Raw genomic sequence first — 72,089 nt, 5'->3', positions numbered from 1 at the left:
TGAGTCTCTTGTAGTCGACAGTCTAGACCCAAAGAGAGTATAGGGGAGGAGTGGAAAGAGGGGAAAATCTTGTCACGCTTTTCTACCGCGCATCTTCAATGCGCAGTACCGAGGCATTTCCGTTTGAGACATTAAACGGTATCGTAGGTGGCGCGACTGAGCCGGAAACTCCCTCGTACCGCTAGTGTAATTTAGGCGAGACATAACTATTTACGCTTGTGGAGCGGGGGAGCTTCCACTCCTCCCTTATATTCTCTTTGCTAGACCATAGCCAGTACTAGTTGTCAGTAGTCGTATTAGGCAGTAGTGTATGGTCACATTACAAGATTTTGATCTGGCTTACTGATAGCGAGAGAAGATATTGCCACCGAATTTATGTAAAATGCAATAAGGAATAAGGATAGTTCAGAAAAGGATTAAGAACTTCAAATATCATTAGACATGTTGATTGATATTTAGTGGCAACTAGTTGAAAAACTGTAATAAGAAATAAAAGTTAACTGTTATGGATGGTTATATGCTACTTTTTCCTACAGTAAAAAATTCAAATTCAATTAGAATTTTCAGCTTCTTTACTTTTGTGTCTTTACGTGCTTTTTATTCTCACCATTTTAGAAATTTAATTTATAGTGGGACCGGTAAAATAATAATTAATGCGAGGGTCACTGGTACCAAGGACCACCACCACATCCGCGACACCAATTCGCCGCCGCCCACTCCGAAACAGACGAGCGCCTGAAAGGCTCAACCTATGAGACAGCAGCTAAACCAAGTTTTCACCATAATAACAATAACCTCATGAAGGACAGTATAAATAATGAGTTTAAACAAACTTTTCACCATAATAACAATAACCTCATGAAGGACAGTATAAATAATGAGTTTAAACAAACTTTTCACCATAATAACAAAAACGGATTTATGGGATAAGAACGTCGGATCATAGCTTTAGCCTCTAGTACCATCCTCGCATACTTTATTGAGAAACTTCGTCTGCTTATATTTTGACTCCACCCACAAATTCGATCTCTAGAAGTAGCTATATACAGAATTTGTGGGTGGAGTCAAAATATAAGCAGACGAAGTTTCTCAATAAAGTATGCGAGGATGGGGAGTGAATTCGCTAACTCCGACGTTCTTATCCCATAAATCCGTTTTTGATAATAACAATAACCTCATAAAGGACAGTATAAATAATGACTTTAAACAAACTTTTCACCACAATAACAATAACCTCATAAAGGACAGTATAAAATAGTGACTTAAACGAAGTTAAATCTGAATTACAATCTACCTCATTAAGCTCAACCAAACTGTTACAAATGCATAGCGCAATATTACAAGTTGCCAATGATCTTCGAATTTTATTGTTAAACCCTCTCATCATCTTAAGACTCATACAGTCACTGGGTTTTAATCTCACGGGAGAGTATTGCTATATTCGTAATTCCCGCCTATTCCAAACACAACCTAGATGGCGCCCCATCCTCAGATATCGATTGATTGTAACCCCCATTTTCTAAGCATGAGATATAGGAGAGAACATTCCTCACTTCTTTATCCGCACTCAAGCGGCATCCTTGCCACCCAATGTAACGAATGACCATAATCATATGGTAGAATAAATCTTGGATATTGATTAGTATATCTCGCCTAATTAATCCACCAAGACTTGAACACTACAGTTAATTACTTATTTAATTAAACTGTAAACCAAATTCTTACTAGATTGGTTTTATTCATAATCGGAATGCTATTTTATAAACAATGGAAAAAAACCTGAAAATTTTAAATTTGTTGGGGTCAATGAATATAGTAATACTAATTCTAGTCACTAGAGGGCGCGAAAAGTGTAATCTGGCCGGGGCCATCTTGTTATTTCTCAAACGGAAGTGCAGGATATGTTATTATTAATAGAACGTTGCTGTTTTTCGAAAAAAAGTATTCTGCCGTGAAGAATACAGTAGTGAATAATTAAAAACACAGATAGTTACACTATTAAGTATAAATTAAACCTATATTTTACTGTATAATCCACCGTAAATTAAAGTTTTGCATACTATAATTTGAACATTAAGTACTTTACTTTAAACCTTGAAGCACTTTATTTTAAACCTTGAAACGCTTTAATTTAAACCATGAAGCGCTTTAATTTAAACCTTGAAGCAATATAACCTATTCTTACCTAACCATGCTAAGCCTTTTGGAAAAGGTCCGTGTTTATTATGAAAGGACCCATATGAAAATAAAAATATTTTGGAAAGTCAGTGAATTGCTAATTTTAAAACCAATTTTTTTAACTTTGCAATCTCTTCTTCATTAAAATTTCAACCTACTTATTTCTAAAATTGACCGAAAATGTACAAAACGTGTTAGGCGACATTCTTAAAAGCTTTATGCGACACTCTTGGAGTGGTATCGCTAGGCTTTTTATGGGGGCTATAGCGCCCCTAAATTTCAAAGTTAGCGCCCTCAAAATAATCCGTACACTAACTTCTAAATCGTCGACTTTAGTTATACAGTTAGAGAAATTTCCGCTTCAAAAACGTCGTTAGTGTCAAACTGTTCCAAGTTCTCGCACTTCCAGGGATTTTCTTTTCTTTAAATATGGTAGAGTAGATTAGGTCAAACGCGTTTCTGGTGCTCGAAAAACTCTTCGTGAAAAGAGATTATTAAATTTAACGAACACGTCTGTATTTATAAATATTAAAATTCCGTTCCATGGTAAAACTTTATAAGAATTATTTTGAAATAAGTACTGCTACTTCATGGAAAATAGTTTAAAACTAAAAATTAAAAATTACGTCTGTATATACTGCTGGGACATTAGGGCCTCCAAAACCAATTTAATACCCGATGCATTTATACTAATTTAAAATTTTCTGCCTTTTTCAGAACTTATTAAGTTGGTGAAAATGACCAACTTACCATGCAATTTCAAGCTGGATTTGATGTCGATCAAGTGGCCAACTTTTTATGCAGTTTCACATTAATGCGAGAACTACCCTTGTTTGTTAGAACTGTCCTTTTAAGTTCTCTCAAGGTTGAACCTTGCTAAGGGTATAGCGCTATTTGCTGATATATCATCCACTCAGGAAGGTGTCATGCGACACTCAGAAAGCGTTATTTAAACTCGGAAAGGTGTTATGCTGCACCCTTTAAGGGAGTAAAAATTAACTTTTAGTTCGATACAAGAGTTAAAATGGTGTTAAACTGAAACTCTGTTGCACCATTTTATTCTTATCTTTGACACTAATTGCTCAAATAAGTGTTATTATACCCTTTCTGGGGTGTAAATGAACACTTGTAATGGTGTCAAATTTGGACACATATAAACTACTTTTAAAGGTGTTAAAGCACACCGCGTTTTCTTAGAGTTTATAACAGCAACCAGTATAAATCTACCCTAATGGACAGTCTGTTAAAAACAGCTAGTCGTCTCATATAAATGACAAGTTGCATCTTAACCAACAGAGCTTAATGTTTTTAATAAAGGTTTGAGTGCTTTTAGTTTAACAACAAAGAGCGTCTTTATCAAAATAAGCTCCGGGATTTAAAACTGTTCTAAGAGCTGTTATTTTTACAGCAACCCTATTTTTTTGTGTACTATAAGCGGTTTGAAACAGCATGATGTGTTTTATTTTCACAGCAAATCACGTTTTAATCCACAGTGCTTAGTGAGTTTAAAAGCACATATTTTGCTGTTAGTTTTACAGCAGCAGAAATTTTATGTAACTGTGATTTATTGGTAGTAAAACAGCATACAGTGCTGGTTTTTTAATTGACCCCTACAATATAATCAACGGTTAAGACTGTCTTTGAAACAACCTCTGAAGCGGTTATTTTACAAGCTACGAACGCCCTGAATACACGAACAATTAATTCTTAAAACTGTTAGTTCCACTGTTTAGAAAAACAGTATTGTCAACGGTATTAAAAACAGGGAGGATGCACAACTAAATTAACATCATCTTAATGGCATACGCTATTGCCATTACCATAGTGTTTATTTTACAGCATTTTTATTCTGTGTGTGCAAGAAAATAGTAATAGCCGTCGCCGATTGGTCTGGTATTAAAGAGGCTATCTACGGTTAGGGGACTTATGACTGGTTAAAAGCTTTTTTGTTCGTCTGTTTAGTTTTTACTTCGGGAATGTCATGAAATATATGGGCAAAGCCATGGAGAAGTGGGAAGTAGGGTTCAAAAGAGTCTCCCAGGCCAAGCACTGTGGAAGGCAGGGGTGGTGCAAGCGGCGGGTGGTGCAGAGTGGTGCGGGTGGTGCGAGGGGGGAGCAGATGGCGCCAGTGACGCTGGAACTTTCGAGAAGTTTAATTTTATCACAAACACTAAGATAAGATAAGGGATATCTAGAAGAAAAATAAAAACTTGGAATTCAAATCAGTTCAATTCTAGTGTAGTTTAAAAATGAATTTATCTCGTGGGGTAAAACCCCGGAAAAGGGCGTCATGGTAAATCGGCGCGAATAATGACGGTTGAAACCCATGTCACGTGTGCGGGGAGTTAGGCTTAAAACTAGATGTCATTGTGTATTATTAACGAAGTAGGCGGGAAGTATGAAAGTGGGTGGTAAAAAGAGAGTGCAGTTTTCGAATACGATAGTGCACCTGATTCCTCACGAGGACGGGAGAAACCATGAATTTCGTAACCTACAATGTTTTAGAATGTCCTATATTCAGGAAACTGAGTATAGGACAAGCCCATCCATTACCTTAGAAAACACCGTCAGACGTAATAACTAGAGATTAATAGAAGAATTCGGGGATAACGGACAGAGCAAGGATTGCGGTAAACCCGGAAAAACTACTGGAGAAGATATTGTGATATATCCTTTACCGAACAGGGTATATTATAGAGACGGCAGATTATATTATATATTGCAATACGTTAATGGGCCTGATTTAAACTTCGGATTGAAACATTTGGCAATGTACAAAGTACTAACTACTACGGTTCAATTACCACCGGGGTCTACAATAGGCACTTATGCTAGACAGTTCCCATGTATCATAAATAATAAAATCCATCGCTTCGAATTGAAAGAATTTGAAGACGCTACCTACTACGCGCACTTTGTACATATCACACCCCACAAAATGTACACAACACCGAACCCAACTATTTGTGAACTAGGGAGTTGCCATCCTCGCAACGAAGAAAAGTGTAAATTTCGGACATTATATTATGGAGGATATGAGTTTCATTGCCCATACCAGAAGTTAAGAGTTCTAAACTTAGCTCTACACATGTGTCTATTTATGGTTTTTAAAACTAACAAAACGGTTAGAAAAAATTATAAAGACAACAAGATGGCCCCGGCCATATTAAAGTTTTGCCTGGGCTAACTAAATTTATTGTGAGGTGACCCCGGCCTATATACTTTACCGGTTTTCCAATTATGAATAAAAATAATCTAGCATGATTTTGGGTTATAGATTAATGAAAAAATAAATAGCAAACTTCTGTCCTATGAATTGGAACAATTTTGTTGATATTTTTGTTGCAAACCTAATATTTGTGGGATAATAGATGTGTTTGGGTACTAAAATTATTCTTGCCGGCTATTTTTACTTAACAGTTTTGTTGATTTGAAAATAAAATAATATTCCGATTATGAGAAAATCAATCTAGTATGATTTTGGTTTACAGTTTAATGAAATTAGTAACAAATTTCTGTCCAATTACAAATTCTTGACTTTTTTCTTAAGGCAAAAGTAACATTTGTAGCATAATATATGACTGGTGGCTAAAATTATTCAATGTTTGTACTATTATACCAATATACAACCATAGCCTAGAATTAGCCCCCAGTCAACATGACTGGGGGCTAATTCTGAAATTTGATACAAGAAAACAAATAGCCTGTCTAATGAGTAAGAATCATACATAAGTAGGTTTCTTTATCAAAATTTTTAAATTATTTTCTTACTAATTGAAATTAAATGGAAAAATTAGTAGTTGTACAGTTGGGAAATGCTTCCCTCGTTGTGGGGCCTTGATGCCCTTATTAAAAAATGAATTTGCAGTGTTGGCTCTATTACAAGTATAATGTATTGTTGACCTGGTAGTTTTACTTACTTCAATCTCGAGCAGTGCTGATTTCTTAGTTTTATCTGGATTAATGTTGATGTTGCAGCTTATATGGGGGCCTCTTTTTCCTATTATCTGAAACGTAAATGTCTTTGTCAAGGATCCCAAGCCTTATATGGGTGTCTTTGTCAAGGGTCCCAAGCTTTATATGGGTGTCTTTGTCAAGGATCCCAAGCCTTATATGGGCGTCTTTCTCAAGGATCCCAAGCCTTGTATGGGTGTCTCTCTCAAGGATCCCAAGACTAATAGGGGTTTCTTTTTCTGGGTTCTCAAGCCCACTGTTGATCTTGACAGTTGTAGGTAGCTCAATCTGGACATTGTAGATCAATTACTTCGATTTGGGCTACCGTTCATCTCGTAGCATATATGTGGGCTTAATGTTTTAGGATCCTAAACCTAATATGGGCGTCTTTCTCGAAGATTCCAAGCCTTATTTGGGTTTTTTACTCTAGGTTCCCAAGCCCACCATTGACCTTGTAGTTGAAGTTTCATCTTGTTACTGTAGATCTTGAACTTTCAAGTTGCACTTGTAGATTCATGTGGAATTCTGTTAATTACTTACAAAAATATGATTATAACATTAGATAACGACTGAGGGCATCTTTCTCTAGGGCGCCAAGCCTAATATGGGTTTCTTTAACTAGGTTCCCAAGCCTACTATTGATCTGTAGTTTCATCCAGACAACTGTTGACCTGTGATTTCATCCAGACAACTGTTGACCTGTAGTTTCATCCAGACAACTGTTGACCTGTGATTTCATCCAGACAACTGTTGACTTGTAGTTTCATCCAGACAACTGTTGATCTTGTAGCTTCATCCAGATCAATTTTGGTCTTCTAGTTTCATAAAGTTAAGCCCTTGTAAAAGTTGAAACCCATTATCAGAGAAGAAATCAATTAGCTTCTTGGTTTCAAGAGATAATGTCTCAAGAAGGTTAATGTTGAAGTCGCCAACAATGACGCAGGGAATATCATCATCATAATAGTCCGCCACGCATTTCCCTATACCATATATTATGTCGCGAATGTTGCAAGCTGGGGAAGAGTAAACTGCTAGTACAGAAAGGCGTAAATCATTTATCGATCCATCCAGCCACAAGCATTCAATGTGAGAGGTTGTTGTCGGTTCGGAAGTGTACATTCGAATTCTGGTGTAAGTTACAGTTTCTTTGATGTAAGCTGATACTCCATATGGTTTTCGTCGAGACTGACGAGGAAGGCATATACCATTTAGCTCCGAAAATCCAGGGATTTTAAAATTGTCAGTTTCTTTGGCCCAGGTTTCCACAAGAAATATCATATCCGATTCCATTATCTTGAGATCCGAGGTTACATCTTGTAAATGACAATTTAAAGACTGTACGTTATGTACATAAATAGAAATTTTTTGATCCAAAATAGGTAGCATCAACGGGCAATCTTTTCGAAGTCGCTCCATCTCTAAGGCAACAGTCTTTACTTTTAACCACTGGGTTAGGCGCCGTGAACTTTCCCACGATGAACAAACCGTTTGAAGTTTTGGCTCTACTACAAGCGACGTATAATTGAGGCCTTTTCATCTTTCGCTTTTGATTAAGATGAACAACTACTTCGGAATAGGTGTCTCCTTGGCTCTTGTGTACAGTAATAGCTTCGGCAATTACTAGAGGATACTGCTTTCTTGAAACGTAGATGTTTTTTTGTCCTGAACGTCTAGTGAAACTTCTGACAACCTTCTCAACAGGCGTCCATAATTCATTAATATTATTGGCTATCATTAATCCTTGAGACTGGGCTCTAGTCTCTTTTCCAGTCTTGTTGTCATTAAATTCAATCCAAACACGAACGGGGACTTGTTCACCTTTTTGATTTTGACCATACTGTATTTTTCTTAACCTTCCAGTTGCACCATTTACTAGACCATCGGCGGTGTTCAAATTATTGGTGATCATGTACCTGATACCAACCATTAGGGTTAATTCTCTTGGTAAACCGCTGGTTTCTTGGGGTTTCAAGGTTTTTACGGCTTCAAGAATTCTTGTTTTGATTTCATTGCTAGCGTCACCCGTAGCCGAGTCAAATGCGACAGAGCATATCTTTCCAGCATTCCGTGAACATAACTTTGATTCATTGAACGCATTTACTTCATCATTTGTTGCAAACAAATGAAGGGCTTCCAGAGGTAGAGGCCTTGAAATAGATGTTTCCAGGCTTCGAAACAAGTCAACGTCGGCGGGTGTCATCTCTCCCATGGACATTCGATTTAAAGCCATAGCGAATATTTTGTCATCTTTCTGTCTCATAATTTCATCAAGCTCATACAACTTAAATTCTTCCCATAGTGGACTTCCAATTAGGGCCGCATATGGGGTTGTTCTTTTCTTTTAAGGGCATAAATGTGTAGTTATCCCCAACAGGGGGTAATTGGTTGTAGTCTCCCACGAGAATAACAGAAATACCACCAAAATGCTTTGAAGATCCGAAGATTTGTTGGGCTCTTACATTAATATAATTAAAGATTTTGGCTCCACACATAGATATTTCATCTATTATCAGAAGTTTCAGGCCTAAAAGTGAACACGTTTTTCTGTTCAAAGTGTCGTTGTCCAAAGGGTTCATCTTGCCAGAAAATTGATTAGTTGGCAAGTTAAAGGCAGAGTGAAGAGTGACACCATAGAGAGTAAGGATGTCCCTATAACACCAAAAATTTTACCCCCCTTCTTTCCCCCCTTTCAGGGGGGAGGGGGTAAAATTTTTGGTGTTATAGAGACATCCCTGGGGTTGGGGGGGAGATGGGGGAATTGATGACGTCACGTGATGGTGTTGGCGGGAAATTTGAATTGTTGAGCCACCTGGTGGTGGTTTTCTTGATGACGTCATGGCTAATTTTTGATGACGTCACGTGGCTGATACCTGTAGGGATAGGCTTATGCTATTGTAGGCTTATGCTATGGTAGATCCTGGTAGGCTTATGTTATGGTAGATTCTGAAAGGTAGACTTATGCTAGGTTATTCTAGGCTTATTATTATTATGAATCGGATTTTAAATCAAAAAGCATTTAATTAGCGTGATAATAACATACATAATTAAGTTAAATTAATAATAAATTAGTTAAATATTTAAAAAAAACCTCCTCCTTAAACTTGATTCAAGCCGTATCTGAAGATGTTTTTTTTTTTCTATACCGGACTAATAAAGCGCCGTTGGTAGGAAGTCGAACCCTGGAATGGAAACTCAAATGTTGTTGAAACAACACAGAGCTGGACGCATTACCACCAGGCAACCACACGGTTTGTTAATAAGCTCCTTTTACACTTTTTTTAGTCGCCGTACATGATTTTGAAATTGTTTAGCAATTTTCATATCGTTAATTTTTTTTCGATTTGCGGTAAAAGCTTTTAGGAAAGCTTTCGTACTTTTCTTCTTACTTCTATGAATAAGATAGAGGGCGCTATACTGCCCACATACGCTACTTTCTAACCTCTGAAGTTGTCGTTTACCAAAAGTCCATTTTCTGCAGTTTAAAGATAAAAATCTTCTTATACTAGGCAGAAATGGTGGCAAACCGTAGCTATCGAAATAATAGCCTACACGAGCTCCGTCTATAAAGACCGATACCCAGTGAGACCGCTTTTCATAGTGCTGATCTAAATTTATAATTAACGATGCGGGATATCTGGTAACCTTAGGTAACCTATTTGACGCGAAAACACCCAAAAAGTTGGGCGTATCTGATAAAGCGAGAATCAAGTCTACGGTGGTGGTTGCTGACATTTTAATAATCTACAATTACGTTTCTATTTTTATCGATTTGAATCATGCTTTGAAATTCGGCGTATACAATGCAGACTGCGGCTTCCGACAAAGGTTTAGCGAATCCCATGTCCAATCTTAATTGTCCTTGCATAACGGGGTTCCAGTGGTTTGTTTCGCTAGCAGATAGGTCCGGTGTCAGATCAAAAGCGTACAGAGTTAAGCCGTTGGCAAACTCGTTGGGAGTAATATCGTTACCGTCGTCTTTATAATGAATACCCGTGCCCGCGAACAACGTTTGATAAGCTTGTATATACAAGTTTTTACCGAAATCAGGAGTCAACGGTTTCGAGGGTATTTGTTCGTTATCGAGGTACAGAGACAAAAAATTTAAATCCCAAGTTTTAAAGTTAAAGGGATTCAGAGCGTAACTGCCCTTGAACGCCGCATTGGAGACTATTCCAATAATGACGCGATTAGGCTGAGGGCCTAGATATATATTGTTAAAACTCTCGGTGCTACTTCCGGTAGAGATAGTTTTAGTTTTAAGTTCGGTGCGCGTAAAATTATATTTGGCAGTACCGTTATTAAGCGCTGCTTCATGCGCTAACAATATTTTAGGACTGAGTTTAACTTTACGTACCGCGAGTGCAGCGTCTAGTATCTTGACTTTACAGTTTTTGAGAGTGGCTGTTTCTTCACACATTAAGGCAAACTCATCCTTGTTGCGAGTAAACACGACTTTAAGGTCCACCCCGTTTAAGAGATATTCTGGAATATTAAACACGTCACTAAACACGGGTGTAAAAAATTCAATCACGGCCGATTTAGCAGTTTTAGCCATTCGAGCGACGAAACCTTTATTTGAAAAGTCGTCGAACTTTCCGGCTTCGTCCTTTTCCCATCCGGCCATCATGAGGTGAGATTTTTTGGCCGCGGGTCCGTAATTTGAGACAGTTTCGATAAAAGAAGTGAAGGCGTAGTTTTGAGCGGCTGAAGAAACTCGGGTATTGTTCAAGAAAACATCGCAAGTTCTCCATAATGCGTGGCCAGCGTTGTTTACGAAAGCTACCACGGCGGCATCAGGAAGATCACTTCCATCTTCGTTGGTGATTTTGACTTTGTTGTAATGCATGGTGTGGGCTACATCGATGTAGCTATCTCCATTGCCCGAGATGAGGTATTCGAGGGTAGAGCTATCACCAATGGCCGCCAAGGGTTTGGCCCATACACCTTGAGCATGTTCGACACTAGTTTGAATCGGCACAGGGGCAAAAATGTCCAATTCACTCTTAAGAGCTTGGAGAGAAAACATGATTTTTTCAGGAGCTAAATATATCGCGTGGCGTCTGCTTTGAATGACGGTGATAAACTGATAGGCGTTTAACTTTGCGTCTCTTTATCTTTAATCCTGAACCTTGCTGAGCAGCAGTCATGTTCTCATAAGTTTCCTGCAATCTCTTTTTCGCGGCACTTTTCACATTCTGACCTTGCATTACGTCACCAAGAATCTTTTGTCCCGTACTAATGGCTCTAGGTGCCAGATACTTTGCACCTCTAATTAATAAGGGGCGTGCCCATCTAAATAACCCTTTCAGGGCGCTCCCAATCCCGTGACCTTTTTGGTGGGGGGTCCCGACAAATACTTTTGACACCCCTCCACCCCCTACCTGATCTAAATAATACCTCCTATACTCGCAACGAGACCCTAATGTTTGGGGTTTTGGCATGGTCTAAAGTGTAGTTTATAGGTTGACGTTCCAAACTCGAATGACGCGGCTTGGCCTAAACTATTCCTTATATCAATGTCTATAGTATCAAAGTAACGTTTAGCAACTTTAACGTAATGGGGAGAGTTGAATGATTTAGTTATAGTCGAACCGTGAGGTTTTTCACTGTCTACGCCTACTATTCGAAGTAGCGGGGCTACCGTATCGCCTATAAATTCATTAGCTACTATATCGGAATAAATAAACAATTGGTCGGGAATATAATAATTTAAATTAGCGGGAATAGAGCTTCTATACGATTGGCTGGTTTTATCTGAAGGGCAAGAGAAAGACGTACTTTGGCCTTTTGGGGTTTTAAATCCTAATATCCTTTTCAAAGTGGGAGAAAGAGCCAAGATACCGTTAGGTTGAATAGTTAAAGAAATGTAATCAGAAAGGGGATCCGAATCAAATTTAAACTTTGAACCGTATTGAAAGCCGTTTAACCCGGAAGCTATTTGTTTAAGTAGGGCTTCTAATGATTTGTAATAACCCCCGGGAACTATAAAGGCCTCGGCTTTAACAATAGGCTGTGATTTTCCGTCCCGACCTTTTTTATTTTCATGCGAGACCACCTGCACGTGACCTTCCTCATTGGGTATGTTAAAAAAGGACATTGGGTACAAAACTTCTACAAGAGCAACCTCCCAGTCATCCCCGATCAGCTCTATAGCCTGGGGCAACTTGGTAGTGTACGAAGACGTCTTGTTGTTGTCATAAATTTTCATGCTAGCGTTGCTGGGGAGCGTTAGGTAAAAGGGAGACTGCATCTTTAGCCGGAATCCAAGAATTCATAGAAGGGGGATAGCCTAGCCACTTTACAAAGAGCTCCTTTTGTCCTCTACTAGTGCGCTTGCGAATTACTTTCTCGATCTTGTACGTCTCGGGTCTAACTACCGACTGAAGTTCCATCCCGTAAAACACCCCCTTTATTGGTTCCCCGTTTAAATCTTCTAGTTTGAATACCGGAGGGCGTCTGTCAATTTTTCCCACTATTTTAAAAACCTCTATTGTGTAAGTTCGCTCGTACCCTTTTTCAAAAATCATCTTATTTCTACTTACTCGGACGTATTCGCCCACCTTTAATTTTTTCCCGTAAACTTTCCTTTCGCTAAAGTACTTTCCGTATACATTTTTAAAAACCTGAAGGACATTGGTGCCCGTAACTTCCAAAGGAGTCATTTTTATCGCGGAATGCACCGAGTTATTGTAAGCCTTAACCAGGTCATCTAGAACATCTATATATCTATTGGTATTCTTTTCTGTAAAATACCTGTACATGCGTGACTTTAAAGTTTGATTTAATCTTTCTACCATACACGCTTTTATATCGTCATTCTCAGTTGTAAAAAATATAACCCCTTTCTCCTTCAAGTATCCTTGTAATTGGGAATTTCTAAATTCAGTACCCTTATCCGTTTGTAGTTTCCTAGGAACCCTCTCTCTAAAGACAGACTTAAAAGCCTCAACCGTTTCAACACCGCTTTTGGATTTTAAAGGTAAGGCCCAGGCTTTTCTGCTAAAGCAATCTATTACGGTTAATATGTATTTGTACCCGTCGTTGTACTGACTCAAAGAACGTATGTCGTTCAAATCCGCCTGATATTGATCTCCTATGTTAGTTACAACCACCTTGTTTCTTTTAAACTTTCTTAAAACTCTTATGTAGAGTGTACGCGTCTTTTCCCTTTAACCAATCTAGTACCTGTTTCTTACTAATACCCTTTAATTTCACTGCTAAATATAATTTTTCAGAACCCCCGAAACTGGCAGGGTGGGAAGGGTTAAAGTAGATACCTTCTAAAATTTTGGAGATTTTACGTACGCTACCCATTTCGGAGACTCAGTTTTAAGTTTTTTAGCTGCTGTCTTAAGACTTTTCTCAGATTTAAGTTTTTTAGCTGATGCCTCAAGACTATTCTCAGATTTAAGTTTTTTAGCTGATGCCTCAAGACTATTCTCAGATTTAAGTTTTTTAGCTGCTACCTTGACACTAACTTTGGGAGCTCTAGTTCTTTTGATTTTAATTTGTTGGGGTATTGTATACGAGGTTAGAGGGGAAAAACTAGAAAGTAGGTTTGTAAATGCGTAAAAACCTCTAGGTTTTGGGTCTTTGTTAGAAGAAGGCTTGACAAATTCTAAAGCTATATCTCTAATATTCGAGCCGGGTATTATTGCATCATTAACTATAACTTCCCCACTATCTGTCCACCTAAGCTTTTCAGGGGTAGTGGACAACTGATCAACGATACTATGTACATGCCCTATATATTTAAGGGGGATATCGTCTAACCAAGCCAAGTTATAATAGTTGGAGGTCGGTTGGGGGACCGTGGGTATAGGTTGCCTAGCGATATTATGTAAATTATTATATCTCTGTACAGTCTGTTCGTATAAGCGCCATTTTGAAGCTTCGTCTAAATCTTTACGAGCTAAAATAACATTCATTTCATTGTCCAATTCCGAAACTACCTGTTGTTGGGAGTGTGGAAAGGGGTCGCTTTTAAAGGTAGAGCTAGGGACAAGGAGCATTTTCTGAGCGTACTGCATATTTTACTGACTACCTCCTGTTATAGCGCCGATAATAGAGGAAACTAGAGGGAAAAGGAAAGAAAAGAAACTACCACCTTCCTGAACTAATATATCACGTTTTGTTTTCCAAGATATTCTCTTATTAGCAATTTTTCTAAGTTTTGCGGAATGCCTAGCTAATCTAGCTTTTTGACTTTTTACCTCTCCGAGTGACGTATGTCACGGAGAGGTTCTAATTTCGACGTGTCTGTGTGTCTGTCTGTCTGTCTGTCTGTGTGTGTGTCTGTCTGTCCGTTGTTACACCCACGTGACCGCGTTCGCAGTTTGCAAATCGGAGCAAACGTGTATTCAATTTCCAGACTGCATTTACAGTCCCGGAAATTGTATTCCACTTACAGGCTATTACTCCATTGCCTGTCTAACAACTCTGTTCATTTGTCCACCCCACATGGACACCAATCTGAACTTACTAACTTCTAAACACCACCATCTTCTAGTCTTTCGCCCATTCCACATCGACACCAGTTTGTACTTACTGGCTTCTAAACACCACCACCTTCTCGTCTTTGTCCATTCCACATGGACACCAGTCTGTACACCTGGCTTCTAACACCACCATCTTCTGGTCTTTGTTTTTGTCCATCCCACATGGACACCAGTCTGTACACCTAGCTTCTAACACCACCATCTTCTGGTCTTTGTTTTTGTCCATCCCACATGGACACCAGTCTGTACACCTGGCTTCTAACACCACTATCTTCTGGTCTTTGTTTTGTCCACCCCACATGGACACCAGTCTGTACACCTGGCTTCTAACACCACCATCTTCTGGTCTTTGTTTTTGTCCATCCCACATGGACACCAGTCTGTACACCTGGCTTCTAACACCACCATCTTCTGGTCTTTGTTTTTGTCCATCCCACATGGACACCAGTCTGTACACCTGGCTTCTAACACCACCATCTTCTGGTCTTTGTTTTTGTCCATCCCACATGGACACCAGTCTGTACACCTGGCTTCTAACACCACCATCTTCTGGTCTTTGTTTTTGTCCATCCCACATGGACACCAGTCTGTACACCTGGCTTCTAACACCACCATCTTCTGGTCTTTGTTTTTGTCCTTCCCACATGGACACCAGTCTGTACACCTGGCTTCTAACACCACCATCATCCTTAAGGTTAAGACATACGCGGCGATCGGCTAGGGTTACGAGAAACGTCTAGCCTTCCAATGGAGGGGTCTTCCTCCAAGGTTCACGCAATTGCGATGTTCTTATCTACAGCTGCGATTCGAATCCTTTATATACTACCTATTTGAGTAAGTCGAAACAACAGTCATATCCTTCAATTCAAACGTCAATATTAGTCAAGTCTCTCAAGGTTGTTTAATTATTCTTTTTTAAAACGATGTAACGCTCAATAAGGCGAACAACTAACGAAGAAAATATTACATATTAATTATATTTATTTTAATATTTAAGATAATCTCTTTTCTCAATTCAAAATTAATACGGAAAGAGTTAAAAAGCAGTCTATTTTTTGTCTGTGTGTGTCCGTCCGTTATCACACTAGTATAGTGCGCCGAGTTAGCGGTTCGCTTTGTTTTGATGTGTTAAGAAATCCTACAGAACCTTAATATTCACTTTTTCCATAATATAAAGTGAATATGTGGAAATCTTTTTCGTAATTACGATGCATTTAGTACATTTGTAGCTTTAAAGCTCTGTTTCATTTTGATATTCCAAGGATGTTTTTTAATATTATTATTTGAAATGGCTGTTTATATATTACTTAAGCTATACTACATCTGTATATAGAATAATCCTTGGTTTAGGTATTTCAAGACGAAAGCTATGGCCTCGATTCTGTCGGGTAAATCAAGATTGATCCGCAATAGGCTTAGTGAACCAAAGAGTAAATAATTGAGACCTGAGGTGGAGTAAACTCTGGGTTTTGATTATCGTGTCTGTAATGAAAGGACATTAACGGTTCAGAGTGAACCGAAAGTTAAATACACGTTTAAATAATCAAATTTAGATTTTATAATAGAAGAAAGCATCATGGTAGCAATTAGATCAGTGAAAGGGCTAATCGTTATCGGATCATAGATTTGAAGTTTTCATTCTTGTTTCAAAGTTAATATAGAACGAGTATTGATACTGTTAGTTATTTAAAACAGAATTGTATATTTGATTTGCGATAAATGATAAAATGAAGTTTCAAGTGTGTGACTCTCTGAAATACGGTAGGGGGTAGAGACCATCTACTGGTCTTTGTTTTTGTCCATCCCACATGGACACCAGTCTGCACACCTGGCTTCTACTCCATCGTCATCGTTGGGTTTAAGACATTCGCGGCGATCAGCTAGGGTTACGAGAAACGTCTAGCCTCCCTAGGGTGGGTTGTCCACGATAGGTTTTCGCAATTGCGGTTGTTCTTGCTTTTAGCTGTAGTTCGACACCCTTATATACTACCTATTTGATTAAGACGAAGCAACCGGCGTATGCTTCATTTCAAACGCCAATATTAGTCAAGTCTCTCAAGAATGTTTAATTGTTCTTTTTTAAAACGATGTAACGTTTAATAAGGCGAATAACTAACGAAGAAAATGTTAAATATTAATTATATTTATTTTAATATTAAAGATAATCTTGTTTCTCAATTCAAAATTAATACGGAAAGAGTTAAAAAGCAGTCTATGTTTTTGTCTGTGTGTGTCCGTCCGTTGTTACAGTAGTGCGCTGCGTTAGAAGTTCGTTTTGTTTTGATGTGTAAAGGAATCCTACAGAACCATAATATTCCCTTTATCCTTAATATAAAGTGAATATGTGGAAATATTTTTCGTAATTATGATGTATTTAGTTCTTTTGTAGCTTTAAAGCTCTATTTCATTTTGATATTCCAAAGATTTTTTTTAATATTATTATTTAAAATGGATGTTTATATATTACTTAAGCTATACTACATCTGTTTATAGCATAATCCTTTCTAAAGTGAATACAAGCACAACGCTACTATGTTGGTCAAATGAACTTTTATTTGTCAATAGGCCTAGTGAACCAAAAAGTAAACGCTTGGGTGTGGTTTTCGTTTCTGTAATGCAGAGACATTAACGGTTCAGAGTGAGCCGAAAGTTAAATACACTTTTAAATAATTAGGCTTAGATTATATAATCATGGTGGAAATCTGGGCCGCGTTCAGCAGAGCCCAGCGCTGTGAGCAGTGTCCTACATAGCGGGATTTGGTTTTTGAATTTTGACGTCACGGTGCTTAGCGCTGAGCTAGCGCGGTCTTCAAAGGAAATAGTCGGCTCTTTAGATAACGTGACGTAAAACGCATAGTTCTCAGCTTGGCGAAAAAACCATGGAGGAATTAATACAAATAGCTCTATGGGACTGTAACAATTTAATTGGCGTGAAACCAGTTGATCACGCGAGAATTTTAAGAGATATGTTAGTTTCTAATTTTAATTATAAAAGTTGTTATCTATCTCTATAAATATGTTATGATACAATTTTTGTTAAGCCTTGGTACCTTGCACGCTTTAAATCGGATGATTTTAATGTGTACAAGTATATCATTATTGGATGTAAAATGTCGTCTGATTTACTGTATATTTGCTATGCTTTGTATACTGCTTTAATATTTCATAAACATTTCCATATCTGGGTAAATAAGTTTGTAAGTAGTCGTCTTGACTCGGAGAGGTAATATTTTGGTTTTCCCAACTTGTATTTAATTTAACGTTACCGTGTAAAGTATTTTCAACACACTCTGCGATTGCGTCAATTAAGGGCTTCTTGGCGTTACGTAAAATGATTCTACGTTGTTTTCGAGGGGATTTGGCAATAACGGAGAGCAAATTTCTTTGTGACCGAACGGCATAAGGCATAGTGACTAAATGAAGAGATGGCTAAACACCCATCTACTATTATAATTATTTGGGGATGTAAACTTCGCAAGGGTTGTCGGGAAATATTCCTGTCCTAAGTCTATGATTCTCGGGGCATCTTTGGTGTAGATCGAATAATAAATATCCGAAAGGTAAACTAGTAGCGTCACGGTAGGCGTCGACAGCGAAACGCCATTTATCGGCAAACATTTGTCTAGCTATTATTGAACTTTGCAATTTGTCTCTAGGAGATTTCATAAGAATAAGATAATGAGCGTTCAAAGAAACATCTCTAGAGTCTTTGGATCGATGGAATACGTTTTGGACGATATAAATTACACTCAAGTTGCGATGATGCGTTCCCTTGGTAAAAAGAGAGCCAACTTCTCCTTTGTTCTCGGTCATCAAGTCATCGATGATTAAAAGGCAAGGCTTACCGCCGGTATATTCTGATAAATCTGGCATACCTTGTTTGAAAACCACAAATTTTCTCAAACTTTCGAAAAAAGGTTGCCATTCACCGTAGAACCAATGTATTTCGCTTATATTAGGGGCAAACATGGCTTCCCTGTTCTCTAATATTTTTAAAACTAATTGAGTTTTCCCGCTTTGAGACGGGCCAGCTATCACCATGTTAAAAGGATGGTAGAAAGGATACATGACCTTACACTTTGACTTTCAACGAACTAATGAGATAAAGATTGTAAAGTGTTTGTATATATATATATAGAAGAGATCGACACGAAAATGAACAATTGCAATTTCGAAAATACATGGGATATTTAAGGAAGCATTGACGAAAAAAATTAGTTAATCACAGGACATTTCACCGAGACGAAAATGACTAATTGATAATATTGATAAAAAAACAATATGGCTAGACTTTATATACATGCCGACTAGATAAATAAATGTATAAATAAATATCACCGGGACTGACTAGATAAATAAATAAATAAATAAATAAATAAATAAAAAATAGAAGAGACCCCTCACAGAAACAGATACTGTCGAATGTGCTCAAACTCGATAACCGTAAGGTAGCGTGCGGAAATCTTCAATCAATCTGACCTTATCCACCACAGTTCTGTAAACCTTGGACTGGTCGACACTTATAACAGTGTGATCAGCCTTTCGGCGTATTTGCTTGGGGATTGGTACTTGGATTGGTTCCGCCGGCGGTTCGTAAATGCCTATAAGCCCTATTAACCTATCCATGTTAACCAAATCTTTGGTGGTATGGTTAAGTCGGAACCCCTTAACCTTCATCTCGATGGCTGTCGATCCGGTATCAGGGTTCACAACTCGGTATGCGTAGTTCTTACATCCACCACTCGCATATTCTTCGATGTAGGCCTGGGGTCCGTACTTTTCAAGCTCATTGGTCATTTCACCGAGGAAATTCCCAGTTTCGATTTCTACGCCCCCTGGTGTGTAAACGTACAGTATCGAATCAGTGTCTGTATATAAAACAGACTCACCCAAGCACTCTAAGTAGGAATAAAGCTTAATCCGAGCCATGGCAGTGGTGTACGCCGCGATCGGAACACTGACATTTTTATTAATTGGGTCAATCTCGTTGATATAACACCACTTAGCAACGCAAATGTCGTCGCTAACTGGTATCAACGTCTTGACCTCAATTGCTGGGTCATAGAACAAGTTAAAGAACTTCTGTGGATCATCAAAGACTTCTACCTTGTCAAGGCGAGTCCTCTCACCAAATTTGCCCCAAAACGAATTCAAACACAGTTTGGCGATGGTACGCTTGCCAGCGTTCTTCTCGATACAGCTAGGATCAAGTTTTACCCCTTCCTTTTCGTAGTACTCGGCTACGTATTGATCTTTCTGCGCTTGGGTTACTACGTCAGAAGGCCAGCCGCTACTTTCCTGTTTTAGCTTCAGAAAGCAGTTGACGTAATTGTTAAAAAGCCCGCCACTTTTTGTTAAGGGGTCGTACTGAGATACTTTGTACGACCAGGCTTCGTGGATTTTAACAACCACGTAACCCTTTCTAACTGCTAAATGGACTTCGTCCGCCACAAACGTCCCCCTAATAACTCTTTCCTCGTCGGAATGTGTGCAATCGCCCTGATATTTGTTTTCAGCGCACAGCTGACACAGGGCAAAGCACAATTTCCCCCCGATCTTTTGGGGTAAAACGGGGTGGAAGAGGTTACGAGGGGGCAGGATATCCAGTTTAATAAAACCTTCAATCTCGTTAATGGGTGGGAAGTTGTCTGTCAAGATCGTAGGGTGGCCGTAAGGTAGTTTACCGTATTTGTTACACCATGGATATAGACTAGTGACGTCGACATATCGAATCTCCTCTCCCGGCTTAACCTTGTGATGAAGACAAAGAGCGGAAGTACGCCCCCCGAAAAATGCGTCCCGGGGATTAAGTGGTTCCCACGCGTCGATTTGGATATGGATGGAAGATAGAAAGGTGTTAATTTCGGGCTTTTGCTCCCTCAATTTGTGGAATTCGCATTCCCACATTTCGATTACCTTATACCCCAGCTCCCTAAGCCTCTTATTACAGTTCAAAGTATCAGTATAGCGGGAGTGTAAAGTTTGGGTGACGTCACCGTGCAAAACCAGGTCTCTGTTTACCGGGAAACAGGCTCTACACCCGTGCCAAAAACAACCTTGGAATTGGTAGACGACCTTTTGATCTGCGCCAAGATCGTCTACTAGAAGCCCGTCGACTTTAATGTTCAAAATTTTAGGTTCGGAACCGTTAAAAGCCGACTTAATTATGACCCCGCGCTTATGGGCTTCCCACCTCAGCCACTCGATGGCTACTTTAGATTGAGGGTCTTTCATTCTATAGCCGTGAGGTGGAACAATTCCAATTGAATTTGGCGCTAGGTGGTCCTTCCTGAAAACGGCGTTGCAAAGCCCGGCAATTGTCACGGCAGTGTTAAAAGGGTTAACGTCCGCAATCTTCTCAAAAATCTCCTTGTACTTTAAGCACCCCTCTCTTAAAATCCTAACGTCCAAACGGCAATAATGTATCAACTCTTCAACATAGTTGAAACCTTTTTTGGCTTCAACTTGCTCGTTGTACCATGTAATTAAAACCGAACGTTGTTTTTCGGTTAGCCTGTCTGGCGCGTAAGATTCTAAAAGAGGCATGCTTTCCCTCAAGACATAATTTGTACTCGTAGGATCTTTTGGATCAAACACGTGTTCGGGAACAAAGTTGAAGAGCAAGTGCGGGAAATGTCCCTTATTTAAACTAGGGTCTAAGCCAAAAGTGGAAATAAAGCTAGATAAGGGGGATGGGATGAAATTTAAACTATCTATAAATGTCAAATTCTCATATCGAATTTGCATAATCTTCGTTCCCGTCATTATCACTTGAGGGCGCCACGCTTTGATGGCTAACATGGCTTTGTACAGAAATTGTAAATCGTACCCCTTCGCATTATGTGCTATAACGGTTATTTTGGGAGAATTGTGGAATTCTTGAAGATAATTTAAAAAATCCAGAACAGGATCATTCCCGAGAAACACCCGTTCTCGAGGCCCGCAGGTGGCGCAAGTAAATTGATCGGATTTCTCGAGAATGCATTGATCACAGATTTTTTGAGAAATACATAAGATAGGAGTGTGTAGGAAAGCATTAGGGTTTGAAGGGTCTGGGGTATTTTGAACACATTCGAGATCATAAAAGATAGTAACCGAAGGATGGGTCTTAGCTTTTTTAGCCGCAGGGTGGGCTTTAGGGTCGGTAACCTGCATGAAACAATAGTGGGGGTGTGGATTGAATTTATTGCAGATAACGCAATAGACTTCACCGCAGTTGTGAGGTGACTTGCGTTTCCCCATATCTATTGTTTTTGCGCAACGGGGGCAATTAAAAACCCTTTGACAGACTGATAGGGTTTTGCTTCCACTAGCCTTATGGGCGCCAAAGCATTCTTGCCCCCTAAAGTCGCGATGACAGGTCCCGCATCTAATTTCTCCCCCCTCGCATTCCTCGGCCCTTTGACAGGAATAACAATACTTATTGCAAGCGTGGTTAAAATCTAAGTTGTTGTACCCCACAAGGCACCTTTCGCAGAAAAAATTAAAACGGAAGAGAGGGCTAGGTTTAGTGATGACGTCAAAATGATTTTGATAGTTGAAAAGGTATAGCCGAGGCTTTGGATTACCATCGGCACCGGGGATAAAATCTGGTTCCCCGAAAATACGGTAGGGGGCGTTTGCTCTAACTGTAAATACTATAATCTGGTATTCAACCAAGTACGATTGAAATCGAGGTAGAGCACCCGCCCCCGAGCATTCGTCCAATGGTATTTCCGCCGCCACGGCTAATTCCTCCGCCATCTTCCTAAGCCTCTCTCCTGCTTTTTTCCTAATATCAGTACGACATAAGGTTTTGAAATCTGCCTCGAGGCTTTTGTCAAGGGGATACATTGTATGATCCCTATGTATTCTAGCAAAAATTAGAGCATAAGGGAGGCATAGCCGATCGTTGTTCTTGATCTGAACAATGCATTTTTTCTCCCTGGCAAAAGTCTCGAAGGTACAGATACCAATGGACTTGCAACGCTTGGCGCCTTGGGGCAACCTCACGCGCTGTATGTTTATTCCTATAGGACCGAGAAAAAACTTGGATCCTCCTTCAGAATTATACGCCTTATCCGCGACTACTTCTAATATAAATCCAATATCTATTTGGTCTCTTCTTCTAAAACTAAAGTCCGCGGTTTGAATGCCTGGATTACTAATGCTTGTCATTGAAATGGCAATCATGTCATCGGGTAAACAGTCGTCCAAAACGTATTCTAGGAAGTCGCTTACAGATTCGACGATGTTATTGTCGAATTGTACCTCCATTTCCCATCCATCAAGATTAAAATTGGGGAAGGACACTACCCCGCTAGATAGTACGTTTACACCAGGCGGTGCAACTAGCGGAGATGGGGGTGGAGGTGGAGGAGTAAGAACCCCACCCCCTATCTGTCCTTCCCCTTCATCCATTGACTCATTCTGAGATGGAGCTATAGGGGGGGTAGTATAACCGTCTAAAAAAGAAACATCGTCGTTTTGAAACGCTTCTTCCAGAGGCGACAAAGGAGGAGAAGGGCTATTGTTTGCCCTAGACAGGGTGGGAGACGGGGGTGTAGAATAGTTTGCCATAAACGTGTCATCGGCATTTAAAAAGGCTATTTCTAACGAGTCTGGAAAGTCGACTAAAAAACTATCATCTTCAATAGGGAGTTCAATTTCTACATTAGAGTTGGCCATTGCGATAATTTAAAAATACAAATACCACAAAATACTAATAATAAATCTGAATAGGCCTAAATAATAATACTAAAACACAAAAATATACTAAAACACTAATGCTAAAACAATAAAACAGTAATGTACTTTTAAAAAAATTTAAAGTACTTATAAAAAATTGAAGTACTTATAAAAATTGAAGTACTTATAAAAATTGAAGTACTTGTAAAATACTAAGTTAAAAATACTAAAACACTTGTAAAAAATTGAAAATACTTGTAAAACTAAATGAAAATACTAAAACACTTGTAAAAAATCTAAGTTAAAAATACTAAAACACTTGTAAAAAACTAAGTTAAAAATACTAAAACACTTGTAAAAACTAAGTTAAATTGAAAATACTTGTAAAAAATTTAAGTTAAATTGAAAACACTTGTGAAAACTAAGTTAAAATACTAAAACACGTATAAAAACTAAGTTAAAAATACTAAAGCACTAGGATATGGGCACGGAATAACTCACAAGTTTTGTTTGGGAGCAGAAGATTTCTTGGCTTGCATCAACAGCGGTCAGAAGTAAACTGATAAGTAGCCTAGAGTGATCCGCCCTTTTATACTTTCGTGATACAATTAGAAAAATAGATCCCCCTCAATGTCATAAACATGTCTTAACACGTTTGGGCTAGTCATAAAACACTCTAAATATAAATTTCATTGATAACAATACAACTGGTTTAGCTACGCCCCCTTTTAAGGTACTAAACCATCTGGTGTGGGGTCCAATTAAAGAATTGACAAAATAAATTCTTTTGTTCAAGTTCAGCCCTCTTTTATGGCCATAGAAGTCTTGGAATGACCCAAAAAGACAAAGGGAATAGATGCTTTTGTTCAGCCCCCCCCCCTTTTCAAGGTCATAAACCAACCTGTGGGGTGGCCCAATTAAAGAAAAATAAATTCCAATGCATCTCAGGGACCCGAGGTCATTCCCCCCCATCCCTAAAAGCCATAAATAATTTTGAGGAACTCTCAAGACTGAAAATAGGAATGAATTGCATAAATTTAGTTAGAATTTATTTCAACGCTTTAAACATTTGAAATGGTTTTTTTTTCAAATGACGCGTTTCGTGTTGTTAAAATGTAATGTATACGTCTGATTTCGTGTCGGTGGATTATTCAATTCCCCATGTATTCCTATGGGATTTTAGAAATTTTATATGACGCGTTTCGCTTTGGTCTTTGGCAATGTAAATGTTCAAAAACGTTTTACTTTTAACACGAAATGTGTTGATAAAAGCTAAGTAACATCATACACTATAACCACTGAAAAGGTTTTGTCAAGACTGTAGTAGGTATAATAGCAATACAAAGAACAAATTAAGGAAAAAATTATATTTATTTCGAGTTACATTTCAAGTTTTTTGATTGGTTCTTTTATAATTTAGAAACGTAATAAGGTATGGAATATATTACAATAATAGGATCTAACTTTCATGTCGCAAAAGTTCTTGAATAAACATTTCAATTATAGCTTTCTCGAGATTAACGCGTTTAATTCTTAGTACAATATCGTCATTCGTAGTAAGTGTTGTTGGTATGGGTTGAGTTGGCGGAATGACTTTTTCTTTCTCCCACTCTTCTTGAGGGACATCTCTGTACTTTCTGTTTGGTGGTATATCTTCAGACAATGGGTTTTGGATGAATATAGGCATGTTATTTGTTGGTAATCCTTGAAGTAGTGGACAGTCTGCCTTGAATTTCTGATGCTCTTCGAAAACATTGTCGTTAGGTTCCCATCCTCGTAGCGTTAAGTCACAAAAATGGCATTTAACAGCGTCCGTCCCCGAACTTAAATAGTAAAACCCATGACGGGCTAGTTCTGACGGTTTTACAAACGTACTCGCAAATGCACCAAACGTTTCTAGACGTGTAATTTCTCGATTCATCTTATCCTGGCGGTGTCTAACAATCAAATGAGGTCCGGACCAAATCAGACGCTATTTATATCCCAAATAAGGGGGTGAAAGGTTAGATTGTAATGGATGCTGTTACTAAGCAGACGTTAATTCGCGAAGCTCTTTCAAAGCCAGGGAAAATAGTGGCCGTTACTTTCATCCTCGTAACTGTATTCCTAGTTGAATTTGCATTTTGGTATTTTAAAAATATTACTTTAATTTCGGGTAACGCAACAAAGACATAACATGTTGAGACTTGTCGGGATAATGCCTTAGGGGCAAACACCTGGAAACAATTATATGTTTCGTGGTAGGAAGAGTCACCGACTAACAAAGCAATAAATCCGAAAATAGATTCAATTCATAACAATACAACTGATTCAACCATACCCCTAAACCCATTAAAACACGTCTTTATAGTAAAAATAAAAACGGATGGGGATAAATTCTTTTGTTCAAGTTCTGTCCCTTTTTATGGCCATAGACCCGTCTGAACGATGTTACGTATAAATATTACGTATAAATAAAAAGCCGATGGAATGTCTTAACACGTTTGTGTGAGTCATAAATCACTCAGATTCCATTGACAACAATACAAAAGGTTTACCCTCGCCCCCTTTTAAGGTCCTCAACCACCTGGCCAATAAAGGACAATAAAAAAAAGAAAAGCATCAGTCAATATACCCTCAGGCTAATTATCAATTACGCTGCACAGTGGCGGGTTTAACGGTAAGCGGACTAAGCGGCCGCTTGGGGCCCCGGGATACCGTGGGGCCCCGAATTGAGCAGAATTAATTTTCTTCCATTAACAATTTTTTTTATTTTCCAAGTAAAAATTGGAAGAGACTTATAGTTTTAAAAGGAAATAAATGACGAATATTTTCCCTTTCAGTATTACCAAGAAGGGATTTATATAAGACTAGCTGTTACCCGCAGCGTCACTCGCGTGTAATAAGAACTTCCATCAAAATGATATAAAGAATGGGTAGATTTTACTGATGACTAATACTTTTGTAGAACCCTAGGAGCGAAGGCATTCGGCGTTGCCCGTCAGCCCGTCGGTACATTTTTTATTACTTTCCACGCGGACACTATTCCATAAAGAAGGGTTTTTAAGTTTAAGATGGCAACAAATCGAACCCAAAAGACCTTTCAGCCCGTCTATATTTTAATGGAAACCAGTGTACTTAATATTTGCGAAATCTGTTGAAACGCGCGGACTTTGTTGCATAGAGAAGATTTTTTACATCTCTGGTCGCCATTTTTTAAGATGGGGCGGATTGGAAAAATCTTTCTTAGTACGCGCCTACTACTTATGAGTAACGTTCCGGCAAATTTTCAGCCTTCTAGGGCAAGTGGTTTGGGCCGGGCGTTGATTATCAGTCAGTCAGTCAGTCAGGACTTTGATTTATATAGATATAGAAGACCTAAGTTGCGAGATTATACCCTTCTACTCTTACGCCGGTGTCAGTGGACAAGTAAGCCCCACCCCTTTCATGCCCGTCATTGCTCTGCGCTTTCCCATTGGATCCCATGGGGATAGGGCATACGGACGCGAATGACGTATTCCACCTAGAGAAAAAGCAAGCCTCGAGCAAAGGAAACAGAAAATGCAGTGCTGAAACGGTACGACGGTTGCTTTTAATTGCCATGAACAAGTTGGTTAAAGGTCTTGAACATACATAACTTGATGGATTTTGAATATGTGTCTCTACGTGAAAATCGTTCGTTCTGTAATTGTTTCTAAATTGAATCAAGTGTACTATACCAATGATTTCATGAGTTCCAAAAACCAAACCAAGGCTAGCGTTTTTCTTTGCGGTAAAAACGAACTGCTACGAGACGGCGGCGCGTCTTACAATGACCCAGTCGCTCCCTCCCGGTTTCCTCCCGGATTGATCCCAACCGCTCAAACTCTAGAGACGGAGCGCCTGAAGGCGTCACAAAACAGCTCTGAAAAAACTTTTGTCTTTCATTCGGAGCAACTACATTCGGTCCTCCGAGCTAGAGCGATGACGTTACACGTAAATTTGGAACGATCTCGGAGCGCTCTCAGGCAACCCCAAAGAAAAACGGTATAAGATAAAATATTAAGTCCCGGCTTATCCACCTATCAAGGGAGGATTGTCGATTATCACGCGCGCACCGGACGCTATTTTAGGCCTTCTTATATAAATTTCATCTTACAACTCCTATTTAATTTTAATATCTTGAGTTTGGGGGCCCAAAAATGGTTCCCGCTTGGGGCCTCCACTTGACTTGAGCCGCCACTGATTACGCACTCAAGAAAATCTCGCGATAAAAATCATTCAGTTGTAACCTTTTAAACCGTAAAGACCTGCCGTAAGGATGTCCGCCAAAGTAGGAGTTTACCGCGTGAACGCCCGTGTTAGACTAAGTAATGAATGCTATGCCGTTTTCGGTGTAAATGGATTCGAGCCAAGCTTACTTTTCACAAAGAAGGACGGGACTATTCTCACAATCTCGGAAGACGTTTTGAGGGAATTTATGGAGGAGTGGACGGAGATCTATTCAGCTTTGGAAACTGGCGACCTGGGTAATTATCGTTACTTGAACTTGAAAATAAAAATAACCGTTATGGAGGGGAGTATAGTATTCGACGATGGTGGCGTATTCACTCTAACAAAGGCCGAGGCAGGGAAACTGAACGAGAAATTTAGTTTTATGAGATTTCACTTCAAGCTTTTAAACGATCAAGCCGAAGTTATTAAATGCATGTACGAAGCTATTGTAAAACGCATGAATGATATATATCAGAAATATTATGTAAGTCGCGGTACTATGTCGCACAATGATTACGACCGTGTAAAAAATTTCCTAGCAGCGTGTATAGTTCCTTCGAGCATTTTCGAAGATTTTTGTAACTTAGTTCGTGACAAAAACTTGACGCGTAAGCTACAATTATATAATTTATTCTACATTTGCTTAAATAACGACGCGTACATTCGCGAATTAATTGGAATTGATTGTGTTCATTAAAGGTTTTTGACTAAAAACCCGATTCATAATAATTATAAGCCTAGAATAACATAGCATAAGCCTACAATAGCATAAGCCTATCCCTACAGGTACCAGCCACGTGACGTCATAAAAAAATTAGCCATGACGTCATCAAGAAAACCACCACCAGGTGGCTCAACAATTCAAATTTCCCGCCAACACCATCACGTGACGTCATCAATTCCCCCCCATCTCCCCCCCCCAACCCCAGGGATGTCTCTATAACACCAAAAATTTTACCCCCCCCCCTGTAAGGGGGGAAAGAAGGGGGGTAAAATTTTTGGTGTTATAGGGACATCCTTACTCTCTCACCATCAATATTAAAAGCCGCTTTCCCGGTGAATGCTGTTCTTAAAACGGATAATCGTGATGGATCAACACCAGGCCTGTTCTTTTCATGCCTGGATATGGCTTCAAAAACGGCTTGAATCAAGAGACTTTTTCCAACACCAGCACCCCCTGTTATCAGGATCCTTAAAGGTTCTTCTTGAGATGTTTTGAAATGATTAAGCACATAGTAGAAAATCTCTCGCTGCTTTAAGTTAAGTTTTCGAAGCATGCTGTTGACCAGAGTAATAGTTGGAGTGAAGTTGGCAGCGCTTGTCTGTTGAATATCAGAAGTAATGTCACAAACCTGTTTGTTGCCGACCTCCCATCCGTGTTGTCTGCGGGCTGTTCTATTTATCAGTATGCAGATGACAGCTATATATCTCAAGACATACGAACAGCGGCTGATCGGGTTGCTTTGCAAAATAACATCGACCGCATTTTTCAGTGGGGAGTTGCCAACAACATTAAGCTTAACATCAAGAAGTGCCTTTTCATGGTCTTGTCAAGGCGAAAATATCAGGATGACGTTTCCTATCACATTAACTCCGTTCCCATTACCCGAGTTGTTATGATGAGGCTACTAGGGGTCAGGGTTAGCAGCGACCTGCGGTGGGGTTCGCATGTCACCTACTCTGCCAACCGTGCCAAGCGCTTGTGTGGGCTCATTCGTAGGACTACTGGTTATTCCAAGGCGTCACTCACTCTCTTTCGCTCGATGTGTCTCCCGGTCTTGGAATTTGCATCCCCAGTTTGGAGTCCACACCTAAAGCAGGATATTGCTGCCTTGGAGGGTGTTCAGCGGCGCTTCACTAGTTTTTACCTGAAGTCTCCTAAACCACACAAGGCCAATCACATACCGTACGCGGACAGACTGTGCACTTTACATCTCTTGCCCTTATCAGTTCGTCGAGATGTGTGTGATATTATTACGCTCATCCGCCTTGCCACCTCGCCCTACTTCGACCTTTCTCAGTATATGGCTCTGAGCCCCCGCCATGCTGTTCCAACGTATTTTATTCACTATGCGCGATGCCTTGCTTTGAAAAATTCGTTTTTCTATAGAAGCGCCTACGTTTGGAACGCCTTACCTGCACACCTCAGAGAAGCCGCCTCTCACTCTTCAGTTCCCCAGTTTCGGTCCTTACTTTCCAAATTTTTTCTTGATAAATGGCTCTTGGATTATAATTTAAATTAATTGTTATTTATTTATTTCTCTTTGTGTATTTTTTTTTTGTTTGTTTTGTCCCGGTAACCACCTTGTATAGGCTTTGCCTCTGTGGTTGCCTGCGGTCCTTTCCCGCTAAATAAATATTATTAAACAGCTTCTTGAAGAGAGTTGACAAAATATTGTGGATCATCCAAAGTGAAACTTCTGTCACGCTCGTTTTGATGTTCAATCATAGGTTGAATATTTTGAACTTCATTAGTGTATTGGTTTTCTCTAACTTGAATCATTTGGTCCAGATCAAAATCATCAACCTCACTTATAAATTCCCTTCTAGCTTGAGACATTTCCAGCTTATGGGCTTCATAGATTTCTTCGACGTTAGCTTCTAGCAATTCGGTTTCCTCACAACGCCAAGGTAAAAACAACATCAATTCCACTCGACAGTAGTTTTTGAGATCTTTCACCATACTGTCCTTTTTGAATCTGATTACTTTAGCCTGCATCCTTTTCCGAACGTATCCTGAAGAATCTTTCAGCTCAAGAGACGTTTCAACAGAGATCGTCTCATTTTCTTGGTCTTCATCTTCATTAAAATTTTGGGTCCTTCTATTGTGTTTGGTTCGGAAAAATTCATACCATGATGCGAAAGCGGCTAGACTGACATTTTCCAGTTCATCCGGTCTCGCAATGTAGTGCTCGATGATGCCTTGAGAAAAAACGTCAGTACTGTCATCGGGCAATAATTCCAATTCAGATGGTCTTTTCAGAATTTGTACCCTTTCTTCTGGGGGTGAAGTATTGATGTAAATATGAGCACGACTGCTTCGACAAATTGGTATGGAAAGTAAGATGTAGCAGCATTCTTGAGCTCTAATTTCTTCACAGTGGATAAATTTATTAGCAATAACTTTTAATCTCTCTTTTATACCACTGCCTTTATTTTTTGCGTCTTTGATAGCTTCTCTAAGGAGCATTGACATACCCTTTTATGTTTTACCAATGTACGAAACGATATACATGAGACAGGCGTACGGGTCTAAGACGTATTGGAGATCCATATTAGCGTTCCATAACTCCAAAATCTTCTTGTTGCATGGATTTATTCTAATTTCTTTTGGCGATCTTTTAAGAAATACAGTGCACCTTCTAATTGGATAAGTTACAGCTGCAATATATTGCTCTTCCGTCATGTTCAGAGTCCCCAAAAATTCTTCAAATGTTTCCGGTGCAGTTTCAACTTTCAAATTCTCGATAGCTTTTCGCACCAATTTGCTTAAGCCTTCAACCTCTTCAACACTTTCGTTTCCATCACGTTTTGAAGGGTCGTAAATAACGGTTCTTCCCATTGGCGGAAAAGGTATTCCAAAACGACACGATGATTGTCCACTATCGTTCTTCTTACGACCGGTTTTGGAATGCTTGTGGGTTTGCAGCTTGACCAAGTTGTTCCATTTTTCACTTCCATCCCCTTTCGAGCAAGCAGGAGCAGATGACAAAGGAGTCTCGGACGTTTGCTTCCACAATATAGAGGGCAATGGGACCCGCGTACGTCACAGCTGTAGCGGTATCGTTTGCCATAGAGGCGCTATCAGACATTATAGCAGACGATGCTTTTGGTGGATTATATCTGGCACCAAAGTCTGCTGGGAATTATTTTTGTAATAACGGACTAACGGTGGCTACTGAGGTTCGTCGTCTTACCCGATCGCGACATAAATATACCCAATATATTTACTTTATTCAAACAGCTGTAATCGTTCGTATTAAGATAAAAGATAAGACTACATTTTGTGACCTTAAAGGTAGGAATTTATTGACTGCTACAAGAGGTTGGAAACGAAATCACCGTCTCTAACTTTTTGTGTTTTAAAAGATCGTGAGTGATGTCTTTTCCCAACCTCTTGTAGCTATCATTTAATTCAAGAAGAAATTTAGAAAAATTTGGCACTGAAACACATTTTAGTTTTTTAATAGTGTACATACGTTACTCGCTGGGCTTTTCATTATCAATTTTAGTCTAAAAAAAAGATTAAAAAGTTGAAATCCATTTTTTAACTCTAATACCCTAGGCTAATTATAACCAGACGATACGTATTTTTAAAGAGAGGCTCCAGACGCGATTTCCCAGATCTCCTTTCGAGACTTTGCAGCCACGCTATTGGTTGGAAAATAAAGCTCAAATTTCCTACGAGAGGTGGCACTGGCGTAATGATTTTGGTTAATAACCGTGACGTTCGCGGATCCCATTGCCTTCTACATTATGGAAGCTAGCGTCCGAGACTCCATTGTCATCTGCTCCTGGAGCAAGTAATGTTGGAATCAATGAATATGATAACCTCTTCCAGATTGGAGTTATCGGTTCTCAATTGTGGAGCGTTTTTATTCCAGAGGAGTATATGAGCGTGTGGTGATCCCCTCATTTGGAACTATTCTAATATAGTAATCATCAATGGTACCAATCGGTGACTCCTTGCTTCGTAGAAACTTGAAAAATTCTCTCAAACGATAATCAAAGTATCGGCTGCAGGTGACAGGGTCCTCGTTGATAAGCTTAGCTCTATCCATAAATCCCAAGGTTTTCACATATTCTTTCGCAGTTTCTCGAGGGTGCCCAGCAATGACGCACAAGGACTCCAAAAGCTCTTCCCATTTCGTCTCAGCCGCACTCAGAGTGAGGAACCATGTAGGATTACCAAGTTGGCGAACCATAGCTAGAAGATCTTTTTCACGCTGTTGTAAATAGCCAGGGGAAGATCTGACGCTTTCCAAAACTTTGTAACCATCATCGTGTTTCACCAGAGAATCCAAACTTCCAGGTGCTGTTAAGGCTCCCGCTGTGTATGATTGGCCAGCTTTGGACTTGGTTTTTCTCATGCAAATATTAGAAGCGCTCCGTAGTTTTGACGATACTAATTTAACTTAGGAATAAAATATTTTCGGAATACTAGACGCACAACGCCTATCGCTGCATCTGAATTCCCATTTTATTTGCTGTGTACGTTGCCTTAGGTGGGAGCTTCAAAGCTTGGCCAGCGTAAATACTCGGGAAAGAAAGGTAATCGGAGTCCTCATCATAAAGAATTGATTGTGGTGTCTGCCCTTCTCCAGGAGCAAAAGCAATACTTTCAATTCTGAGTAGTTGATGGGTCCTTACTCGCAGGAGATTCTAAAACCAACTGCCTCTTTAGCTTCTTATTTGCTGTATATCTCTCTCGTCTTCGAGCTTTTTCTCTTTCTCTGTATTCTGGATTCAAACGAAGCCTTCTCATCTTTTCCGCTGATGTTTCTTTCATATTAGATGCCATTTCTGAACTCTCTCGTATTTGTAAAACAGCCGAGTTAAACAGGCGCAAAGTCTATTTAGATTTCTGACCGTTGAAAATGTCCTAACTTAGTTCATGACTTGTTAGATATCCTGAAAACGCGTAAATAGGCCTAACAAATAATAATATATAACAAAACTACCCGTTCAAAGAAATACTTACTTGAAATTAATTCTGAAAATAACCTATAATTAGTGGTATATTAATAGGCCTAATAAAAAAATGAGAACTATGGTAACAAAATTCAAAACAAATACTTATTTCGAACAATAAGTTTTCAATTGGCATTCACAAAAATCAGAAGAAATCTTCCACAGCCGTTAAACGCAAAGCTCGCAAGAGAACAAAGGAAAGGATGTTCAAAGCAGTGATGCCAGGTGGGAAAAATGAAATTTCCCTTTCTAACTCTTAAAATTTCCCTTTTGGACCAAACTTTCCCTAGTTCAGGGCTGCCAGATTCCGCGCCTAGAACGAAAAGTTTCACTAGTGCCACCGTGCAGAGAAAACGCGAAGCTTGATCTAGGGGAAACAAAAATGGCAGACCTGAGACCTGTAGCATCAGCGGACAGCGGCAGTGTATCTGACGTTTAAACTTATAATTCAGTCCCAAATGAAAATTAGTACTAGAAATTTCTTGCAATGAATGGACCAAAATTTTCAGAAGAGAATATTTTCAAAAATGGTAAGTGTTGAAAACCTAATCACCCTAATATTAACCAAGTTAGTTATGTAAACTCTTAAGCCTTGGTCATAACATGAGTATAAAATTGGTAATACTGTTTTCGTTTTGTTTAGTACCTGTTGCTCTCTCTCTTGTCAAAATTGCTACGCGTATTACACATATTTTCCAAAAGATCCTACTGAAAAAATTCGAAAAGCTCTTCAGTCAAACTATAAGGGAAATGAATTCACACAGTATGGGATTATAAACGAAAAAAAACTCTTGTTGCTTTAAAAAAGTCCAATTTAAAAGTAACGAAGATTGGTTTTGAAGTCAACCCTTCTTATCCATTCTTGGGGTCTTCCCCTGACGGTCTAGTCAACCATAATTTGGTCGAAATGAAGTGTCCAGTCATTGGTGAAAAAGGAAAGTTAGAAACAGTCCTCAAGGAAACTCCTTACGTAATCAAGAAGGACGGAACATTTTCTTTGAAACCCTAACTAATGTATTATGGGCAAGTGCAACTTAGTTTGGCCCTTTTAGGACTTCAAAGTTGTCATTATGTAATTTATTCTAAACTGGAAGATGGCTGTTTTGTTATTGATGTGCCTAAAGACCAAAAATTTATTAACAATCTTTTACCAAGATTATAAATGACTTATTTTAAAAGGTTTTTTTTGCTTATTTTAATTACTACATTCCAAATTATTTGAAATGGAATAAAAAGGACGTAATGTAAAGTCGCAAATAAGGCTGAAGTGATATTTTTAAGTTCCTTAAAATGTGATAGAATCTTACAAATTTATTAAATAAAATTGTTTTACAAAATTTCAGGAGTCTTGGGTTCATTATTTATTTTCATTTTTTTCAGGGGTTTTAACAAGCTTGGGAACTGCGTAAGAGTTAATTTAAAATGATTTGAGGTCTGAACTTTACTTATTCCAAACAAAGCTGATAGAGCGGTGAATGAAATCAAATGCCAAGTTTTAGTTTCATGAGTGTCAAAAATCTCGAGACTCGTAGTTTCCCCCATTCTTGGCCCTCTCTACCTTATTTGTCCATGAAAAAGGGGTATGAATTTACTGTTAATATTTTTAATGATTGCATCAAATAGACCAGTACTTTGTAATCCTGTTAATGAAATTATAGAGGTGGCATTCAATATTCCATTAGAAGCATTAACATAACATGTATGATTTTCCAAGGTGTTGACCATAATGCATTTACAGGGTTGCCACGGAATATTCAAAACCAAATTCCCTGACGTTTCCAGGTTTTCCCTGACCTTTTACGCCGAAAGTGTAAATGTTTACAGCACGTTTTAAGTGCTTATAATTAAATAAAGTCTCTACATTTAAGTTTTCCAATGTATTTTTCACACCAAAACGATTAAGAAACATTTTTCACCAAAATGATTAAGAAACATTTTTCACCAAAATGATTAAGAAACATTTTAACTATAGAAAACAGTCTGAGAGATTTCTTTAGAGAGCATTAACTTTACAAAAACAATTCTAGACATTTTTTAGGATTGCTATAGAGTTTTCTGTGTTAAGAGAGGATGAGAAACTTTCATTACTCTTTCAATAAAGACTTTTCCCTGACCTTTTTGGCCCATTTTCAAATTCCCTGACTTTTCCAGGTTTTCCAGGTTCTCCCTGACCCGTGGCAACCCTGATTTATCATTGGGGTTTGGAGTGGTGCATTTGTCGGTCGTAGTTTCCTCGGTAGTTTGTTGAACAGCATCAATCCCCCATCTTTCAGCCAGAATTTCTGCGTCTGCTGGTCCATTTATTTCAGCTGTTTCACTTACATGCAAAGTTGGAGATTGTGAGAGCTGATTCCTTTTTTTCAGTCTTTCCAATCTCCCATTAGCCTTGAACTTTTGTTGATCATGTTTCCTTAACGGGAGTTTTTTGGAAGGAACAGCCAAGGGTCTAAGTCTGGGAGGGTAACTTAACTTATCTACAATAATAACTCTTATTATAATTGGTTTTAAATTAATATTATACGCTTAAAACCTACCTGAATGTTCATATTTCGGTTGAAGGCGGTAATCCTCTAATTTAAAATGAAGGGAGCAGACAACCATGGACTTGGTGTGTGGTTTACCCATTTTTAAAGCTATATCCCATTGTTTCGACAATTTAACGTCGCGTGGAAATTTACACCCATACACGCTGCAGTATTTAACCATTGTTTAATTACGTTTAAATAAACAGCAAAACTGACAAAAAGTTAAAAACTAGCCTAATTATCGTTGAGCAGATAGTTGAGTTGTTGATTTAATTTTATAATTATCTTTGAGCAATTCAAAATAATTAACTTTAATTTAACCATGAGTATGTTGATTGCGTTTGTCATTAATGGTATCGCCGGGATTAAGTTACATTTAAACACCTGATTAAACTATCTAATCATCGATCATCCGTTAAGCCTTGGACCTTGCAATAGGAGGCAGAGAGACAACAAAAAGCCAAAACAAACTAGTATTTATGACATCTCATGTTGCCCTCTATTGAATCTCTCAACAACTATCGTTAAATTTATTACTTAAATAATATAATTTTTTTAAATATAATAATCATATTAGCTAATTATAATTATTTAACTTTAAATGAGTATGTTTCATTGATTTAAATCACATTGCTAAAAATTATTGGCAAGCGCTAGGCAGTCATTCTCTCTACTCTCTCTCTCCTCTCCCACTTACAAAATCCAGCTGCAGCTGGTTGGCGCGCGTCGGGAAGGGGAGGGTGGGCCCACAAGTACCTACAAGCACCAAAAAGTACCTACAAGCACCAAAAAGTACCTACAAGCACCCACAAGTACCTACAAGCACCCACAAGTACCTACAAGCACCCACAAGTACCTACAAGGGCCCACAAGTACCTACAAGCACCCACAAGTACCTACAAGCACCCACAAGTACCTACAAGCACCCACAAGTACCTGGGGTAAGCACCCACAAGTACCTACAAGCACCCACAAGTACCTACAAGCACCCACAAGTACCCGGGGCAAGCACCCACAAGTACCCAGAAGCACCCACAAGCGCCCACAAGCATCCACAAGCGCCCACAAGTACCTGCAAGCGCCCACAAGTACCTACAAGCGCCCACAAGTACCTACAAGCGCCCACAAGTACCTACAAGAACCCACAAGTACCTAAAAGCACCCACAAGTACCCGGGGCAAGCACCCACAAGTACCCACGAGTACCCACAAGTACCTACAAGTACCCACAAGTACCTACAAGCGCCCACAAGTACCTACAAGCACCCACTAGTACCTACAAGCACCCACAAGTACCTACAAGCGCCCACAAGTACCTACAAGCACCCACAAGTACCTACAAGCGCCCACAAGTACCTACAAGTACCTACAAGTACCTACAAGCACCCACAAGTACCTACAAGCACCCACAAGTACCTACAAGCACCCACAAGTACCTACAAGCGCCCACAAGTACCTACAAGCACCTACAAGTACCTACAAGTACCTACAAGCACCCACAAGTACCTACAAGCACCCACAAGTAACTACAAGCGCCCACAAGTACCTACAAGCGCCCACAAGTACCTACAAGCACCCACAAGTACCTACAAGCACCCACAAGTACCCGGCGTAAGCACCCACAAGCACCCACAAGTACCTACAAGCACGCACAAGTACCCGGGGCAAACACCCACAAGTACCCACAAGCACCCACAAGCGCCCACAAGTACCGACAAGCACCCACAAGTACCTACAAGCGCCCACAATTACCTACAAGCGCCCAAAAGTACCTACAAGCGCCCACAAGTACCTACAAGAACCCACAAGTACCTACAAGCACCCACAAGTACCCGGGGCAAGCACCCACAAGTACCCACAAGCACCCACAAGTACCCACAAGTACCCACAAGTACCTACAAGTACCCACAAGTACCTACAAGCGCCCACAAGTACCTAAAAGCACCCACAAGTACCTAAAAGCACCCACAAGCACCCACAAGTACCTACAAGCGCCCACAAGTACCTAAAAGCACCCACAAGTACCTAAAAGCACTAACAAGCACCCACAAGTACCTACAAGCGCCCACAAGTACCATGGGCAAGCACCCACAAGTACCATGGGCAAGCACCCACAAGTACCAGGGGCAAGCACCCGGAAAAGTACCCACAAGTACCCGGGGCAAGCACCCACAAGTACCTACAAGCACCCACAAGTACCTACAAGCACCCAAAAGTACCTACAAGCACCCACAAGTACCTACAAGTACCCACAAGCACCCACAAGTACCCAGAAGTACCTACAAGTACCCACAAGTACCTACAAGCGCCCACAAGTACCTAAAAGCACCCACAAGTACCTAAAAGCACCCACAAATACCCACAAGTACCTACAAGCGCCCACAAGTACCTAAAAGCACCCACAAGTACCTAAAAGCACTAACAAGCACCCACAAGTACCCACAAGTACCTACAAGCGCCCACAAGTACCATGGGCAAGCACCCACAAGTACCATGGGCAAGCACCCGGAAAAGTACCCACAAGTACCCGGGGCAAGCACCCACAAGTACCAGGGGCAAGCACCCGGAAAAGTACCCACAAGTACCCGGGGCAAGCACCCACAAGTACCTACAAGCACCCACAAGTACCTACAAGCACCCACAAGTACCTACAAGCACCCACAAGTACCTACAAGCACCCACAAGTACCTACAAGCACCCACAAGTACCTACAAGCACCCACAAGTACCTACAAGCACCCACAAGTACCTACAAGCGCCCACAAGTACCTACAAGCACCCACAAGTACCTACAAGCGCCCACAATTACCTACAAGCACCCACAAGTACCTACAAGCACCCACAAGTACCCGGCGTAAGCACCCACAAGTACCCACAAGCACCCACAAGTACCCACAAGCACCCACAAGTACCTACAAGCACCCACAAGTACCCGGGGCAAGCACCCACAAGTACCCACAAGCACCCACAAGCGCCCACAAGTACCTACAAGCGCCCACAAGTACCTACAAGCGCCCACAAGTACCTACAAGCACCCACAAGTACCTACAAGCGCCCACAATTACCTACAAGTGCCCACAAGTACCTACAAGCGCCCACAAGTACCTACAAGCACCCACAAGTACCTACAAGCACCCACAAGTACCCGGGGCAAGCACCCACAAGTACCCACAAGCACCCACAAGTACCCACAAGTACCTACAAGTACCCACAAGTACCTACAAGCGCCCACAAGTACCTAAAAGCACCCACAAGTACCTAAAAGCACCCACAAGTACCTACAAGCGCCCACAAGTACCTAAAAGCACCCACAAGCACCCACAAGTACCTAAAAGCACCCACAAGTACCCACAAGTACCCGGGGCAAGCACCCACAAGTACCAGGGGCAAGCACCCGGAAAAGTACCCACAAGTACCCGGGGCAAGCACCCACAAGTACCATGGGCGAGCACCTGGAAAAGTACCCACAAGTACGTACAAGCACCCACAAGTACCTACATGGTTCACCACTATCCGGGAACCACATTTCATAAAAAAATGCTTCAAAATTACATAGGAAAAGTCATGGTACTTCTTCTGATTAGGTTGAAAAATAGTTTCGTTAAAGGCGGACTTCCAGCAGCGAAAAGGGAACTTCTAGCGAACTGAAAACCGAGAATCGAGTCTAACAATGGAGTTGGGACCGTGCCGAATCCCCGCAGGGGGTCAAAACATGGAAGGCTTATAGCTAACTGAAAGCCGTGCTGCAATGTGGTTCTAGCGAACTGAAGATACAAAATAGATAATTTTCTTCAGGGGAAAGCAAAAATTCGAGAGGAAATAAATTGAAAAGGATTTATATTGTTCATCTTCAGTTCGCTAGAACCTCATTGCACGGCTGTCAGTTAGCGAGAACCCTTCCATCTTTTGAACCAGCGAGGCTTCGGCACGGTCCCTACTCCATTGTTAGACTCGATTCTCGGTTTTCAGTTCGCTAGAAGTTCCCTTTTCGATGCTGGAAGTCGGCCTTTAAATGAAATATTTTGGTATAAAAAGAAATACGATTAAAGAGTTAGTGCCATAATTTTCGTCATCCACAAACTTAAAATACGAAAAAAATCAAAGAAAAATATGTCTAACTTTGTACTTGGTTTCGTAGAAATTTATAAAATTGCAATCAAAGTATTGTACAGTTTGGAAAAGGCTTAGTTAAAATTTTGTGGCTCGTTTGATGACGTAGTTAGGAGAAATTTTCTCTCTAGATGTCGCTCACGTGACGCCTGTCAAGCCTATTTTATTCAGATTCGTGCGGCATTAGTAGACTCGAGAGTCTCAGGTGCTTGGCTTTTCCGCGAGATGCCGCGAGTGACGTATCAAGGAGAAAATCCCGCCAAAAACTTCTCCGCAAATTTGCTTTTGCCCCCCAATTTCCAGTTTTCCAAGCGTTTTTTCTGTGTTTAAATTTTGATCAAGCTGCATATTTTTGGAATCAGGAGAGTTTAAACTCTCTAAAAAGTAAGGTTTTCTTTAGATTTGACATCAGTTTTAAACCAGGTCGCTATTCCTTTAAGACAAATAATTTAGACCACTTATCTTTTAATTTTCAAGGCTTTGTTATCAAAGGCACTTTTTTTATTAATTGCAAGAATAGGTCCGTCCCTTGCCAAGTTAAGATTAGGTTAGACGCAAGAACATTAAGTTTAAAATTGACAAAATTAAAATTATAATTTCACCAAAAATTAAGGTTAAAAAATAATATTGGAAATAATTAATTCCACGATCATTCAAAAAGTCCTGGAATATTTTGGATAATTCCAGGGAACTGAAGGGGAAAGTAGCGCTCAATTTCAAAGGGTTTTCAAATAATTGAAAATATTAAACATTGAGAAAATAATTAAGTTTGTTGAATTCTTATTTGAAACAAAATTTAAGTTTGGATTTTTGCTCTCCCAAATCTTTCAATCAAATTTAATCGTTACAAAAAATATATATTTTAATATTCATAGAAAAAACTCGTAAATTCACGAGAAAAAGTTGCATGAATAAATTTCGCAAATAAATTGATTCTTTCGTTCTTGAAAATGCCCATTAGAGTTCGCTGGACATTATTCAAAACAAACGGAAAATAAAGTCTTCGTTGCATTTGCGAATAAAAAATGGTTAATAAATTATTTACAAGGTTGAAATATTTGGCGAAAACTTTGATTTGAAATGATTGAGTTATTTGGTCCGGAATTATCGCGAAACCTTACACGGGAAGTTCGTTCACCAAGACACGACGCGACACAAATTAATAAAATGTTGAAAACTCATTTAAATATTTTGAAATACGTAAATGGTTTTAATTGTTCGTGAATCTCGTCACTAATTCTTGAAATTGTTCAGAATAAATGAAGACTAATAAATTGCAAATGGCGTCAATTCGTCAAATTGTAAAATTGTTGAATCCCGAACTGAGGAAATGAGTAACTGAAGTTTGTGACTCACTGGAAGGCAGTCAAATGATCAGGAAGGTCAAAGGTCGTTCGTGGTTAAAGTATAGAAGTGGGGACACTCTTTCGCGGACACCGTTTAGTCGAGAGGAAGGGGGGAAAGAAGATGGTGTCCAGTTGTCGGGACAGTGGTTGAATTGACGGACAACAATTCCAGATGAAGGGAAAGTGAAAGTTACCACGAGAAAAAACTGCTTGAAAATACTTAAAGGGAGAATGAACTGTCCACTATAACCTAAAGAGATATTATAATGGCCCTCTGTCCATTTTCCCTTTAACAACCTATACAGGTTGTGCTTGACCACAATGTCCTTTTTCAGAAGCAGAGCCTGTCTCCTCAGTAGGGGGTAGGTTTGGATTAAGGTAAATATTAGGTTTAGGTTAATTACAAGGTTGGGTTAGATGAGGGGTAAGGTTGGTGGGTTGAATGAGGTTTCCCCTTCCCCGAGGTCAGGCTTCCTGAGTTGGCATGCGGTCACTTTGCTTCTCTTAGGATAGGGGGTCAAAATCGGAAACGTAGTTCTTTCCCGTGGTCCTCCACTCGCTAAAACTCTTACTGTTCATTTCCCTTCACTTGTAATTGATATCTCGACCTCATCCGTTATGCGTCTGGACTTCTGACGCGTACGCGACGAACACTCGTGTCTTTTCATCCGGAATGATCCCCCGCTTTCGCGTACACGTTCATCCTTCCCAACTTCTACGGAGTGACGACAAGATGACGTTGATCCTGAAAATAAAAAACAATGAAACTTCTCTGTTACAATGAAACTTTTTTAAGAATTTCAAAATTGTACCGACCTTACGTAAACTTGGATGAAACAAGAAGAGATTTGTCCGTTCAAAACAAGATCTTCAAAATTTAAGGCGATTGGATGTTGATGTTAGTTCCCTGTGACGTAGAAGGTGAAAAATGTAAGAGAAATAAGACTAAGTTCAATCTTAAGCGTAATTTTAAGAGTGGCTGAAAGTTCGCCTCCTTTTAGGGTAGAACGAAACTAAGATAGTAAAAAAATGTGAGAGGTGGCAATAAACGAGATATTTAGCAATAATTTGGGGGTAAAAACATGTCCAATTTGTGTTATTTTGGAAAAGGTGGAAATTTATCAGTTGATAGAAACAGGCGCATATTTAGCCACTCCTATTATGTTCTTGCTAAGCCTAGTTTGAAAATTTTAATTTCAGCGCGCGACACGCGATTTCTCGCGCGTGAACCAAGCTCTTACGTAATAATGACGTCAAAGGGAAAAGAAAATAAATGCCGCGCATTTAGAATTTCAAAATAGATTAAAAGGGTGAAGCCTCGTTTTAAATCATTTCAAGAATCTTGTCTTATTTTAAAAGTAAAGGAACCTCCTACCTCTTTAAATTGGATGTGGAAGCTTTAGCGCATTCTCAGATAGCGTCGAGACAGGGATAGATTTAATTTTAGAAGTAGGAATGGAGAACAGATTATTCTAGGCTCGTGCCAAAGTCCCGGACCCCCTTCCCCCTCGGGACGGACGGGGGGGGGGTATGAAAGAAGAGGCGGGAGGGTCATAGCGACAGAGGTAAAAAGAAATTACCTCGTCCCCGTCAGCAACGTCATCAAAACGTAGTTTAAGTTTGAAAATCAATAAGATATAATTTAAACTTTTCGTTACGTGTTGGAGGGAGGGAGCTGGGGTTCTATACTGGGCAGTGGTCTATGAGTCGGAGTAACTGAAGTAAATATAAACCGTTCCGTTCTCCATTCCTACTCCTAAAATTAAATATATCCCTGGTCGAGACTTTCCCTTTCGCCGGAAGTTAGGCTAATCTCGGGATTCGTGGAGGGAAGAAATTCGTCTGTCGTCTGCTACAGTACATATTTTTGGCCTTTGTAGCAGACGACAGACTAATTTATTCCCGTTATTCCCCTCCACGAATGCCGAGATAAGCCTAACTTCCGGCGATAGGAAATAAGGTGGATTATTGACGGTTGAATTAGTTACCCCAGATTTGTCTCCCAGGGTTATGTTTCTTTGGTCTATCGGGGTGTTGATGTTGTTTATGGTCACCGGCCCGTCGATGTTAATGGTCCCTTGATTCACCAAGTTGAACTGTTGCCCTTGACTCGCCCTCGCAGAACTGTCTGTGAGTTTCATCCTCATTTCGGCATTGCGTTGGTTCATCTTGGATAGGGTCTCCGTCAATTGGACCAAATCCCTTTCCCGGGCCTCAATCTCGTCAATGTCACTTCTCGAAGGGCCGGCGCTGTTTATGTCCGGCGTCTCACTTGATCCGCTTAATTCCGATCTTTCTCGCTTCAGATTTTCAATCTCACTCTAACTTCTCTTTTTGAATCCTGAGCGACGAGACTTGACCTTCCAATCTTTCTTTGTCTTCATTCAAGACGGGAAGATTTGAAGTCTCTTCATCAGGATCTTCAGTCTGAACAGATCTCGATCCCGCCGCCTCGCTCTTCGCTCCTTCATTCGAAATTTCTCTTTTTTTCACCTTCCTTTTTTCGAGATCATCAAACCATTTATCAATTTGTTTTTTAACGGAATCTTTCGCGAAGAACAAAGCGGTTCTGCCAACACTGTTAGTCAAGTGGATGTCGGCGCCGTTTTCCAGCAACAATCTGATGACATCCAAGTGGCCCATCCCGGAAGCGACGCACAAGGGTGTGACGCCATCGTTACGAGCCTGATTGACTTGCGCCCCGTTTTTGATCAAGTATGTGGCGACGTCCAAATGACCATTCTTAGAAGCCATGTACAAGGGTGTGAAGCCATCTTTATGGGCCTGATTGACTTGCGCCCCATTTTGGATCAAGTGAATGACGACATTCAAATGCCCATTCTGGGAAGCGACGTACAAGGGTGTGACGCCATCTTTCAGTGCCTGATTGACTCGCGCCCCATTTTGGATCAAGTGGGTGACTACATCTCGGAAGCAATTAACAAGGGTGTGGCGCCATTATTATTGGCCTGATTGACTTGCGCCCCCTTTTGGATCAAATGAGTGACGACGTCCAAATGACCATTCTGGGAAGCGATGTACAAGGGTGTGGCGCCATCTTCCTGTACCTGATTGACTTGCGCCCCATTTTGGATCAAGTGGAAGACGACGTCCAAATGACCATTCTGGGAAGCGACGAACAAGGGTGTCCAGCCATTATTTTTGGTCTGATTGACTTGCGCCCCCTTTTGGATCAGGTGGGTGACGACGTCCAATTTGCCTTCCCTGGATGCCAAGTATAAGGGTGTTCTGCCTTCATTGTCGATGGCCTCAATTCGAGCTCCCTTTTCAAGAAGTACTTTGACGATTTCTACATGTCCATTTTGGGCAGCGACGTGTAACGCCGTGCCACCATTTTCCCCCTCCTTCTTGTCGGGGTCTTCCCCTCTTGCTAATAATGTCTTTACTCTATATATGCTAATAATGTCTTTACTCTATATACGTCACCATCCCGCGAAGCTTCGTGTAAGTTTGGAATGCCTAGTATTCTTCTGAACACCGCCATCAGATTCCAAGGGTTTTATTCCTAAGGAAGTTCTTGTTACATTTGGAGAGGGCGATTGTTGACCTTGATTTTAAGGGCGGCTCATTTATGACTGCGTAATTCGGGACATTGTTCCTCCCAACACATTCCCGTATTTACTCGGGGAAGTACACTAATGGCTGGTGACGTCAGGGACAGGGAAGTAACAGTGTTCGGGAGCTTCATTGTGTGTCTCGTTGTCGGTTGACGCTCATTTCATTTCAGCGCGTTCGCATTTTGAGGCTAAAAACATTAAAGACACGCCTTCTAAACCAAACATTGAAGAGTTCTAGCATATTTCATCTAAAATTGATCAATTGATAGCTATGGAGTTCTAAACTGCACTCACTTGGATTGAAATGGCCCATCAGGGTGGGGACTTTCACCTGCACGTTGAAAATGTCACCATTGGCCTCGAATTCTTCTTCTCCCAACTGAAGAAATGGTCGTCCGCTGTAAGACAGATGAATCAATGAGTTGGAACCTTCAACATCCGCAATTACTCGATTCGACGTAGTTTGTCCGAACTGAAATTGTCTCTGTCGTGAAATTACCTGGAAAGTGTCTTTGACGGAGTTTAGAAGAGAGGCCGAAGACTCCCTTGTTTCATTAGAGATGACCATGGGTCATTGAAATCCCTGGAATATACATTGAGTTTTGTAATTGACCGCCAAAAATGCTTTGAAATTGCTTATAAGTTTAGCCAGGGAAGGCAATTTGATTCCAGTGGAAAACAACTTGACAACAGTTCTTGGGTTAACGAAAATTGCAAAATAGCACAATAAATTTGTTTTTAAAAGATAATTGTTCAAATGAAGAGTTGACTTGTTTGTAACTCAATAACATTCTGAAGAAATATCCCTATTGACATTGACAAATAGCTTTTGAGCTACAGAATAATTTGGGAAAATAAAATTGAGGAATCATTTGGGGAATCTGGGAATTTATTGCTAACCCTGAACAAGTTGTTTCCCGAACTGAACTTTTCCAGAATCAAGTTCTACCTTTTGAATTTCGTTGTCTTCGATTGAGATTAAAGCTAAGAATCTATTTGAAAATGAACTTTAGCATTTCGTTGTCAGTCTCTCGATTGTTGCACTTTGACCTTCCTTGACCCCGCCGAGAAGGAACGACCACCTGCAATTTGAAAAAGATTGAAATGGGCGCAATTAATAAAATACAAAACCAAAATTCAAAAAAGAACTCTCGAATTTGATGAAGTTACCTCGAAAGACTTTGTTTCTTTTTTGGGAAATTTCGAGGGGCGTTTCACTCCGCCGTTCCGTGGAGCGGACCACCAACTCTAAGCTCGCGTCTTCATTCGCTGCTCTTCGACGTTCCCGAATGACGAGTGCCAATCCCCCATCAACCAGCTCCCAAATCCTGAAAATTTCCAATTTAACCACTTTAATCAAAGAATCGGTACCAATGGTCGTGGTCCATATTGAAGCAACACCCCCCCTACGGTGCTCGCTTAAACCTAGCGCCATTATCGGAGACTGCCAGACTTTTGGCCTACCATTTTTTTGGACTGATTTCCTTCGCCTACTATTGGAACATGCGCAAAGGTTAATGTTTGTTTATGGAAATTTTAATTGGCTTAATTTCAAAACTGTTTAAAGGAATAGCAACGTGGTTTAAAAATTATCTCAGATCTAAAGAAAACCTTACTTTTTTGAGAGTTTAAACTCTTCTGATTCCAAAAATTTAAATATGAGGGAAAACACAGGAGAAACACTTCGACAACTTGAAATTTGGGGGCAAAAGCAAATTTGCGGAGAAGATTTTTAGCGGATTTTTCTCCTTGATACGTCATCCGCGGCATCTCGCGGAAAAGCCAAGCGCGAGCGCCCCAGTCTACGAATGCCGCGAGAATCTGAATGAAGTAGGCTTAGTGTCTCAGCGCTGCGTTTTAATTGTGAAAAACTTTGAGGGAAAATTGAGAAACCGCTATCAGAGGGCCAACCGTTCTTGTGTTATCAAGAATATTCACTTTCGCAGAGTGAAGAATTTGGTTAGCTCAGTACTTCTAGTCTCATCTCACTTCTGATGATATTTATTGAACAAAACTATGTATTTTGAATGTGCTAAGGGCTAAAGTGGTAAAGTTTAGCCAGAGCTGAGCTAATTAGCTGACAACTAATTGAATTAGAATTAGCAATTAGGGAAATATTTATGAACTAATTAATTGGCCAATTAGCAATTAGGGAAATATTTATAAACTAATTAATTGGCCAATTAGCAATTAGGGAAATATTTATGAACTAATTAATTGGCCAATTAGCAATTAGGGAAATATTTATAAACTAATTAATTAGCCAGTTAGCAATTAGGGAAATATTTATGAACTAATTAATTAGCCAGTTAGCAATTAGGGAAATATTTATGAACTAATTAATTGGCCAATTAGCAATTAGGGAAATATTTATGAAATAATTAATTGGCCAATTAGCAATTAGGGAAATATTTATAAACTAATTAATTGGCCAATTAGCAATTAGGGAAATATTTATAAACTAATTAATTGGCCAATTAGCAATTAGGGAAATATTTATGAACTAATTAATTGGCCAATTAGCAATTAGGGAAATATTTATGAACTAATTAATTAGCCAGTTAGCAACTAGACATAGAAACTAATTCAATTCAATTCAATTAGAAATTAGACATTTATTTATCAAACTAATTCGAATTTTTTTTCTAATTAAGGTAAAAAAGAAACCATAAGTAAACATAAAAGTTTAAAAGTGCCCATGGATTTAGTACTTTGTTATTGCTTAGTTTAATGTTTTAATGCCATTGAAAAACGGTTGTCGTCTTTCAATACCCTTTTCTATATCGATGGTGATATTGTAATGGTGAAATCTCAAGTTTAGTAAATAGCAAGCCTCTATTGCTGAATAGCCTTACCTAACCAAACCCTACCCAAACCAAAGCTAAGCCAGGGTTCGTACACGACCTGGAAAAGTCAGGGAAATTTAAAATGGGCCTAAAAGGTCAGGGAAAAGTCAGGGAAATTGGAAATGTAGCTAAAAGGTCAGGGAAAAAGTCAGGGGAATTGAAAATGGGCCTAAAAGGTCAGGAACATGTCAGGGAAATTGAAAATGGGCCTAAAAGATCAGTAAAAAGTCAGGGAAATTGAAAAAGGGCCTTAAAAGGTCAGGGAAAAGTCAGGGGAATTGAAAATGGGCCTAAAAGGTCAGGGGAAAGTCAGGGAAATTGAAAATGTAACTAAAAAGTCAGGGAAAAGTCAGGGAAATTGAAAATGTAACTAAAAAGTCAGGGAAAAGTCAGGGAAATTTAAAATGTAGCTAAAAAGTCAGGGAAATTGAAAATGGGACTAAAAGGTCAGGGAAAAGTCAGGGAAATGTAGCTAAAAAGTCAGGGAAATTGAAAATGGGCCTAAAAGGTCAGGGAAATGTCAGGGAAAAATATCTTGGAGGGAAATTTGAAGTCCGAATAAGGGTGACCAGAAAATATGTTGTCTAATAAACGTTCCATTTGAAAAACAAAAAAACTGAGATTTGAGCAGAGTCCGAAATTTGGCGGAACTCGCTCCGGGTATTTGTGATTTTATTTAGTTACTGTTAAATTGAAATGAATTAATTGGCTTATTTTTGTAACAATAACAACTCGTTCGAAAATGATTCGAGTGATTTTAGATTGGTTTTCACATATTCACGCCATGCACGTAAATGCAAATGGTTAGGGAAATTTGTGCAATTTAGTCAGGGAAATTTGTGCAATTTAGTCAGAGAAATTTGTGCAAATTAGTCAGGGAAATTTGTGCAAATTAGTCAGGGAAATTTGTGCAATTTAGTCAGGGAAATTTGTGCAAATTAGTCAGAGAAATTTGTGCAATTTATTCAGGGAAATTTGTGCAATTTATTCAGGGAAATTTGTGCAATTTATTCAGGGAAATTTGTGCAATTTAGTCAGTGAGATTTGTGCAATTTAGTGAGGGAAATTTGTGCAATTTAGTCAGGGAGATTTGTGCAATTTAGTGAGGGAAATTTGTGCAAACTAGTCAGGGAAATTTGTGCAATTTAGTCAGGGAAATTTGTGCAATTTATTCAGGGAAATTTGTGCAAATTAGTCAGGGAAATTTGTGCAATTTATTCAGGGAAATTTGTGCAATTTAGTCAGGGAAATTTGTGCAATTTAGTCAGGGAAATTTGTGCAATTTAGTCAGGGAAATTTGTGCAATTTATTCAGGGAAATTTGTGCAATTTAGTCAGGGAAAACCCGGAAAAGTCAGGGAGTTTCATTCCCAAAATTTTGTACGAACCCTGTAACCCTAAATCTTTGAAAAATGGGTTATGGTAAAAAAGGCTGAACTATAATTTCTTTGTAAAAACTGTGGTCGAGTGGGCCAAAACATTTGTGCGGAATTGAGCTATGATTCTCTAAAATTGTGCGGAAATTGGCATTCTCGCGAAATTCTATAAAACAGAAACGAAACCAATGTTCCATTTTTCCTAAACTCGAGATTCTCTAACAACTCTTTATAGCCCAGGACTTTTAGGGTTTGACCTAGAACATTTGAACATAAAGATGAAAATTGGTACATGTGTTGTTTTTTACCCAACAAAAAATATACTAAAAGTCCCCTGCTGTAGAGCGCGAGCTTTCGCCGCCATCTTGGAAAATGGCCGCCGGGAATTCCAGCTTCAATGTATTCCACGTTCTTCTTCAAAAATTATGAAAATTGGTACACATTATGATTGGAGCCACATGAACATCATGACCAAATTTTACAGCTCTGTGTTCAATAGTTTGGTCGCCATATTTGAAAATGGCCGCCGTTAATGCTAGGTACAGTATATTTCACAATGTTGTTGGAAAATTATGAAAATTGATAGGTATTACAATCAGAGCTGTGTGATCCTCATAGTAAAATATTGAAGCCATTAATCAGATAGTTTGGCCGCCATGTTGGAAAATGGCCGCCATCAATATCATATAGATACAGTATATGGCTCAAAAATTATGAAAATTGGTAATAATTATGTTGAGGACAATCTAAACATCATACTTGAATATTGAAGACGTGCTACTGATAGTTTGGGCGCCATCTTCGAAAATGACTGCTGGAAATGCTAGATATATTTCAAATATATAAATCTTTTTAAAATTCCTTTTTTTGAATAAATGATTTTCATTAACGTAATAAACAACAAAAAATGTCTCGAAGTCGAAATTATCGACGTTATCTTTAAAAATGGCCACATGAAAATCATTGCCCTAAATTCTGAAAGAAACAAAAGTTATTCTAATCTGTTATTCTCAACATGTTGATTAGAGAATATGATTTAATATGGGGTTAATACATTCTAGTGTTGTTTAAGATTAGAATTTAGACAAATCTCTAGCATTTCATACATATTCATCGTCATCCTGAAGATTTTTCATAATAATTCCATGTCAGAAACCTTGATTAGGCGCTACACCTAGCTGGGGGCCATATCAGCGCCCCTCCCCATCATATTCCCAATTGAACCTGCGGAACCGCCGTCATGGCACACGGGATCGGCCAGTGGGACCGACAAACGCCACTTGAGCAGGTGACAGTAGCCGGACACCGTCAGCGGCAACCCCATTCAGGAGGTGGTCGGTGACAGGGAAGTATTAAGACAGCAGAACACTCGAGGGGAGGGGGAAGTTCTCTCCAAGCACAACAGTGCCATACGGCCCAAACAAATAGTGTATCCGCGACCCCTAGAAGGTTGCCAATAGCGGGGCGAGCCTAGGCAACACCCGGGCGGGGGCGAAGCGGCCCAGCAAAACCCTCACGGAATGGGGCAAGGAAAGGTCTGAACCAAGGGCGAACCCAAGGAAATTCCGAACCGTCACACCGAACTCGGACCCCCTCCGCCACGATAAGTCCTTTGAGTTAAAAAGGTTAAGAGAACATTTCTTTCATTTACGTGCTGTAACTGGGTGTGGTTATGACAAGGCGTGGTTTAAAGTAATGACAGATAATCAACATCTTACAAATTTGTTGCGCTTTTTTAATAACCATATTGCATCTAGGGAAGCCATAGCTGCTGCCGAAGAGAGATTTCTTTTCGCTTTTTTAGGGTGATAATTGACACGTCACGCTTCAACTATGTAGATATTACACGTATAATGGAACCGTTGTCACATATACTGTCAAGTCCTCATTTGATCTCGCTAAGCTTCATCCAACAACTGACACCGCAAAACTACACTTTTTCCGAGCGTATCTTCAAGTCCAAAATAGCTAGGAAACGACTTAATCCCATTCACACCATTCTCCTTCCGGCATCAGATGATTTTGTAACACTCTTTATTTGTACCTGCAGTCTGCAGAACATCTTGTATAAAGAACTGTGAATGTAGATTGCTGGGCAATGTGTGGTCATTTTCAAGGTATTAGCCGTAATAAAAATTCTTCAGGATGACAAGAAATATGAACGAAATGTTAAAAATGTGTCTTAAATCTAATCCTTAACGACACTAGAATGTATATACCCCGTATAAAACGGTTTTTCCTAACCAAAATCCGTGTAATATGGCTTTCCTTTTCTTTTTTCCAGATTTTAGGATAGTAATATTTCCTTTTTGAAGATGGGTCGATAATTTAGACTCGAAAATAGTTATTTTTATGGCGTTTTATACGTTCATGAACATCATTTACTCAATAAAAAATATCGAAAAAACTTATATGTCGGTAATATATTTGGCACTTTGAGCAGTCATTTTCGAAGATGGCGCCCAAACTATCAGTAGCACGTCTTCAATATTCAAGTATGATGTTAAGACGGTCTTCAACATAATAATTACCAATTTTCATAATTTTTGAACCATATACTGTATCTAAATGGCATTGATGGCGGCCATTTTCCAACATGGCGGCCAAACTATCTGACTAATGGCTTCAATATTTTACTATGAGATTCACACAGCTCTGTTTATAATACCCATCAATTTTCATAATTTTCCAACAACATGGTGGAAAATACTGTACCTAGCATTCACGGCGGCCATTTTCCAATATGGCGACCAAACTATTGAACACAGAGCTGTAAAATTTTGCCATGATGTTCAAGTGGTTCCAATCATAATGTGTTCCAATTTTCATAATTTTTGAAGAAGAACGTGGAATACATTGTAGCTGTAATTCACGGCGGCCATTTTCCAAGATGGCGGCGAAAGCTCGCGCTATACAGCAGGGGACTTTTAGTATATTTTTTGTTGGGTCAAAAACAACAAATGTACCAATTTTCGTCTTTATGTTCAAATGTTCTAGGTCAAGCCCTTTTTTGGCCTATCTGTCCTGGCCTATTATTATTTGATCTGAAGTTCTACTAGAAATGTGAAATTACCGTAATTTTTAGAAATGGTAAATTACCGAAAAATTACCGGTAAATTACAGATTAAAACTTTGAAATTACAAAAATTACCGTAATTTGTGGTATTTTATGTTTTAACATGCTTATTACCGCGGTAATTTTGTAATTTACCGGTAAATTACCACTCTGAAATTACGGTAAGATATAAATCTGTAGTTTACGCGGTATTTGGTAAATTACCGGTAATTTACGGACGGTAAATTACCGACTCACATCTCTAAGTTCTACAAAACATATATCCCATTTTTCACGTACAAAAGGAATTTTTTGCGAGTCGCGCAATTTACTTAGGAACTCTAAACTGCATCACTTACCATTTCGATGTCTCTGACTTCTTGGACCTGGTTCCTAATCGCACATCGATGAGCACCTTTCTGACGCTCGCCTCTCCCCCAGTAACACTTTTTAAACGTCGAAATTGCGAGACACCATTGTAATATCCAACGAAACCAAGGTGACACCTTTTATCTCCCTCAACCGTTCAATGGGTCACGTGATGTTTGTTAGATTAAGTCACGCCATTTCTATCTCGAATCCGCATAATTTGCCCGAATCGAACCTATCTTTCCCTCTGTTAGTAATAAATCTACCTTGATAAGTTCTTTTATCGGAGATTAGAGAAGCGCCTGACTCCATTGTTTTTCGTAGTATAAGTTCACCTTTGGAACTGATCGCTTTGAAACCTTCTTTTGCAGCAATGGCGACTGTCTCCTCATGGGTTTCAAATGTAAGTGTTATCGTGGCTTCATGGTGTCAGAGAGAATTTGTAATAGGGAGTGGAAGTTCTTGCCCTTGACAGTGCTAAATACTATGTAGCTGAAACAAGTAGGCTGCGACGCTAAAACTAGCCAGGTAAATTTCCCCTCACGTGACTCTCCTTTAATTTTAAAGTTTGCACTCAATCACTGTTGGTTGTACAATTACCCAGTTAGGGTTCGCGATTTCGAGTGCGACTGGCGCCATCTGGAGTTATTTTAAAAAGGTAGTGTCCATCTCCCCTGGAGACCTTCCCGCAACATTCTAGATCCACCCTAGAAGGAGGGTCCATCCGCTATGACATTTCCCGAAGGGTTCCGTGACCGGAAGTTAAACAATAGGCCAAAAGGTGTGTTCTTCGTAGCCTGATTAATTGTATTATTCACACCCCATTGGACATGGCCAAGTCTTTCATCCCAATCTCTCTCGTCCTGCCGCCGACATGAACTTGCTATGGCTGGAGTGATCGTTTTATTATACCGCTCGACCTGCCCATTCCCACGTGGGGTCGCTGTTGCGTTCTTTATGTGGATTATATCTGAACTCTCACATAAAGCCTTGAACTTTTTGCTAGTATAACCAGATCCCTGATCCGTTATCACTCTCCGGGGTGCCCCAAACATCGCTATCAACTCCTCCAACACCTTAACCGTTGGCCCAGCTCCCGCATCTCGAACAGGCTTCAATATGGTAAACTTTGTGAAGGCGTCTTCGATGACTATCAGATACATATTTCCCTTGGTACTTCTAATAAAAGGTCCCAAATGGTCCATATGGACTGTGTCCAACGGCTTTCCCACCTTGTCTATGGAATGCAGGTACCCCGGCTTCCTTCCTCCGGGATATTTGTGATATAAGCATTCCATGCAAGACCCAATGTATCGACTGATATAATTCTTCATCCCCGGAAACTAATATGTTTCCCTAACCTTAGCCAGAGTCTTGTCAACCGAGAAATGCCCTATGTCATCATGACAACGTCGAACTATTCTCCATCTAACTTTCTGCGGGACTACCCACAACAGCGTCTGTTCGCCTCCTTCGCCGATAACCTTCTTGAAAACTCTTCCATGCTTTATCTCATACTCGCCCTTCACCCGTTTATCTTCCTTTGACAAGTTATGCTTCTTGTTTAACTGATCTCTGATAACCCTAATTCGTGGGTCCTCCAACTGAGCAATCGTCAACCAATCATCTAACGAAACCTCCGTTGTAAGAACATCTAACCCATGAACAATTTCTGACTCTTCCGCCGGATCATGGGGTGCTCTGCTCAAACAGTCCACATGAGCCATCCTAGCCGCCGATCTATGTTCAATGTCATACTGGAATTCTTGTGTTCGAAGATACCATCTCCCAATTCGCGGTACCAAATCTCTCTTCGCCATTGTATTCCGAACTGAGTTATAATCGGTCACCACAGTAAACTTCTTCCCAATCAAATAAGCTCGAAATTTCTCCATGGACCATACCATGGCCAACGTCTCCAACTCGCTCGAATGATACTTCGATTCCTCCCTTGTGGTCTTTCGACTAGCGTAAATGATGGGGTGTAAACGACCATCTCCCCCCTTCTGTAGCAGGATTCCACCGATTCCAAACTGACTAGCATCGGTGTGCACTTCCGTCTCAGCCCGGAAGTCAAAGAGCCCCAACACGGGTCTTTGCGTAAGCAACTCCATCAATTTAACAAACGCTTCCTCCTCCAACTCAGTCCATATAAAATTGGCTTCATTCTGTAAAAGCTGGGTTAAAGGCCGGGCTATACTTGCATACCCTTTTATGAATCGCCTGAATGACTCGTAAGGCCCAGAAATCTTCTAACTTCGTGTATGTTAATGGGCTTCGGAAACATAGTCACGCATTCAATCTTCCTCCGGCCCGGTTGGATTCCTTCTCTGGAAATCTCGAATCCCAAATAGTCTATTTTATCCAACAGAAAAGAGCACTTCCTGAGATTCAACGTCAACCTGGCCCTTCGAAAAACGTCCAAGACTGTCCTTAAATTCCCAATGCCCTCTTCAACATCTACTGAGGGTAGCAATATATCATCCATATAAGCCAATGCTATGGAAAATCTCAGGGGACCTAATACTGCGTTTATCAACCGCTGGAAAACCGCCGGACCGTTCGTTAACCCAAAAGGGAGAACCTGGAATTCATAGTGGCCGTCCGGTGTCACAAACGCGGTTTTCTCTCTCGATCGTTCTTCCATCGGTATTTGATAATATCCGGAAGCCAAGTCTAAACTCGTGAAATAACAACTGCCTTGGAGTCCCTCCAGCTGATCCTCTATCCGTGGCAGGGGAAAAGCATCTCGCTTAGTGATTCTATTTAAGGCACCGTAATCCACGCATAGCCTTTCATCACCTGTCTTCTTCTTAACAATTAAGATAGGGCTTGCGTATGGGGAATCTGAGTCGACGATAATCCCCGCCTCCAGTAGCTCGGCTACCTTACTCCTAACCTTCTCCCTTTCAGCAAAAGATAAACGGTAAGGTCGGTACGTTATTGGTTCTCGGCTAGGTTAGTATGCCCCAATTCTCTCAAATCCTCAGCGAAACAATCACGATATTCATCCAATAACGCATAGAGTAGTAACCTCTGATCGCTGGTCACACCTTGACCCACCTTGATCTTCTCCCTCTGAAGCGGCTGTAACATGGACGTCCCCACCAGCTTGACGTCCAAATCGTGGGTATCCTCTGCCAATTCTTCACAACCTTCCACCCTAACCATCTTCTGACCCTTTTTTATCTCCAACTCCCTGCTAGCCATGTTAATTACAGGAATAACTGTTTGTCCCTTCCCATCAATATTGATAACGCTCCTTGGTATACAATGCTCTTGCCCCGGTTGAAATCGTAGCTGTGCGTTCAAGAAATAATCTTTACCAGCATTACCCAAGTCTTCTGTATATAGATTGACGAACCCGACATAATTAGGCGGAATAACTTTGGCATCTTTAGCCCAAAGGCATACTGATGGCTTAGGCAATTCAGGGACCATCAATTTCCTCAAACAGTCATCCCCATCTTCAACGTGTTCTTCTTGAAACAATCTAATCACATTGCTCCTCCTGACTACGGTTATATGCTCTTGTTCAGTAAATGGTTGCCCAACCAACAAGGGAATTTCCTGTACGTGATCCTCGACAACGTAGACTGTCACCCAACCTTTAGCCTGATCTACTTCCAAGAAGGCTCGAAACCGGCCCACCGGCTTCGTTCTTCCAGATCCAAATCCGGTAATAACAAATTCCGGTAACACAGGTTCCACCTGGCACCCCAACCATTCCGCATTCTGCCTACGGATCAGCACACATTTACTACCGAAATCCAAATAACATCTAATGTCCTTGCCGTTAATTCGGCCCTCCTTGAAATACTTCTCGTTCCCATCATCGTTCAATTTCCCTGACCCCAAGTGAAGTACTGCCCCTGACTTGCAGTCTTTCGTCTCATGCCCAAACTTAGCACATTTCCCACACCTTGGCATCCTTGGTTGTTGGCACTCTTTCCCCATGTGACCATATTGGAAACAGTTAAAACACAAGGGCTCCCCCTGGCCATTATACTTCGGTCTACGACGATTTCCCAGATCCTCTTGCTGGGGACTACCCCTAGCTAACTGCATCTGTGGCTTATTGCCAGTTGGGCCTTGGGGTTGATGTGGCCTAGTACTTCTAAATCTGTCCTTCCTACTCAGATCATAACTAACTCCCTTGGGGTCACTGACTAAGTCTAATCGATCTTCTATCTGTTTGGTAGTCTTTAGTAACTCCTGTGGTGTTGAAAAATCTCGGGTGCTAAGAGCGGTGATGAGACGTCTATCTTTCAGGCCAGTAATTAAAAAATCAACCATTGCATCTTCTGAGATCCCACATAACCGGGCCTTGGCCACCTTGTCATGATAATACTGCTCAATTGTCTCGTCTGGCCTTTTAACCCTCTGAACCATTTCGTTATATAACCTCTGGGTACCCTTCACTGATGGAAACCATTCTTGAAGCAAATCTTTCCATTCATCCCAGGAGTACGAGACTGTAGCCAACCCCTCATACCACACCTTCGCAACCCCTTTTAGTTTGGGCAGAGCATGAGTTATAATAACCTTATCATCGCTCCAACCATAAGCCTTGGCAATCTCATCTACTTTCTCACATCACATTTCCGCTGTTTGCTGTTTGTTTGTGTCTGGGTTAAACTCGGGAATTAAGTTACTCGCCTCGCCCCGAGTTCACTACACGGGGGAGGCAAGCCTAATCGGTTTATCTCATGTGATGCTAATTGCTGCTAAGGATATAACCAAAGAAGGCGCCTCTGGGCTGTTTTCATCTCTTCTAAAATTAATGAAGCGGTCTATATGATGAGATAAAACCCTCTATACGTATTGTTATTTCTGTCGGAGAAATTTATCAAGCTGTGGCTAAAAATGCGATATATTTACCTTTACATTAGTGGTCCCAAAATGTTTAAGGAGCCAATGCTTTTCTAATTTAAATTTTATTTTTTTTGTAAAGGTTCCTAACGCACTTTAAGATAAAATACATGACATCCACAGACTGCCGAAATACTTTTCAGTCTGCCGCGCAACTTAATGGTTGCATACTAAACATTAGCTGAATGGTCGAAAGTTTTCAGGTAGCTAATTGAAGATGATTCAAATAGCGATGGTGAAAACATGTTAGTTCCCGTCATACTATGCATTCTATTATTCAATGAAACTATTTAGATGTATATCAAGGGGCATCAACAAGCTGCGAAGCAAACTTTCATGCAACGTCTTATACCATATTACCCATGCCTAACAGCGAAACGAGTAAGAAATAGGATTTTATTTTATAGTAAAACGTTAATTTTAATTGATTGGCGATATAAGGTGTCAAAATACAGAAATAAAATTTAAAATAATCCACCAAATCATTTAAGTCTTGATTTTAGCTCAGTTAGCCTAAATGCATTGAAACTGATATTGAAGATGGATAGAACTTTCAAAAACAAACTTATCCGCGACTACAAATTTATAAATAATTTCTTTCTCAACTTTATTACTATCTCTTTTATGTTTCATTACAGACATAAACCAGGGAGCATCACCTAGTCGCGTAGCTGGGCCTCATATAATTAATGAAAATTCTTCGAACTCTTCGCCCTTGACAGTCAGCGAAAAATGTAAGCAAACTTATGTAAATTTTGCATAGTTGTAACAGTTCAAAATATATTTTCTTCCACTTAAGGAATTTTACCATTATTTAACGTAAATGTAGTTCTAGTAATTAATTTTCGGACCTTTCATTAATGGTTAGCGTTAGATTGAGACTTGAAAATAAAAATTGCGCACCATCGAAGTAACGTGGAAGGCTGAATTTAAATTAATTGATATTTCTAAGCTCAAAGTTGTTTTTGTTTTAAGAAAAGAGTTTTATTTTCACCATATTTTGCTTTAACAAAACTATTTTTATATTCTGAAGCGCAATCCGACTCCGGAAGTGAATCCACGGAACTAAGGAAACTAGTACAAGAGTGTTTTCCGTCAACAACGAAAAACTCTTTTCAATCTTTTGAAAAAATAAATGAAATGCTAAAAACGAAAAACTTGCCTGCCATTTTAAAATGTCAATAAAAGACAATAAAGGACGGATGGCACTACGCCGAACAAACATTCAGGGTAGCCCATTTGTAAGTAATTTTAATAAATTCTAAAAAATTTTGTGATGAAGTAAAACATTTCTTCAAACGAAGATACTCATATGGTTCACTTTTTCCGGACTCTTGCTAACCTAAAAAATTGTTTTTAAATTTATATTATATCAAGAAAAGGAAATAAAAGGGTACCTACATTGCGAGTAAATTAATGATTTAAAAGGCTTCGTAAATTTATGCGGATACTAAGTATGAGTGAACGTTTTTCTTGCCTGGCGTCAGTTCACCAAGAAAAATTGTTTCAAAAATTAAATTAATCTAAGAACTGTCGGAAAAAAATAATTTACAGAGCGCGAAAATCTACAACTTCAAGGTCTAGGAATAATATACAGAAGTATAGGAAGAATTTATTAATTTTCTCTTGTCATCAGCTGATATAGAATTTGTTTCAAGTTTATCAAGTAAAGTTTAGAAAAATGGGTATTTAGAAGTAGAGGGACACAATGTTAAATTAAAAGCTAGGAAATTTGATCCAGAATTGAAATAATAATGTTAAGGTAAAATATTAAAGACTTATAAAAAATATTATAGAAATGTTAAGGATAACTTTTTAAGACCGTTAAATTCGAAAGGTATCTAAAAGCATAAATCAAGAAATAACGAAAGTAACTAGCGAAGTAAAATTCTAATAGTAAAATCAAGGATATTTTTAGTTCATTAATAAGTGCATGGCATATATGCACAGAAAAGTGATAGTTTTTGACATAAAAACAAATTAGTATAATTCAAGGTTTATTAGAAAGTAAGACACCTTTACATTTATGGTTTATACAGCTACAGAAAAATAAGATTTGAAACTCTACCTTCAGTTTCGGAAGTGACAGCTTACTTAATTAAGCAAAATTTTATGTCTGCAAAAACTCTCAATCGTGCCATGAAGGAAATCGAAAGAACGGTAGTAAGTAAAAATTTCCAAAACTGTGATAAAGTGAATACAAAATGTTAAGGTACACTTTTCACAGAAAGCACGTTGGAAAGATGACGAAAAAGACGTCGAGGAACTAATAGATTCCCAAGAATGGCCAGGTCTGTCAAAAGGGGACGCTACTGAAAATGTTGTAGGCGTTTTCTTTACAAAAATATTTAAGAAAGGTACGTTCTGGTATGAAAAAATACTTAAAAATATAAAAATATTATTTTATAGGAGAAATAAGATGTGACTACTCTGGAACAGTTATATCCCAAGAGAAAGCCGAATGCATTTTTAACGACTCTCAAGACGGGAATAGTATTTATTTTACTTCACTGACGGAAATAAAAAAGTAGCTATTAATGGTAAAGAAAACAAAACGAAAACATAGTACCAAGGAAATATTATAAAACAAGACGGCCCAAGGGCTCATTAGTAGCCACATCGTACGAGTGAATAGCCCCTCTATACCCTACCCTAATGAGTGAATAGCGCTATCTTTTGCAATGCAAAAGTGATCTACCGTACATAAAATCAGAGCGAAAGTCCAAAAGGTGACGTAGTTAGTCAGCTTTGTTAGGACACACAATTGAATATTGGCTTGTTTACGTGTGTTAGTAGCCTTAAGTGAAATTCAATTCTCCAGATTTTCGTGAATTGTGAATGCGGTCCGGAAATTGAGAACAGTTTTATTCAGATTTGGAAACTGTGAACGCTGTCTCTTGGGTTGAACGCTGTCTCTTGGGTTAAAAACTGACACACACACCCCGATACGTCGAGAACAGAACCTCTTCGGGGCTTACTTCACTCGGAGAAGTAAAACTTCTAGCCTCTATATTGTGTTCAAATGAGTCCAATATTGTTTGACTTTGTTCCTATGTCGGTTAACTATTAGTCATTTGTTGGTTAGATATTAAACCCATATGTGCTCAATATTGGTTCAATGGCGTTGCGTTCTAGCGAGTGCTGCTTCCTCGACGATACGAGGACCTTGCCAGCAACATATATAACGCTTTAACACGCGCTTGTCAGAACTTGAATTATTTAAAGATATTTTGTATATTCCCATCCAAAAAATTCTGCACCTTCTGTGACTTTCTCTTGTCACAGTTAATTACAGAAATTTTGAGTTGTGGGATGCGTTGATTTTTTTCTTTCAAATATGAGAAAAAGGGACAAATTGATAGCTGCTGAAGAAATTTGTAAAATTCTTCACGATCCAAGCATCAAACTCTTTTAATTATTTCTTCAATGGGTTCTGCCAAAATTCACTAGCTTGAACGAATATTTTCAATCTTCAAAAGTTGTAATTGCGACAGTTCATGAGAAAGTTTTATTAACATTCAAGGACCTTTTAATGTGTTCCAAATGTTCGACAATACATTAAAAGCAGAACCGATTTAAATCACATGAACGTTAATTATGAGGCAAAGTTATCCTGCTGAATCAAATCTATTTTAAAGCCAAGGTTCTAGATGCATTGTGTGACCAAGAGTGTCAAAGAATTTCAAGTCATCGAGAATGACTTTCTCAGCGGGTGTAGGGAATTTCTAAAAAGCCTATGCATTCAAATCAAACAAATTTTACTTTAATGATCCAGTTCTCACTAGAACATTAATTGAATATCCCTCGTCCGTAATTGAACGCAATGTTTTTCAGTAATCCCACGGGCAATAAAATCACACAATAACGTAATGCAGGATTTAGATTATCAGTTTATATACCTAAGTATTTATAAATTACAAGAAGAAATTAAAAATATCAAGGAGATTGATATTTCTTCGAACAAAGTTATGAAACTTGAAGATGAAAATGAAAATAAAAAGAGTTTGAATGAAAATAAAAAGAGTTTGAATTAGTTGGAATGTTTGCACTCTCTGTACTTTCGTGCTGATTGCGAGCTATCTTTAGCAATGTCAACTTAACTTAAACTAAAAGCCGAAACAAACTTCTAACAGAAACTGTTAATGGAGCCCTATTAACCAGCGAAAGCTTATCAGATGCAGGTGGTTGCGTAAAATGTGAGCCAAATGATGATATATATAAACGATTTACAAGTAAAATGTACAAATTAAATAATCTAGGTCATGAGTCAAATGAGAGTGATGAAGTGAAGGTTGAAGTGATCATAAGTGAGATGTGATATTTTAAATACTGTTGTATTTTTCTGTGTTAAAACTTTCAAGTACAAAAAAGTTAGAAAATAATAAAAATCTACTTGCAAAACTTCTGAAGTTTTTATTTATTTATTATGGGTGTGATGAAAACGCTTAAAAAGAGATAAAAAAGTGGGAAATTGAAATTTCGCGCCAAAATGACAAAATCCTACCGGGTTAACTGCGTACTATATATTTCTCTTGGAATCGATAATTTTAGGTCTCCGAAACGATAGTTTTTTTTTGATCAGGCAACGCTGTACAGTTGTAACATTGAAGGACACACTCCCGACGTTGCTTTTAGACTGGATGGAAATGGAGGTGCCGACAGATATATTTTATGAGGCAGACCAGAATTGGAAAGCGTCCTTTATTTGCGCGCCACCATTCGAAAACACAAACATTTTTAGGAACGAGGAGGTTCATTGAAATATTTGGTTAATTCATTAACTTTTGGGTTCTGAGGTTCGGGGTCATTTGTGGTCGTTGAAGTGATGTCTTCTAAGAAGCTCAATAAACCGAAAGTTTTCTTCATATTTGCCGTTATAGGGTCGAAAAATGGGGCTTCCGTATCAGTTTTTTTTCTCGTTTTCCACCAGGTCCTTCAGCCAGTTTTTGCCATGGTAAAACTTACTTTCCAACTGAAAACTTTGTCCTTGTACCTCGGATAAAGAACAGTAGCAATCACGCAAATCTTGTTTGATTCTAAACAAACAAATCGCGCGTTGAGCTTGTGCGGAAGTTCAGATTTCATAGTCAGAACGCCGCTAAAGTTGTTATCGTTACATGACCCGAATTTCGCCAAAGCGTATATCGCTGGAATGTTCACAAAAGCGGTAACGTCTTTCTCAGACACAGTTCTTGTTAATTCTCTGAAGTGTTGCAATAATTTTAGTACTTTTTTGATTAACGACCACTGATGTGGACTGAAACATTTAAGCTTGTTTTCGGTGCAGTAGGTTGTCAACGCCTCTTTTTGTTCTAGATATATTTCTAGTATATAGAAACTGCTGTTCCACCTGGTAGGAACATCTTGAATAAGCGCGTGCTGAACCACTCCCAAATCCGATTAAATTTGCTTTAGGCGGTTACAAGCTAGTTGCGAATGTTTAAAGTGGCCGACTAACTTTCTGACTATGGCCAATGGGTCAGAAACACTCCTTTGAATTAATACGACCTTTTGAACTACCAATTGTAAGGAATGCGCCATACGGGGAAGATGGTGGAAAGAGCTATCTTTTACGCCTCGAACTATGTTACTACCATTATCAGTTACAACAGCGTGAATTTTCATATCTGTGATGTTCCAGTGTGCAAAAATTGAGTTGAACAATTCGCTTATGAATGAAGATGTGTACTGGCCAGGTGCATGTTTCACCGGTATCTTCCCATTGCGCAGAATTCCATTAGACTGAATCCCGCCAATGTTTTTAATGAATTTAGCCCAACGGCGGGTTTGGTATTTACAATTCAAACGACTCTATTTGTCGAAAACAGCGACCCCAAAAATGCTGTGTAGTTTAATTTCTATTAGTGTCGTTTTTAAATGAAAGCGTTTTAAATGCATTTTTACTGACTTCGAAACGCCACAATTTGGTTAAGCTAGGTTTGTAATAATTTATAAATCACTTAACAATGTTACGCCTTTTCCAAAATATTGATGTTCATCTTCATTAAATAATCAAATAATATGCCTTTTTCAAAAAATTACTGTTAGGTTAGGTTTGGGTTAGGAAGCCGTCTCTTCCTCTTTGGAGCGGTTATACACTTCGATTATATTAAAACGGCTTGAAGTATATTCATGATGAATATAACAAACATAAAACGCCACTATTTGGTTAAGCTAGGTTAGTAATATTTTATAAATAAAATTTATTTATTTAAATTACGTCGGGAAAAACCCGAAGTGCGGGTTTTTCGGTGCAATAGGGTTGTCCCATTGGACGGAATCATAAATCCGCCAAAGTGCGGGTTTTTCGGTCGCATGGGATTGGGTCCAGTTGATTGGGATTCGGCGCAATGGAACTGAACCTTTGAAAAGAACCTATTGAAATCAAGGGCTTCGAACTTTGGTAAAACATATTGACGTCATTCAGGTGTACAAATGTATTGAATAAGCTTACCCAGAGAAAAGCCGTGACCCACCCACAGAAAGGGTCACTTTAGGCTTTCTCTGTACACGGTTAAAAATAAGAAAAACACTCTTGCTTAGACTCTCAACCTGAGCAGTGAGCATGAACTCTCTGAAGATTCTCTAAGAGAAACAAACTACTACCCTAAGAGTGCGCGACGTAAGAAAGGACTTAAGGACTTAAACTATGTTCCGTGCGGATTTAAAACTAAGCAATTAAAAAGTTAAATTAAAGAACAATAAGCAAAGCATCAGGAAGCAGCCCACCAACTACATGGATCCGCCAAACAATCACTTGACGAAATGAGTTTGAGGATTGGAGCTCTGGGCCGCAAATAAGGACTTTGCCTGTTAGCCGCTAATGGAGTTTAGCAGAAACCATGAGATAAGTCCATAACCAGTTAAAATACCCTACAGTAATATTGCGTGAAACGTAACCGAAATTACTACTAAGAATACTCTGGTATTAAAGTAATTAACAAGTAAGACGCACGTACTTATAGTGCATTAGCCACGGATATTACATTTGTTAATATTGGACATTAGACGTCGAGGATAGAAACAATTAGACACTAAGAGATTGGAAACCTCAATCAATAAATAGTTAAATTAAAAGTTACGAAACTATATTTAAAAATCAATTAGTAAGAATAAGAATTAAAACGATAAGGCGCCATGCATGCTTACTTCTAGTACTAGCGAGTGCATGCAAATTTAGTACCATTATTGTGCATGAGTTGTATTAGTATTATTTTGTTTATTATTTTTCATTGTTAGTAAACCTATACCTAATTATTCATGAGTGTTTATAATTACCATTAAATCTTTGTTAAATGTTATCCAAGACCTTGGTACCCTTTATTAACGTAAGAATAAAGTATTAGATACGCTTTTGACAACGTATAGACTAAGTCGCGAACCAGCGAGGACCAGATAAGTAGTTCCCCGAAATAACGTTGCAAGGCTTAGAAGTTTTCTGATTGTCCATTCTACAATATAAGTGGACCCCAAAATAGAATTGAACGAAATTGAATTTGTTGGAAATGATCAATATTTCAAATACAGGTAGAAATTAAATTTTCAACTGCTAAATGCTTTCGACGGTTTGAAAATTAATTAATTATTAAAGGTACACCCGAGAGACAATTATTAATTAATCAAAAATGTCTTGATTAGAATCAAGACCTAAAAGTATCGATAAGAATGAGGTTATCACTTGACTAAAGGATCATATATTAATTTTTCTTTTAAATTGAAACTTTAAGGCGTGCTTAAGTAAAAAACAACGTTCCATTACCGTATTCCGTTGAAATAACTTATTTTACTAACATTTTATCATTACATTACTTACTTTTGAGAGAGTACGTGTATGATATTGCGTTTTTAAAGGTTCCTAAAGACGTTAAATCCCCATTCGTGCCCGGCATGGTTCGCAGTGGAACTTTTCATTTATTCTAAAAACGATCGCGGCAAATTGAATAGGGGCAGTAAGATTTTTACTCGTGGTTATGCTCAATATAATGTAATATCAAGTGTATTTTATGCAACCGTCATTCTGTTCTTTCTCATAGCTCAGGGCATGATTAGGGTTGCTCCTCTTTCTGTTTTGTTTCAATCAATGGTTAGAGACTATATGATTTCGCACACAGAATTAAAATTCTGTAAAATTAACACTATGGTAATGGTAATTGCGTATGCCATCAAGATGATGTTAATTTAATTGCACATCCTCGTTTTTAATACCGTCAACAATACTGTTTTTCTAAACAGTGGAACTATCATTTTTAAGTATTAATTGTTCGTGTATTCAGGGGCGTTCGTAGTTTTTAAAATAACCGCTTCAGAGGTTGTTTCAAAGAGAGTCTTAACCGTTGATTATATTGTAGGGGCCAATGAAAAAACCAGCACTATATGCTGTTTTACTACCAATAGATCACAGTCACATAAAAGTTCTGCTGTTGTAAAACTAACAGCAAAATATGTGGTTTTAAACTCACTAAGCACTGTGGATTAAAACGTGGTTTGCTGTGAAAATAAAAACACATCATGCTGTTTCAAACCGCTTATAGTACACTAAAAAATAGGGTTGCTGTAAAAATAACAGCTCTTAGAACAGTTTTAAATCCCGGAGCTTATTTTGATAAAGACGCTCTTTGCTGTTAAACTAAAAGCATTGAGCTCTGTTGGTTAAGATGCAACTTGCCATTTATATAAGACGACTAGCTGTTTTTAACAGACTGTCCATTAGGGTAGATTTATACTGGTTGCTGTTATAAACTCTAAGAAAATGCGGTGTGCTTTAACACCTTTAAAAGTAGTTTATATGGGTCCAAATTTGACACCATTACAAGTTTCTTTTACACCCCAGAAATAATAATAATAATAATAAGCTTTATTGAGGATATGCTCATCAGTAAAGTTTACTGGTTTGCGTGAGCGTCCTTGTTTAAATTAAAATACAATATGAGAAAAATACATTATGAGAATGAGAGATTAATTTATGCTAAAATTGTTTCATTTTTTATATGTTGGAAAATATTTTTTTTAAAGATATTTAATGTTTTTGACATTTTTATGTCCGAAGGGATTGTATTCCATAGCCTGGATCCGATTGATTTGATGGATTTGCTGGTCCATTTATTATCCGCGTTACGTACAAAATTTCTTTCTCTTCCTCGTGTCGAATAATTATGCTTGTGTGTTCGGGCAGATTTGAAGATATCTAGAATGTAATCTGGCGAGTTCCCATTAAATACTTTGTACATTAAAATTAGTATATGTATTTTCGCTGTTTGTTCCAAGTTAAGCCATCCCAGTTCGTTTCTAGCTTCTGTTGCCGATGATCGGCGGGGTTTATGGGTTATGGCTCTGGCACTTTTGTTTTGTATAACCTGGAGTTTATTAAGATTTCTCTTTGTCGAGTTGTTATAGAATATGTCGGCATAGTTAAAAATGGATTGGATTAGCGATTTGTAGAGTACACATAGTGTGTGTTGATCAAGACATGAATAGAATGGCCTCAGTAACCAGTTTCGTTTTACCACCTTTTTGTAGGTGTGGTCTATGTGTGGAATAAATGTAAACTGTTCGTCATAATGTAGACCTAAGTGCTTAAAAAAGCTAACTCTTTTGATTCCGAGATGGCCGAGAGATGTTATATTGCTGATCTCCTGTCTTGTTTTATCATTAGCATAAATACTGTTTTTTTTTCGTTGAATATTAAGCCTTTGGTTTCCAGTCTTAGTTTAAGGGCGTTGATGTCTCGTTCAAGCTATACATTAAGTTGTGGATATTGGGGTCGGAGTCCAGGAGTGCGCTGTCATCCGCGTATTCAATAGACGTGGAGGAGGCAAGACATTCATGATTGTCTCTAATGTAAATGTTGAATAGTAGGGGTCCGAGAATGCTTCCCTGTGGTACTCCCGATGTAATGGTTTTAGGTTCGGAGGGAACATTTTTTATATATACCCTTTGAATACGGTTTTCTAAATAAGAGCGCACCCAGTCCACTGCACCAGACCCAATGTTCGCATCGGAGAGGATTTGTAAAAGCAGTTCGTGGTTGACGCAGTCGAAAGCCTTCGATAAATCCACGAAAATCACTCCCACGTATTGTTTATTTCCAAGGGCTTCTAAAATTCGTTCATGCAAGTTGAGGGAACAATATTCAATGGAATGGCCCCGAATAAATCCTGATTGCATTTTATAAAATATGTTGTTTTCTATGGCAAACGTGCTTAGTTGGTCATGTACACAACGCTCCATTACTTTCGATAGTGATTGTAAGATAGAGATTCCTCTATAGTTGTTAGGGTCTTGAGCATCTCCAGTTTTGTATAAAGGGGTGACTTTGGCTTCTTTCCATTTTGTTGGAAAAACATGAGAGGTTATGGATAGGTTGATTATAGTGGTCATTATTGGGGCAATTATTATTGCAATGCCTTTGATTAACGCTACTGAGAGGCCGTCGGAGCCGCATGATTTACTATTACGTAGTTTTGTTAGGTAATGGAACACTGTATTTTCAGTCACGTTCTGAATGCTAAATATATTTGTTGATTCCGTGTGACCCTTAGCTATTATTTTGACCGTTTGTTGTGCTTGATAGTTGACAAAGTGGTCGTTTAGTGAATTAGCTATGCCGATTGTGTCATAAATAATGTCATTCCCAATTTTAAGGGACTGAATTTCACTTTTCCGAGGCTTGAGATATGGTTTTAATGCACGCCAAATATCAACTGAACTAGTAGATTTACGTACTTGTTGTCTGAAGTAATTTGCTTTGGTTGACTTTACCATGTTTGTGACCTTATTTCGAAGAACGCGGTATTTTTCCCTCATGTGTGGCGACTCTTTACATTTACTTTTAGATTTATCGCGGAGATGCATAACGTGTTTAATGTTGTTGTTGATCCATGGTGGAGGATTCGTAAATTTACGTTTGCTGATTAATGGTGCGAACTTATTGAGATTATCTATTATGGATTTTTCTAGTATTTTGACACCTTCGTTTACATCATTAAACCTTCACCCTTTCACCATTTTGACTCAGTATTCTTCAAATCTCTTAGTTATGGAAGACTCGTTTTACGTCACTTTGCCTAGTAATGCATCCGTGGACGACTTCTCCGAGAAAAACCAATCATCTTTTAAGGTGAAGTTGCCGCAACCTACTAAACTCGTATCAAACTGGAAGGTTGGTATGGCTGAAGTGGTTTTACCACCAGTTTCGGGATAATGTTACTCAGGAGTAGGTAACCACCTGAATTATGGAGTGGTAAATAGGATATTTAAATGAGCCCGCAAGCCTTCTAGCGCGAGGATTCACGCGTGAGTCTAGCGTGGGGAAAAGTCGGTTTTTTTATCCGGGTGGGTTGATTTGACCTCGTTTATTGGTCGATAGACGGGGTCGCCAATTGATTAGGTCTTTGTTAATTGTTTAAAGGGTTGCGTAAGGTTCAACGTAGGAGCTACCCGTAAATTAGTTTTTCCGAAATACGAAACTTTTAATTACTTTCGTTTGTAAGCGGTCGTAGCTCATGTAGAGTAACGCTTTTTCTAAGGTTTTGCAAGCCAAAAGTAAATATACAAGGAGTACGTAACTCTTCCAACAATCTCTATGCGTGACGGGGTTTTTCAAGCGCGTAAAAACACAGACAGCTGCGTGGAATGTAGGCAGTAAATAGACCCTGTTTAAAAGTTGGGGGTAATATATTAATATTGTGTATGCACATAATGTTTTCATAAGAAGAAACATCCCCTAGATGGATCCAAAGAATTTGGATCATGTGGCTTCGAAAAAAATAGCTTTCATGGACTGGTACTTTGAAGCTCCATCTAGCGTCTTATAATCCACATACTGGATGTTCCTTCCAAACCTTATAACAAGCATTCGATATTGGGGTCTCCCTTTTGAAAAGGGTATATTTTAGATATGGAAACCCTTTCATTATTTTCTTTTTATAACTTATCACAATGCAAAAGGATTTCGCTACTGTTTATAGATTAGCCTCCCTAGGTTTGAAATACGTAAATTGCTTGTGAAGAAAAGTTATTACAGTACATTGTGGATACGCATTATGATTCTCAAATTAAATACTTAGCTTTAATTGTACTTTTTCTTTAGTTTCGAAACAATTACTTACTTTCTCTAGTAAATATATTTATTAGGAGCATTTTATAGCCAAGCCGAAACCCTTTATTATACCAGGTAAGCATACAGCTAATAAGAATCATTGCGTACACGTTTTCTCAACGCCTCTTTGCAGATTTTGCGAGATGAGCTTGACTAATCATTCTGTATACGAATTTTACCTCGCGAATATTATATCTCGTTGCACCAGGCACCTTGCACGCGCCTTGGAACTCGTCACACTCGTATTCCAAACCAACCAATTAAAAGTTTCAGAGTTAAGAGGGGTGATAGACCGTCCGCAAAATCCTCATAAAAATTAACTTGGGAGTTATCGGCCACAATGATACCTCTTATACTTATATACTTAAAATAGAGAGGCACTGAGAGGGAGGAGCTACGGGGACGTGGCGTCAATATTGGTAGTCTAAAATCGCTAAAATCAGAAGTAGGATGAAACTAGAAGTAAAGAGCTCTAGCATTGGTAATAGATCCTGGCATTAGTGAACAAATTTGAGGATCTTACGCCGCTTCAATCGGGCTTACGCTAGAGAGAAAAAAATTGGTCTAGTTCCAAAAAATTTCCTATCTCCTTCCCTTCATCCTAAAGCCGCGGAACACGGACGAGGGTGCTTGAATCTCAGACCACCTACCTGGGTAGGAGGTCTGAGCTTCAATCTAGTTCGGCTGTCTACCGCCGCGAGCGTCTCACGTTTAGGAGGGAAAACTCAGAAACCGATACCAGAGGGCCAACCGTTGGCGTGTTATCAAGAATATTCACTTTCGCCAAGTGAGGAATTTGGTTACCTCAATACTTCTAGTCCCCTTATATTACTTCTGACCGTACTTATAATGGTAGAAATAATAATATAGAAAATTGATATTATGGCTATCAATGATTTAACACTGTGTATTGATTTGGTAAAATTGAACGTAATTTGCGAAGTATATACTTGAAAAATAAATGCATAACACTATGAATCTTCAAATATCCAGTCCAGATAGCTAAGCTACGTTTTCAAACAAATATTTTATAGTGTGCTTTCGTATTAAGAAAAATTATTGCAAACATTTCCTTTTAATGCACAAACCGGAATTGATGACGTAATTCCATGTGGGAGACGCGGATCAAAATTCATGCCACGTTAATAATCAAAGTATTTAATTTAACTTTAAACGTACCTACGTACCAACCGTCGTCTCACTTAGGAATCAGCCTGTTCCGACTTGCCCTTAAAAATATCGACGTGACAATGAGAACAATGGCAAAAACGTGTTCGTTTCTTGTTTACTGACGCTTGTGTCTGGAATTGTTTGTTTCGTCCTTAAGTCGGTATTGACAAATCAGTTAGTATTTACTCATAATCATGGTGTAATATATTGATAGCAAGCGGAGCATGAGGACATCCTTATAATTATTTTCATGATGTTATTTTTAGTATACTATGAGACCTTTCTTAGAGGACACTAGTACATTGTGAGTAAAGGTTTCGTCTATAGACAAATCGATTTCTTAATTAGACTCCAGCAATATTATACTTTCAAGAACAAGTAGAAAAATAGGAATATTATCTGCAACAGGTGCTTTCGTATTATCTACGTACGTACCTGAGCTCACGTTTTAGAAAATTACACGGCGTCGAGGAGCTATTCACTAATGATAATTTTCGTTCAGTGGGGATTTTCATTGGTTATTTTGAAGGAATTTAGATAAAGGGTGAGATAGAGGTTACGTGTCGTCATCTTAGTACCGTTAAAGGTAGCACGTGGGGGGCTACTCACTAATTAACACATTGGTGATTTTAAAACGGATTCAGATTGTGGGTTATTTAGAGGGCAGTCTAATCATTTTAGAGCGTAGAGGGGCTACTCACAATTGAAAACTTTCGTTCATTGTTGACTTTCTTGGACGTTTTTAGAATGGAAGGGCATTATGGGTAATCATCGAGGGGCTACTCACTAAAACCTTGTTGTAGATTTTATACGGAATTAAAAATAACGACGGAAGGTGTTCTTTATATTTTAACAGTGTTACCAGACGAACTTTTACTCAATGTGTGCTAGGATGGTACCATGTGCCCGTATACATAATATCGTCAATGAATTCTTGCCAGTAGCCGCTGTAGTTTTAGTTATACTTTTACAATGTAACTCGGGAATGCTAATAACTATACGCTCAGTCAAATATTTCGGCATCACCAAAAAATGTAATGAAATTGTAGTCTATAATAATATTCTATTAACTACTACTAATATACTATCTAGATGGAGAAGCTCACTGCATCGATCAATTTTGAATTTCAGCTCGATGAAGTAGAATTTAGAAATGTGAACGTTAACGTCGTTATTAAAAACTCTATTTACCGAGTAAATTACCGCCCTAAATTTGACCATAAATTAAATTACTGTTATCTCGATAATTTATAGTTAGTTTTATTGTAGCTGTTTAATTTTTCATACTATTCTAAGATGGCAGATCTTTAGCATCAACGACGTCATACTCAAGCAATTGTAATCGATGGAAGTGTTACAGACCATGTCAAGCCACAGAGTTGGTTCATTCGATGTGAGTCGAGCCGCCTCGAGCGATTTGAGGGCGACTTTCATAGGCACAACTAATGTTAAATGGAGACATTTAGAAAATGTATAAACAGACCAAAATAAAATTAACGCTCAACTAAACGTTAAAACCACCGAGTA

At 39.1% G+C, this 72,089-nt stretch overlaps 3 protein-coding genes, 2 long non-coding RNA genes and 1 pseudogene across 6 annotated transcripts in view; 2 read left to right on the top strand and 4 right to left on the bottom strand.

Annotated features, from left to right (window-relative positions):
* The window catches only part of LOC149666150 (uncharacterized), a 2,192-nt gene extending 1,678 nt beyond the window's left edge, over positions 1-514 (top strand). For both annotated transcript variants that reach the window (XR_016368223.1, XR_016368222.1), the window contains one exon: positions 1-514. This exon is cut by the window's left edge and continues 1,058 nt beyond it. This is a non-coding gene — a long non-coding RNA (uncharacterized LOC149666150).
* A 28,291-nt stretch (positions 515-28,805) lies between these two features.
* LOC149666149 (uncharacterized) lies at positions 28,806-29,773 on the top strand. The gene is made up of 2 exons (XM_089841493.1): positions 28,806-28,850; positions 28,937-29,773. Exons 1-2 carry the CDS (start codon positions 28,806-28,808, stop codon positions 29,771-29,773), a joined length of 882 nt encoding a protein of 293 aa, XP_089697619.1.
* A 5,491-nt stretch (positions 29,774-35,264) lies between these two features.
* On the bottom strand, positions 35,265-36,271 carry LOC149666148 (uncharacterized). Its single transcript, XM_089841492.1, has 2 exons — positions 35,756-36,271; positions 35,265-35,695 (listed from the first exon to the last, which is right to left on the bottom strand). The coding sequence occupies exons 1-2, from the start codon at positions 35,925-35,927 to the stop codon at positions 35,265-35,267; spliced, it is 603 nt and encodes a 200-aa protein (XP_089697618.1). The 5' UTR covers positions 35,928-36,271.
* Positions 36,272-42,015: 5,744 nt separating this feature from the next.
* LOC149666147 (uncharacterized) lies at positions 42,016-43,700 on the bottom strand. The gene is made up of 2 exons (XR_016368266.1): positions 43,189-43,700; positions 42,016-42,107 (listed from the first exon to the last, which is right to left on the bottom strand). It is a non-coding gene; the product is annotated as an uncharacterized LOC149666147 (long non-coding RNA).
* On the bottom strand, positions 43,517-45,346 carry LOC149666146 (uncharacterized; annotated as a pseudogene).
* An 8,420-nt stretch (positions 45,347-53,766) lies between these two features.
* Positions 53,767-56,815, bottom strand: LOC149666145 (uncharacterized). Its single transcript, XM_089841491.1, has 3 exons — positions 55,392-56,815; positions 54,681-55,329; positions 53,767-54,600 (listed from the first exon to the last, which is right to left on the bottom strand). The coding sequence occupies exons 1-3, from the start codon at positions 56,813-56,815 to the stop codon at positions 53,767-53,769; spliced, it is 2,907 nt and encodes a 968-aa protein (XP_089697617.1).
* Between the last annotated feature and the right edge of the window lie 15,274 nt (positions 56,816-72,089).

Source organism: Phalangium opilio, unplaced genomic scaffold (assembly GCF_054372755.1).
Source record: "Phalangium opilio isolate 3A_F unplaced genomic scaffold, DU_Popi_V2 ptg000060l_1, whole genome shotgun sequence".
NCBI lineage: Eukaryota > Metazoa > Arthropoda > Arachnida > Opiliones > Phalangiidae > Phalangium > Phalangium opilio.
Note: the sequence above shows the minus strand (reverse complement) of the source record. Positions and strands in the feature narration are given on the sequence as shown.

What these genes read in the sequence shown, in the direction of transcription:
- LOC149666148 (XM_089841492.1), bottom strand. Translation starts at nt 35,927, where the DNA reads ATGGTTAAATACTGCAGCGTGTATGGGTGTAAATTTCCACGCGACGTT. An exon ending in ACCGAAATATGAACATTCAG is followed by an intron (nt 35,696 to 35,755) that starts GTAGGTTTTAAG and finishes TTATTATTGTAG; the next exon opens with ATAAGTTAAGTTACCCTCCC.
- LOC149666145 (XM_089841491.1), bottom strand. Translation starts at nt 56,815, where the DNA reads ATGGTTCAGAGGGTTAAAAGGCCAGACGAGACAATTGAGCAGTATTAT. An exon ending in GAGGATTTGAGAGAATTGGG is followed by an intron (nt 55,330 to 55,391) that starts GCATACTAACCT and finishes TTTTGCTGAAAG; the next exon opens with GGAGAAGGTTAGGAGTAAGG. An exon ending in AGCCCATTAACATACACGAA is followed by an intron (nt 54,601 to 54,680) that starts GTTAGAAGATTT and finishes CCTTTAACCCAG; the next exon opens with CTTTTACAGAATGAAGCCAA.
- LOC149666149 (XM_089841493.1), top strand. Translation starts at nt 28,806, where the DNA reads ATGCTGTTGACCAGAGTAATAGTTGGAGTGAAGTTGGCAGCGCTT. An exon ending in GAGTGAAGTTGGCAGCGCTT is followed by an intron (nt 28,851 to 28,936) that starts GTCTGTTGAATA and finishes TCTATTTATCAG; the next exon opens with TATGCAGATGACAGCTATAT.